The 72,089-nt window shown below is 35.5% G+C and overlaps 1 protein-coding gene and 1 non-coding gene across 2 annotated transcripts; one reads left to right on the top strand and one right to left on the bottom strand.

The window, feature by feature from the left end:
- Positions 1-41,534: 41,534 nt before the first annotated feature.
- Positions 41,535-41,641, bottom strand: LOC141699486 (small nucleolar RNA R71). Its single transcript, XR_012565947.1, has one exon. It is a non-coding gene; the product is annotated as a small nucleolar RNA R71 (small nucleolar RNA).
- Positions 41,642-58,110: 16,469 nt separating this feature from the next.
- Positions 58,111-60,888, top strand: LOC141695989 (uncharacterized). Its single transcript, XM_074500188.1, has 4 exons — positions 58,111-58,401; positions 58,498-59,263; positions 59,555-59,881; positions 59,945-60,888. Exons 1-4 carry the CDS (start codon positions 58,111-58,113, stop codon positions 60,886-60,888), a joined length of 2,328 nt encoding a protein of 775 aa, XP_074356289.1.
- Positions 60,889-72,089: the final 11,201 nt, after the last annotated feature.

Raw genomic sequence — 72,089 nt, 5'->3', positions numbered from 1 at the left:
TTTCCTCCGAGTCTAATCTCTCGGCTACCTCGTCTCTCTCTCGTTTTCATTCTCAAAATCTCTCCATCTCTCCTCTCTGTTTCTTCTCTTCCCTATCCTTCTTTCTTTTCTCTCTATTCCCTCAATTTCCTTCCTCGGGTTCTGGTTTTCCGGTGAGTTCCGATCGGATTTTTCCGGTGATTCCTTCGATTCTTCCCTGCTTTCAGATTATAAGCATGCATATATATATATATATATACGGTTGTGTGTATATATGTGTACATGTGTGTGCGTGGTGTGCGTGTGTTAGTGTGTGTTGTGGGTGTGCGGCGGTGGCCGTGTTTGGCCGTGTTGTGCCGTAATTCTACTTCTGTCTTCTCCTGTTGTTTTGCAAGGCTGAACTTTCGGCCCTGTTATTTTGGGCCTGATAGTGTTGGGCCTCTTGTGCAGTTGGGTTGGATGTTATAAATTTTGATTTAATTCCTTTTAATTGCAGGAATTATTTGAGTAAATATTCGTGATGTTATCTATGTCATGCGGGAATTTAATTGAATTAATCGGCGAAGTTTCGTGTTGGAAACCCAGGGAATTAATCGGGTACCCGCGGAATTTTGCCGCCGTCCGTGATGACTTTCACGAGCGGACGGTGGGCGGTGATGAATCATTTATGAGTCCTACGAATTAAAAATGTAAAATACGAATAAAAACATAAAAGTGTGAAGAATAGTTAATGATTAATATTTAGATTGAATCAGTGATTGGGAATTTGTGGTTATTGGATTAATTGTTGGATTGTCTATTGATTATGACGTCAAATTGTTTCGACGGGTAGTCCGATAAACAAAAGAGACGTTGTCTGATTTCCGTGAAATCAAACTACGGAAATACGGGAGTGTATCCGATAATTATCGGGACGTCGAGTGAATATATATACTTATACGTTATACTAACTTGATTGTATGTTGCGGTGAATGTTCTGTCCAAAACTCAGTAACCCTAATTTCATAAAATGACGAGTATACGTATTTTCTAAAAATGAACACTGAACCGATTTCGAGAATGTGAACCCTAATTGTTGTTTATGTTATTATAATATGAATGATTATGAGTCGGAATATGCTATCGTACGGGTAGGTGGTTAGCGAGGATATGTCAAGCATAACTGAATGTCTAACATAGAGTATTTCGCCCCTGTAGGTTCTAGTCGGGAAATCGAAAGTGGACATTGGACTAAAAGATGATCTAGTAGTCAGTCAACGAGCTCAGTAGAGTTTCAACAGAAAAAACCCGAGTGTCGAAGTCGAATCTAATGTGGTTTAGTGGTTGGACGTTAGAGCCTGAGCGGCAGAGTCGGCTCAAAGTCGATCATTAATAGTTGTAAAGCCCTGTAAGGCAAGTAGTTCTGAACTTTTCTTCAAGATATATCGCAAATATTTTCGAACTGTTTCATAACATGTCGCTATTATTCAAAATAACTCCTGTTTTATATTGCAAGTGCTTTAAAATATTTACCCTTGAACCCTGATTTTTCTTGATCGTGAGCCGTAAGCCTTATTCTTTGTAAACCATCCTTTGTCGATCATCAGAAACTAAATCACACAAATATGATACTACTCCCCAAATGTATAACTACCAAACACCAAACACTGGAACAAAATTGTTTGAAAATAGAGAAACTTTTATACTCCAACCATTCTTTATAACATCAAAGAACTATACCTTAAAAAAATCATTATTTGTCTAAAACCTGATCCTTTTACAGGCTGAAAAATTCTCATACATACCCTGATATACCCTTGTGATATCCATGAGTTTCCTTACATTTTTATTTAAGTGTTTAATCATCATTGATTATGATCTTGTTTTATCGAATTATATTGTTTATCATATTGAACTGCTTTAGAATTGGATAGTTTTTTTATATGGACCAGATTCGTGGTCTGACCATATCAATGGTCAAGTTAGGCCAATGTGTGCCTTGGATCCAGTAATTAGAGCAGTGTTGTGTGCTTTGCTCGGGGTTAGTGCGTGACTGATCAGCAGCCTAACCTTGGTTTTAAAACTTAAAATGAATATCCAATTCTAATGATTGTCTAGCAATAAACTTGATTCCTCCGAATCATCTTATTTGATCATTGATTAACCCTAATTATTGTCATTGTGACTTGCTGAGCTGGTTAGCTCATTCTTGCGAATCTTTTTATGTATTCTACAGTTAAGAAGGATACGGTTGATAGCGAGGTTTCCCAGTTCAATGTACGAGCTAAGATTCCAGATTGAGTTGGATTGAGCTAGATGGAGCTTATTGCGGTAGTGAGATAGTAAGATTGTAAGAATAATTTTATTATCAGTTATAAGTTAAATTAGTTGGGATTTGGTACGTTGTAATAAAAGTTAAGGTTGTGGCTTGTTTTTATACTTTAACCTGTTGTGATACGTGGTTATGCAAAGTAGGGTCATTGCAAATAATATTTCTTATACAGGTTTATATATTGTGTATGTGTTGTGGACCCCAAACTTCTGACCCGGGTTTAGAGGGCGCCACAGAAGTCATGCATATTATTGGAGAAGCCTCGAAGAGGGTTAAGACAGAAGTGACAATGGAATTTGATGATTCCGACTTGGAAGGTGTGAAATTTCCTCATGACGACCCGTTAGTCATAACACTGATAATAGGGAACAGCCCAGTGAAGAGGGTCCTTATAGATAATGGAGTCTCGGTGGATATCTTGCTTCATGATACCTTCTTGAGGATGGGTTATAATGATTCACAATTGACCCCGACTGACATGCCGATATATGAATTTGCAGGAGTAGAATGCCCCATGGAAGGGAAAATTAAGTTGCCAATGACCATAAGACAGGAACCAAGGCAAGCAACACAAATGTTGGACTTTGTGGTGGTGAAGGCTAGTTCAACTTACAACGCGATTATGGGAAGAACAGGGATACATGCCTTCAAGGCAGTACCTTCTTCCCACCATTCAGTTATGAAGTTTCCCACTCGGAATGGGATTGGAGAAGAAAGAGGAGATCAAAAAATGGCTAGAAGTTGTTATGTGGCCTCACTGAGGGCAGATGGAGTTGGGGGGTAGGTTCTGCCTATTAAAGATCTGGATATCCGACAGAATGATGAGAAAAGAGGGAAGCCAGCAGAAGACTTGGTTTCAGTTCCTTTAGCCCCAGAGGATCCTCAGAAGGTGACTTTCGTTGGAGCCACACTAGAGGAGCTTCTTAGAGGGAAGTTGGTGAAATTTTTGTAAGAAAATAGTGATGTGTTTGCATGGTCGGCAGCTGATATGCTAGGTATAGACCCGGAACTGATCACTCACAAGCTGAATGTGGATCCAAGTCAGAAGACAGTGAAGTAAAATAAAGGAAGCTTCGCTCCGGAGAGGCAAGATGCTATTAAAAAAGAAGTAGAGAAGCTCTTAGAGGCTGGTTTCATTGAAGAGATTCAATTTCCGGAATGGTTAGCAAACCCTGTAATGGTGAAGAAGGCAAATAGAAAGTGGAAAATGTGCGTGGACTTCACTGATCTAAATGATGCATGCCCAAAAAATTGTTTTCCGTTGCCAAGGATAGATACATTGATAGATGCTACTGCTGGTCATGAGATGCTAAGTTTCATGGATGGATTCAGTAGATACAACCAGATCAAGATGCATAAGGATGATATCTCAAAGGTATCATTCATTACCGACTTTGGTATTTTTTGTTATCTTGTTATGACATTTGGTCTCAAGAATGCAGGAGCCACCTATCAAAGGTTGGTAAATAAAATTTTTAAGGAACTTATTGGCAAGACCATGGAAGTTTATGTTGATGACATGTTAGTCAAGAGTCTAGTAAAGACTCACCATATAACCCATTTGAGGGAAGCATTCGAGGTCCTGAGATACCACAAGATGATGTTAAATCCTACAAAGTGTGCTTTCGGAGTATGATCTCGAAAGTTTTTTGGATTGATGGTCTCCAAGAGAGGAATCGAGGCCAATACCGATAAAATTAAGGCAATCCTGGATATGGAGCCACCAAAAACTATCAAAGATGATAAAAGGTCACTGGAAGGGTTGCTGCATTGGGACGATTCATCTCAAAGTCTGGGACACGTGTTTGTCGTTCTTCAAGTCTAAGGCTGATGCATTATTAAAATTTGCTTCATCTGAGATAGAGGAAAGTTCAGGAAGTGTATACTTCCGCGTTCTGAAGACACAGAGCATTGATGTTAAGCTTGTAGCTCCTATAGGTCTGGGGACGTCATGGATAGATCCCATTAAGACCCATATTCAAACCAGTTGGTTACCAAATGATGCTACTGAAGCACGGAAGTTGGTTGTTCAAGCACTAAGATACTCCTTGATAGATGGAATTTTGTATAAAAGATCTTATGTGGTTCCTTACTTAAGATGTCTCAGGCCCGATGAGGCACGCTTGGCTCTTGAGGAAGTATATGAAGGTATCCGTGGGCAACACTTGGGGGGAAGAGTGCTGGCTCATAAGATAACCCGTTTAGGCTTCTATTGGCCAGAGATGATGGCTGATGCCAAAGAATACGTGAAGAAGTGTGATCGTTATCAGAAATATGCACGAGTCATTCGATAACCCCCCGAGATGTTGACTTCTATCAATTCTCCCATCCCGTTTGCCATGTAGGGAATGGATATCCTTGGACCTTTCCCTATGGCCACGACACAAAGAAAGTTCCTGATTATAGCCATTGATTATTTTACTAAATGGATAGAAGCCAGGCCATTGGCCAAAATCATAACTAAGCAGGTTGCACAATTCCTGTGGGAAAATATCATGTGCTGATATGGAATTCCCCGTATCCTAGTTACCGATAATGGAACACAGTTTAATAATGAAGAATTCAAGAAGTATTGTGGGGAAAATGAGATTGAGTTATGATTTACCCCTGTGGCTCATTCGCAAGCTAATGGGCAAGCGGAAGTGGCAAATCGAATAATCCTGGATGGACTAAAGAAGTGGATCGAGAAGTCGAGGAATAACTGGGTGGATGAAATACTCCCAATACTATGGGATTATAGAACTACTTGTAGAGTCACTACCTGTTAGAATATCAGAAAAAGGCTTCGTTCAACTACAACCTGAGGTTAAGGAAAGGTTCTTCAAGCAAGGTAACTTCGTCCTTAGAAAAGTGGAAGCCTCTGGAGTAGGGCAGAAAGGAAAGCTTGCCCCAAATTGGGAAGGACCATATAAGGTCGAGAGCGTTCAAGGGAGAGGAACCTACAATTTAGAGACTATGGATGGTTTTGGAGTCCCGAGAACTTGGCATGCACAAAACCTGAAGGTTTACTATGTGTAAATCAGTTGAGCACGATTCTCACTTGTCAAAACGACAAGTAGGTTGAAAAGCACCTTGAAGCTTTGCTTGCGTATGATTTTATATTCTAATTCCAGTAGGATTTATATTGTTAATTCATGATTGTTAAGGGTCGAACCCATACCATGTACGGTTTTGGAGAATCAGACTTTATATTAATGAGTTTGAAATTATTTCAACCTTTGGGTATTCAAGTTGTGATTTGTCTGATTTTAACAAAGATTATTCTTTGATCATTAAAAAAAGAAGACTTCAAGAATTTTTTTATCATAAGGAGTGCTTGCTACACAACTTAAAGGACCAAGTAGTTCTAGTCATTGAAAACTCTCTTTAAAAGCATAATAAGTGCTGAAAAATTAAAGGAGAAGGGTATGAAAAAGAAAGTAGCATTAGATAAACCCCGAAGGGTAATAAGTTCTGGATACAAGTTTTGAATACAATAACTTAAAAAAAGAGAAAACAACAAATATAAGAAAAACTACTCCTCCATATGGGAGCCTTCCTTCCCCTGCTCTTCCTCAGCACCTTCCTTCTTAGTGTCCTTCGCGGGGAGGCAGTATAACGACTCGTGTATTTTTATTTTATTTCTAATATTTGGAAGTGTAATAAAAGTTAAAGTAAATAAATAAAAGGTGTGTATTGATTTTGGCAGCGGTTACTGATTGTTATTTAATTATTTATGATTTGTTGATATATGGGATTTGAATTATGTGATTTATTGGTGAGTTATATGATTTTATTTCGCTTGTAAAAGTGATTTTATTGTAATTTTAATTCCATAAATATTTGGTTGTCTTTAAAATTGGTTTTCTAATTTTATAATTTCAATAATTATTTTTAGGACTTTATAAAATTGAGAAATCAATATTTCGTTAATTATTCATTTTTAAATGATTTTTCTGAGTGTGTTAAATGCTAAAATCCATATTTAATTATGGGAATCTTTAAAAATTATGGAACTTATATTTTATTAAGATCGTATTATTCTGAAAATTTTAAAATTATTTTGGAAATTTTCGGGAATCGTTTCACCCGACCGTCGTTTCGTTATTTGTTAAAAAGCAGGTACAACGAGCACCTTAAAAAGTGTTTTAAAAATTTCAAAAATTATGTCTTTGTAAACTTTGGGATATTTCTGACATTTTGATATTATTTTCGTAATTTTCGGGAATTGTTTTGCGTGACCTCGGTCCGTTAATTTCGAATTCGGGGCAACCCGGACTTTAGAAAGTTTATATTTATCCTTGCAGCTACGTGTACGTTTTATACATAATGTTAGGGACACGTGTTTGTGCCCTGTGTCCAGTTGCTACACCTGTTAAGGAAATAAAATATTTTTTTATTATTACTCCCTCTCCAGTTCATCTCGGTGCCCCGGTTTAATCTCACAGTCTCTCACTCTCGATCTCCTCTTTCTTTCTTTTCCCTTCCTTCGATTCTTCCCTTCTGTTATTCCCTTTCTTCTTCGGCTTGGCTGCAGTTGTTGTCCTTTCTTTCTCTTTCTTTTATAGCCGCCGCTGTTGTTTTCCGGTAATTAACTTCCAGCCGCCTTTCTTATTCCGGTTGCCTGATTCGATTTGTTCATGCAGTATATGCATATATATCTCCATATATATATTTGTGTGCTGTGTATGTTAGTGACTATGTGTGTCTGTGTGTGTTTTTGTGTGTGTGTGTGTATCGACGGGTGTGTGTTGGTGCTTGTGGCGGTGGTTCACCTGTGTTGTTGTTTGTTCTTCTCTGTTTGCGCGTGTGGCGCGTGTTTGTTGAGTTAATTTGACATTATTTAATTAATTTTCTACAGGATTTTATTTGAGTAATTACGTGATATAAATTATCTAATGTGCGGGAAATTTTTAATTAATCGGTGAAGTTTCGCGTTGGAAACCCGAGAATTTATCGGGTACCCATGAAATTTTGCCGCCGTCCGCGATGACTTTTACGAGCGGACGGTGGACGATGATGACGATGTTCTGAGTCCTAAATTCTATAAATAATAAAGTAAAATAATTATGTAAAATATGTGTGGATTTGAATAACTAATTTTGATTGGTGTTGGGATGTACGTTATATAAATGGTGGATTAATGTTGTGGATTGTTGTGATTTTGATGTCGATTATAATCGACGGGTAGTCTTATAAATAAAGAAGTTGCTGCCAAAATTTTCTAAAAATATATTTTATAAACGTACATAATTATATTCTACGTGTTACCCCTATTTATGCTCGGGATATGTGATTATGTGATTATAGGTATATTAATAATACGAGTCGGGCTATCGGATTGGGGGTAATAAAAAAATCTGAGGATATCAAGCATGTCGGTATAACTAATTAGGGTATTCTGTAATTGTAGATCCCAGTCGAGTTGTTCCAGGATCAAAGTCAGCGTGAAAGCTACTTAGGGTTTTGTAAAGCTTTGCAAGGCAAGTACCCCTGACCATTCTTTTATGGTTCAGTGCATATGAATAGCTAAATGTTTTATTCTCATAATGAAACAGAAACGTTTTAAGTTACGTATCCCCTGTAGTTATAATTCACTATTTTCAAATTATTTTGGGGGAAAAGTAACTTCAAAAGGTACCTATCTCCAATGGAATAATTTGCGAAACAGATTTTATATGTGTGCTGGTTAACTAAATGATTTTGAAAATGTGATAGGTACAAGTGTTTTGAAAACTGGATAAAACGGTCAGATATGGGATACATTGGGGCCAGAGTAGGCCTATTGAGGTGGCGTAAGAGGCTAATTCGGTCGCGCGCACTATAAAACCGATTAGTCCAGCAGGTCAGAGACCTAGCTAGTCTCTGAGTTCCAGAACAGATAAATGGGATGGCAGTTAGAGCCGTCTGGTGTTGATAGCCTGATCAGCTGTCTTCACATATCCGCTATGTATCTGATTGGGATTTGTGAATTATATAAGAGTATAATTGGTTGATACAGCGGTTGTGTAAAATGATTAGCATGCTAAAATTGGACTCTGGTATTACACAGCACACTGCTATGATGTTTTAACAAAGCATGCTAAATAGTGATATCCAGTTACCTTTGATTTTTATTATGAAATGTTGATATCATGGTTACAATACTGTTCTTTTTATTGTTACATTCTAGTTTTTTTTATTCTGTTATTCATATCTTGGTACTGCTGAGCGATTATGCTCACCCTTGCAAACTGTTATGTATATTTCGCAGATGCCTGGAAGATCAGTCAAACCGACCCATGTTCCCGCCCCTACTGGACCCGGCTCCTCTCAGGTAGTTTGTATCAGGCCATGAGGTCTGAGGAGTTGCTGAATAAAGTTAGAATGTGTTAGATGTTGAATAAAGAGTTTGTAGTATTGAGAACCTGAATTATACTTGAACCTGGATCGGATCTTGGTTTGGGGTCAAGTTATTATATTTTAATAATAATTCTATTGTTTATATTTTTGGTAATTATGTTTAGTGACGTCAACTCCTGACCCCGGGGTTGAGGCCGTCACAGTTGGTATCAGAGCTACAGGTTCAAGTCCCTGATTCAGGTTAGGGATTGTGTCAAGTAGGTGATAACGTGAGTCTTTAAGTGTGAGTCAGCAACTCATATAGAGGAGCAAACCTTTAGAGTCAGTTGAGGGTTCCAACGGTGTTACCCTGGCATCTATTAAATTTTATAATAGAATTGCCTTGACCTGGTTGTGTCTTGTCTGTATATTGATTATGTTGACAGTGGCGTATTGCGATTTCGAGTTCTCCATCTTGGGAGAATCCCTATGATTCGGATAGCTCAGATTCTGAGAGACCCCTTGATGCTGTTACCGAGGAGACCCCTATGCGTCCTCCCCCAGTCCCTTCTTTTGTGCCTCGAGACATCCCTGGATCTGGTCCTCGTCCCCGTGGGTACTTAGGTCTGTGTCTGCTGTCAGGGATTTCCCTTCTGGCTGCGGTCCCAGTTCTTCCATGATGAGACCTCCTGTGGCCCCTAGTGGTACTTCTTTACCGATCCCTTACCATGTTCATAGGGCGGTGAATACTTCCTTTATCAGAGATCAGAGTCTGGAGTTTGCTGCTCAGTTGGACCAGGTACCTATTGCACCATTTCAGGGTATTTCTGCCCCTTCCCCTGAAGTGCGAGCCCGTGTGAGAGCATTGACCCAGATGGCTGTTGAGAGGGCTAGATCTGTTGACCGTTTCATTAGTTCAGAGTTCAGAGCTGTGCAGTATCAGGACCTAGTGAACTGGCTAGTGTTTGAGCTAGGTTCCATTGGTGGTAGTGGTAGTGGCTAGACAGAGCTGCAATAGAGGGATGCAGAGCTCCGAGTTGACCTCTAGGAGATCTGTAGTTGTTTACTCTGTATATGTACATTATGTTGTGATAGTTTGTAGTATGTGAGGCTGCTATGACAGCCAATTTTGGTGTGTATTCGGATGGTTCTTTTTAGTTGGATTTTTAGTTGTACTAGTTGGATTCTGTTGGTTACTGTATTTCAGCTGCTTTATATTATTGTTCAGTTTTTAGATATTGTGTGTTGCTATTATTGTTTATAACGACTCGTGTATTTTTGAATTATTAAATATGTAATTGTGGAAGTATTAATTAAATAAAATATGTGTCTTGATTTTGGCAGCAGTGTGTTAATATATACTATTTGTCTGTGATTTATTGGTATAAAGGATTGGAATGTGTAGTTAAAAAAATTGAGTTATATTATTCTATTTTATTTTTAAAGGTGATTTTATTACAGTTTTAAATCTGTAAATATTTGGATTGTTTCTAAAAGTAGTTTTATGATTTTATAATTTTAATAATTATTTTTAGGATTTTACAAAATTTAGAAATCAATATTTTATTAATTATTTAACCCTGTATGATTTTCTGATTACACTTATTTGTAAAATCTGTATTTAATTCCAGAATTCTTCAAAAATTATGAAACTCATATTTATTTAAGTTTGGAATATTTTGAGAATTTTAAAATTATTTTGGAAATTTTCGGGATTAATTTCACCGTCGTGTTAATTCGTTTAATTGCTAAAAGCGGGTATAAATTGCATTTCAGAAATTATTTTATAATTTACGAAATTTATGTTTTTATTAAATTCGGGATATTTATAAGAATTCTAAGATTATTTTAGTATGGTTTGATTAAAATTTATTCGTAAGTTATATCATTAAAATGGATTAATCGAGGAAAGTCGGTGTGCAGTCAGTCAGGGAACGACACGTATCCATTAAATTGGACACGTGTCGCGTAATTGGGTTCAAAGGGGGGGGGGAAATCATCTGTTTCTGTAGGTGGGTATACATCAGTCTCAATCCCTCTCTTTTCTCTTGTTACTCTCCCCTGCAAGCCCTCTCTTTTGCTTCTCTTTCTCCGGCCCTGTATTCCGGTACCGCCGCCACCGCTCAGTCCGGTAAGGCTGGTGGTTCTGATTGGTTTTACCGGTTTATGCATATATATATACATAGATGTATATACGTGTGTATAGTTGTGCATGTTGTGTGTACTTTACTGTCTGTGCTGCTGTTATTTTTATTGTTTCCCTATCGCCGCCCCTCTCTGTTTCCGGTGAGGGCGGTGGCGCTTGGGCATCGTTGCAAAAGGGGGCTTTTGTTTACGCAGTTGGTTATTGGTTCAGTTCTTGGTACTATGGTTCTGTTCTGTATTGATTCATGTGTGTAGGGATTGTGTTCCGTGTTCTCATTTTTCCAGCTTGTTGCCGGCTGTCTCTGCGTTACCCGGTTACTCTGTGTTATGCGTGCGTTTGCACGCGCCTGTGTTGGGAATCTGTTAATTATTGAAATTGTTGGTTTCTACAAGAATTATTGATGGATTTCATGAAATAAAATAATTATTTTGTTTGAAAAATTATTGAATAATCGGTGGAATCGGTATGGACACCTGAATTATTCGGGCACCGACTGATTTCGCCGTCGTCGGCGATGAGCCTCGGCGAGCCGACGGTGGACGGTGATGATATAATTCTGAGTCCTAATATTTTAAAAGAAATAAATGTATAAACGTAAATAATAATTAGTTGGTTTAAATCAGTGGTTGAGATTTGTGGAATTGAAATGTGATTAAATAACTGTTGCGATGGTTACGTTTGGGATTCGACGTCGATTGATGTTTCGACGGGTAGTCCGATAAATAAAGGAGACGCTGCCCGATTTCCGGAAAATCAACTATGGAAATACGGGGGCGTATTCGATAATTATCAGGACGTCGAGTGAATATATATATACTTATACTTTATACGAACTTGATTGTATGTTGTGGTAAATATTCTGTCCAAAACTCGGTAACCCTGATTTCGTAAAATGACAAGTATACGTATTTTCTGAAAATGAACACTGAACCGATTTCTCGAGAACGTGAACCCTGACAGTGGGATGTGTTATTGTATTGTACTAATGTATATAATTACGAGTCGGGTTTGAATATTATTGAGTAGAATTGGTGTTGAGGATATGTCAAGCATACCTAGACGTCTAACGTAGGGTATTTCGACCCTGTAAGTTATAATCAGGAACCTGAAAGTGGACGATGGACTAGAGATGACTTAGTAGTCAGTCAATGAGCTTAATAGAGTTTCAACAGAAAACTTGAGTGTCAAAGTCGAATCCAATGTGGTCTAGTGGTTGGACATTAGAGCCTGAGCGACAGAGTCGGCTCAGAATTGATCAGTAACAGTTGTAAAGCCCTGTAAGGCAAGTACTTCTAAACCTTTTTCAAGATATAATACAAATGTTTCTAAGTTCTCTCGTGAAATATTGTTAAGTATTCAAAATAGCTCTGTTTTATACTGTAAGTATTTTGAATCATACAACCTTAAACCCGAATCACCTCACTCGATTCTTGATCCATAAGCCTTAAATTTTTCGTAGACCATCATTTGTTGATTTTCAGATACCAAATCGCACAAGTATAACACTACTCCCCAAATGTATAACTATCAAACACCAAACACTGGAACAAAATTGTTTGAAAACATAAAAACTTTTATACTCCAACCATTCTTTATAACATCAAAGAACTATACCTTGAAAAATCAGTATTCGTCTAATACCTGATCATTTTACAAGCTGAAAATCGTTTCCTATACATACCCTGATATACCCTTGAGATATCCATGAGTTTCCTTACATTTTTATTTAAGTGTTCAACCATCATTGATTATGATCTTGTTTTATCGAATTATATTGTTTATCATATTGAACTGCTTTAGGATTGGATAGTTTTATATATGTAGACCAGATTCGTGGTCAGACCATACCAATGGTCAAGCTAGGCCAATGTGTGCCTTGGATCCAGTAATTAGAGCAGTGTTGTATGCTTGCTCGAGGTTAGTGCGTGACTGATCAGCAGCCTAACCTTGGTTTTTTTTTAAAAACTTAAAATGAATATCCAATTCTAATGATTAGTTAAAAAGAAACTTGATTCCTCTGAATCATTTCATTTGATTATTGCTTATTCTCAGTTATCCCTATTAAGACTTGCTGAGCTAGTTAGCTTGCAATTCTTTTATATAATTTACAGTTGAAAAGAATATGGATGATAGTGAAGTTCCTCCGTCCAAAGTGCGGGCTAAGGTTCCAGTTGAGTTGGATCAAGCTAGCAGGAGCCTCAGTCAGTAGAGAGATAGTAAGATTGTAACATTAATTTTATTATCAGTTGTAAGTTAAATTAGTTGGGATTTGGTACGTTGTAATAAAAGTTAAGGTTGTGGCTTGTTTTCATACTTTAACCTGTTGCGATCCGTGGATTTACGAATCAGGGTCATTATAAATAATATTTCTTATACATGTTAATATATTGTGTATGTGTTGTGGACCCCAAACTTCTGACCCGGGTTTGGAGGGCGCCACAGGTTGGTATCAGAGCTACTGGTTATAAGTCACTGAAACAAGCCTAGATTGTCGGGATTGGGGAGAGGGTTAGGATTAGGAATAGGAAATAGAAAGATAAGACGTCGTGAGGATGAGTACAACTATATAGTAAGTCTCCGGCATGGTTCATGTTGTGATTCGGGATTCTCAGCTTGCGACATGATTTCCAGACAACGGCAATGGCAGATCTTGATTTCCCAGTGTCATTTAATCATTTGGAGCTTTCCGCTCGAGGATCGTCATCTTCTCTTAGATTGGATTTGCACCTTGTTCCTCCACCAGCATTAATGGTACTACCTTCTGTTATGACAGTGCACCTCTTTAAGTTATTCTACGCTATTCTACCACCTCTTGTTATGAGACTACCTATTTAAGAACCTCCATTCGTTTATTCTTATTTATTGGACATTCGGTTGTGAGTGTATCTCTTCAGTTTACTCTACACCCTGTTCTATACCCCCAGTTTAGAACTTGTCCTCTGAAGTAATTGTACCTATGAGTATGGATTCGGGAGTTGCAATGAATGGTGAGTATTGAGATACAAATAAAGGTGAGAAGAAGTTTAGGAAAAATACTCAAGTGTTACGGAGGATAGCTGTTATCAGGTTACAAGAAGCTATTAGTGATTAGGCCACCCGTGATTAGTTGTGGGATGGATTAGATGAGTATTGAAAAGGGAATTAGAGGAGATTATGGATCTGGAGATTTCTTGAAGTTAGATAATGGTGTTATGATGATGGGACATATATTTTCACAAGGTGATGTAACATTAGCCGATTTGTTGACAATTGGATAGCCTGTTCTACTTAACTACTGCAATGATAATGTCGGGAGTATTACCAGTATGGAAGCTTTGATGTGGAGCTACGAAGAAGATAACATGCAACGACAACTGAAGTTTTCATCGATTAAGGAAGGCAAATGGACCCAATAAAGGAGAAAAGGTAGATTGAAGTGAATGGACCTTTATGTCATCGATTCTTTAATTTGGTACCTTGTTATAGGTCGGAAGGACAACAACCAACTCATATAGTAAGGACAATCAGATTTGTGATTTTCAAAATTTTTAACAAGTTCTCGAAAAAAAGATTTTTCCCTTATAAAATTTCTAAAAGCCTTTTTGAATAAAATGATTTTTAAACATTGGTTGTCAAGTTACTACTTGAGTTTCTTGTTTGTTAGAAGACCCGGCTGGAAGATTGCTGCTTCAGACTTAGTATTGCTAATTTAGAGAACGAAGTAACCTGCGATTATGAAGAAGTTAATCATTCCTAACAGAAAGGTACGAATACTGTTTGATAAGATTAATAACATAATCGGCGTACGGAGCAACTACTCATCCAATTACTAGGACTATCCAAGTTCAAATAATTCATTGATCTAACAGAAGCCTGAGTATGACTGAAGGAGATTGAGAAGATTTCCAGATTTTTCTAAAAGAAGAATATTATTAACAAAAAGATTGCCATGTTGAATGATTCGGGGTTATTCTAAATTGAATAGTGGCAATTCGAGGTTATCTGCTAGGGACGCCATTATGATTGAATTGTTAAAGTATTATACGTATAGGTGCGATGTTAAAGACGCAAGACGTGACAAGTAAGAATCTACCATAATGCTTAATTTGTGAAGGCATTTCAACGTACTTTCTAAAGTTATTATATGACACAATGGAGATATGATCGAACAAACTCGAAAGATGAATACAAGTGAAATGTGGATGGTGCCCAATGGTATCGTTCTTGTCTTCAATATTACAGCGTATATTCCTTTTTGATTCCTAAATAAGTATGAACTTCTTTTCTTAAATAAACTCCTTGCTATGATATCGAAAAGGAGGATATTGCATTCCTTTCAAATTTAATTGTTTCCCTCAAGTTTTGCTTTCTGATTGGGACAAACAGTGTTATGGTGAGACACTTTGTCAGAATGACGAAGAGTCGGGTGGGACGCCACCTAATCATGTGCTGTATGCCATATGGTATGAAAGACTGGCCATCTTAAGTACCAATGTGGTTGTCTCATTCATATCCAAATCATTATTTCTTCCTTCTTTTAAAATTCAAGTTTATTGAATTATGAATCTTTTTAGTTATTTTGTTATACCGTCATTCTTTGCAAAAGTTTCTCAAGCAAATTAACGTATTATAAACCAAATGGACGAAGTTCCATCTACCTCTCATACATGGAAATGAAACAAGGGTATATGGCGAGGATTGCAAATCACTAGCCCCAGTCAGGGATGCACTAAGAGTCAAGGGAATCTACTCCAATGAGGAATACGTCTCCGAGAACGAGAAATTGCAATTTTCCGATAAAATATGTTATTCAGAATACGGATGTGGTGATGTGAATGATTATCGTGGATACCTTATACGTTAAAGTATTGAAATATGTGAGAGCAACTTGATATTTTAGCTCCCAAGGTTTTGTTGATAAGATGAATTACCCTATTGAATTGATAAGATTGTGATTAAAGGACTAGCAAGTCAAGAATGTGTAGTTGTTAAATAAGTGAGTACCAATGGCGGAATTGAGATTTCTGGCAATAAGTTATGAATAATTGATATCATGGAAGATAAGATGATTTGACATTATTCTAAGAAATGGATTAACTATTAAAGCGTGATGTCCAGACAAACCGTCGTGATGAAAAGATAATTCTGAGGATGCCAAATGAGAAGGTGATGAGGTTCAGAAGATGAAAGAAGGAAAAAAATTTGTTAATAATGATTACGGTGATCAAAATATGAGCATTATGGTGATTATGGGATACATAAAAGTCAGAAGTAAACAAAATTTGAAGATTTTATAGCAATTAAGGAGTTTCAAGATATGTTTCCAGATGAGTTATCAACATTTCCTTTAGATAGGGAAATGAAGCTCACGATTGACCTAACACCTGAGACGAAGCCAGTGACCCAGGCCTTACACAAAATGGCACCAGTTAAAATGAGGTGGTTAGCAAAGCAGATGCAAAAGATGTTAGAAGGAGAAGCGATTAGACCCAGTGTATCCCATAAGGTGCACCGGTACTAATTGCTGATAAGGAAATGGAAGTATGAAATTATGCGTCGACTAGAGAAAGCTCAACAAGTTCACTATTAAGAGCAAGTATCTGTTACCTTGACCCAATAATTTGTTTGATCAAACGAAGGAAGCAAAGTACTTTTATAAGATCGATTTAAGACTTGGTATTTCACCAATTGAAGATTAAATCTATAGGATATATCAAAGATAATTTGCAAAACTAAGTACTGTTCTCGTATTGTCATTTGGATTGACCGATATACCAGTAATATTTGAACTAGATGGACAGAACCTTTAAGGAATATCTGGATAAGCTGTAGTTGTGATACTTAAAGTCAACGGAGGACCATGCAAAGCATTTAATGATAACGGGGAAGTTGGAGAAGAAAGAAGTTGTATGAAATATAGTTCTTAGCATAAATAGTCAATGTGGAGAAGATGAAAAGAGATTTAGCAGAAATTAAAGTTACTATGAATGAAAAAGAAACCAGAAACACCAACAAAAATAAGAAGTTTTATCATGGGTCGGTTACTATCGGAAATTTATGCAAGATTTCTTAAAAGTTGCAATATCTTGGACGAAACTAACCAGGAAAAGCAAGAAGTTTATATGAAATGGAGAAGGGTGAAGAAAGTCTTGCGGAGTTAGATGAAAGAATGGTTATAGCACCTGCCTGATCACTTTAAAGGTATCAAGGAGATTTGATAATTTATAGTGATACTTCTCATAAGAAAATAGGATGTGTGTTGATGCAACACAATCAAGTTATTGTATATGCATCCAGACAACCGAAACCTTATGAGCAGAAGTATCCTACTCATAATTCGGGACTAGCAATAATAAAATTTGTTTTGAAAGATTGGGAAACATGATAGGTATGGAGAAATATGTAAGATTTATACGGACCATAAAAGTTTGAAGTATGAATTTATGAGGAAAAGTAAATGTAGAGGCAGGCGATAAGCAAAAAGGAGAGAATGAACGTAGAAACTGTACCATAAGAATTATCTATGAAATTTTAGAAGTTGGAGTTGGAAGTCAGACATATAATTCCAAGGAAACAAGGATGGGTAGTGTGACCTTTCAGTCAGAATTGCTAAAAAAAATAATAATAATAAAGAAATGTCAAGGGAAGATAATGGATCACGATGTTAACAGTTAGTAAGAGGAAGATTATGTACCCAGAAGAACGATCACGAAATTCCTAGGTTTCCTTCCAACATTTGGGTGTTACAAGTAAAGGATTAAGAAATGAGATTCCACAGGGAATTTGTAATATAAAGTATTTAATTTATTGAAGAAATGCCAAGATATGCGGAAATTTAAAGAAAAATAGTGATAACCGGATATAAGAAGGAAATTTCAAGATGGACTGGGAAGTGTTGGACATGTCAAAGGATTAAGACGAAATATTAGAGGCCTAGTAGATAAGGCAGACCCCAGGAGTGGTTTTATATAAAGCGAATCGTGAAGTGTATCGGTGTTGTTAAGGGAGAAAATGAATGAAATTATGAGAGTATATACTGATTATTGGGACTTTAACGAAATAATGAATAAGAATAAGTGACCCCTGTAAAGAATTGATTACTTACAAGATCTAATTCAAGAAGTATGTTATATCTCGGGAATTGACTTAAGAACCGACTTGAGAACATATCAGAGATTACGATTGAAGTGAGTTAAGAGCATTGCAAGCTCGGATGATATTATGTGAAATAACAAGTGTATCAGACGATTATAAGAAATTAAGGAATCATGGTGTATAAGGAGTACTTGGATAAACAAACTGTATTTATTGATAACATCCTCAGCTACTCAAAGAATAAAAAAGTTTGTGTGGAATGCCCAAGGATTTTTCTCCAAAGATCAGAATGAAAGCAACTATGCGTTGAGTCTTCAAGAATGAAATTTTGACTAAGGTTAATAAAAGATTCTGAATTAATCCATTAACAACTACCTAAGCAAGGCCGTATGATAACAGATGCCTTATACCGACAGAAATGATTGGATGTAATTAAGACTACCAAGGAGTTAACAAACGAATTGGAAAGAGTGGAATCTGAAGTTCAAATACTTAAAGGTGATAATACGTGAGTATATAAGATTACTTTTCAGCCTTAACTGATGAAAAAGAGTAAGAAATGTTTAAATATTTGGAAACCAAGTTGAAAACGGGCACCGCCTATCATCCTTAAACGGAGAGTCAAAGGACGGAAGTGATTCAGGAAATGTAAGATATGTTGAAAGGTTAAGTTTTAAGGAAACACTGGAATGATCATTTATCAGCGATGTCAGCTTTGGAATGCCACTTTACCAAGCTTCATGTGAACGCAAGTGTAAGTCCCCATTTCTATTAAAATAAAAAAAAGTTGTCAAATTCTAAGTTAAATCGGCACACCAAGAGCGTAATGATATGGATTGAAGCAGCTTGGAGTAGACAAAGAAAGAAGGCGAAATTGTATCGAGAGAGAATATGAGTATAGAAATAGGACCAGTAGTGTTAATACAAGTTTCATCTAGAAAGAGATTAGATAAGTGTGAGTAGAAGGGACAGGTTAAGTCCTAAAATTTATGAACCATTCGAGGTATTGATAAATATAGGTATAGTTGTTCATGAGTTGATATGACCGTCACAACAGTGTGTACACATAATGTGTTTTTCCTATCCATATTAAAGCGATAAGTATCTGATATGAATCAAGTGATTGATAGGAGCCAATGGGACTCTTGTCCAAGTTTGTTTTGCAGATAGTGATCGAACCAAATTCTTAATCATTAAAGTCGAGTCCTTGAAAATAAGTATATCTATAGTGAATTTGTTTAAAATCCTCGAGTAGAAAAGTCTACTTGAAAATTAGAGTCAGATATACTTGACAAATATCCTCACTTGTTTAGTTAGACCCGATTCTGAGGACAGAATCTTTTTAAGGGGGGAAGGATATAACGACTCGTGTATTTTTGAATTATTAAATATGTAATTGTGGAAGTATTAATTAAATAAAATATGTGTCTTGATTTTGGCAGCAGTGTGTTAATGTATACTATTTGTCTGTGATTTATTGGTATAAAGGATTGTAATGTGTAGTTAAAAAAAATTGAGTTATATTGTTCTATTTTATTTTTAAAGGTGATTTTATTACAGTTTTAAATCTGTAAATAATTGGATTGTTTCTAAAATTAGTTTTATAATTTTATAATTTCAATAATTATTTTTGGGATTTTACAAAATTTAGAAATCAATATTTTATTAATTATTTAACCCTGTATGATTTTCTGATTACACTTATTTGTAAAATCTGTATTTAATTCCAGAATTCTTCAAAAATTATGAAACTCATATTTATTTAAGTTTGGAATATTTCGAGAATTTTAAAATTATTTTGGAAATTTTCGGGATTAATTTCACCGTCGTGTTAATTCGTTTAATTGCTAAAAGCGGGTATAAATTGCATTTCAGAAATTATTTTAAAATTTATGAAATTTATGTTTTTATTAAATTCGGGATATTTATAAAAATTCTAAGATTATTTTAGTATGGTTTGATTAAAATTTATTCGTAAGTTATATCATTAAAATGGATTAATCGAGGAAAGTCGGTGTGCAGTCAGTTAGGGAACGACACAATTGGACACGTGTCGCGTAATTGGGTTCAAAGGGGGGGGGGAAATCATATGTTTCTGTGGGTGGGTATACATCAGTCTCAATCCATCTCTTTTCTCTTGTTACTCTCCCCTGCAAGCCCTCTCTTTTGCTTCTCTTTCTCCGGCCCTGTATTCCGGTACCGCCGCCGCCGCTCAGTCCGGTAAGGCTGGTGGTTCTTATTGGTTTTACCGGTTTATGCATATATATATACACAGATGTATATACGTGTGTATAGTTGTGCGTGTTGTCTGTACTTTACTGTCTGTGCTGCTGTTATTTTTATTTTTTCCCTTTCAACGCCCCTCTCCATTTCCGGTGAGGGCGGTGGCGCTTGGGCATCGTTGCAAAATGGGGCTTTTGTTTACGCAGTTGGTTATTGGTTCAGTTCTTGGTACTATGGTTCTGTTCTGTATTAATTCATGTGTGTAGGGATTGTGTTCCGTGTTCTCATTTTTCCGGCTTGTTGCCGGCTGTCTCTGCGTTACCCGGTTACTCTGTGTTATGCGTGCGTTTGCACGCGCCTGTGTTGGGAATCTGTTAATTATTGAAATTGTTGGTTTCTGCAAGAATTATTGATGGATTTCAAGAAATAAAATAATTATTTTGTTTGAAAAATTATTGAATAATCGGTGGAATCGGTATGGACACCTGAATTATTCGGGCACCGACTGATTTCGCCGCCGTCGGCGATGAGCCTCGGCAAGCCGACGGTGGACGGTGATGATATAATTCCGAGTCCTAATATTTTAAAAGAAATAAATGTAAAACGCAAATAATAATTAGTTGGTTTAAATCAGTGGTTGAGATTTATGGAATTGAAATGTGATTAGATAACTGTTGCGATGGTTACGTTTGGGATTCGACGTCGATTGATGTTTCGACGGGTAGTCCGATAAATAAAGGAGACGCTGCCCGATTTCCGGAAAATCAACTATGGAAATACGGGGGCGTATTCGATAATTATCAGGACGTCGAGTGAATATATATATACTTATACTTTATATGAACTTGATTGTATGTTGTGGTAAATATTCTGTCCAAAACTCGATAACCCTGATTTCGTAAAATGACAAGTATACGTATTTTCTGAAAATGAACACTGAACCGATTTCTCGAGAACGTGAACCCTGACTGTGGGATGTGTTATTGTATTGTACTAATGTATATAATTACGAGTCGGGTTTGAATATTATTGAGTAGAATTGGTGTTGAGGATATGTCAAGCATACCTAGACGTCTAACGTAGGGTATTTCGACCCTGTAGGTTATAATCGGGAACCTGAAAGTGGACGATGGACTAGAGATGACTTAGTAGTCAGTCAACGAGCTTAATAGAGTTTCAACAGAAAACCTGAGTGTCGAAGTCGAATCTAATGTGGTCTGGTGGTTGGACATTAGAGCCTGAGCAACAGAGTCGGCTCAGAATTGATCAGTAACAGTTGTAAAGCCCAGTAAGGCAAGTACTTCTAAACCTTTTTCAAGATATAATGCAAATGTTTCTAAGTTCTCTCGTGAAATATTGTTAAGTATTGAAAATAGCTCTGTTTTATACTGTAAGTATTTTGAATCATACAACCTTAAACCCGAATCACCTCACTCGATTCTTGATCCATAAGCCTTAAATTTTTCGTAGACCATCATTTGTTGATTTTCAGATACCAAATCGCACAAGTATAACACTACTCCCCAAATGTTTAACTATCAAACACCAAACACTGGAACAAAATTGTTTGAAAACATAAAAACTTTTATACTCCAACCATTCTTTATAACATCAAAGAACTATACCTTGAAAAATCAGTATTCGTCTAATACCTGATCATTTTACAAGCTGAAAATCATTTCCTATACATACCCTGATATACCCTTGAGATATCCATGAGTTTCCTTACGTTTTTATTTAAGTGTTCAACCATCATTGATTATGATCTTGTTTTATCGAATTATATTGTTTATCATATTGAACTGCTTTAGGATTGGATAGTTTTATATATGTAGACCAGATTCGTGGTCAGACCATACCAATGGTCAAGTTAGGCCAATGTGTGCCTTGGATCCAGTAATTAGAGCAGTGCTGTGTGCTTGCTCGAGGTTAGTGCGTGACTGATCAGCAGGCTAACCATGGTTTTTTTTTAAAAAACTTAAAATGAATATCCAATTCTAATGATTAGTTAAAAAGAAACTTGATTCCTCTGAATCATTTCATTTGATTATTGCTTATTCTCAGTTATCCCTATTAAGACTTGCTGAGCTAGTTAGCTCACCCTTGCAATTCTTTTATATAATTTACAGTTGAAAAGAATATGGATGATAGTGAAGTTCCTCCGTCCAAAGTGCGGGCTAAGGTTCCAGTTGAGTTGGATCAAGCTAGCAGGAGCCTCAGTCAGTAGAGAGATAGTGAGATTGTAACATTAATTTTATTATCAGTTGTAAGTTAAATTAGTTGGGATTTGGTACGTTGTAATAAAAGTTAAGGTTGTGGCTTGTTTTCATACTTTAACCTGTTGCGATCCATGGATTTATGAATCAGGGTCATTATAAATAATATTTCTTATACATGTTAATATATTGTGTATATGTTGTGGACCCCAAACTTCTGACCCGGGTTTGGAGGGTGCCACATTGTTGTTATTATTATTGTTGTTTCTGTTGCTGGCATTTTTTTAGATTATAATCATTCACTCAGAACGGATCCAATTAAACTGGGGATGAGAATATTGTCTTTGTGGCAACGCTCTCCTGATGCATAAATATAAACTGCTGGAGCAATCCATTTTCTTATATATGACTGTTATGTTTCAGGAGATGCCACCAAAGAGAAATTCTCAGCCCAATAACGGATCTGCTGGGGATCCTTCCATGAGTGATTTGATGAACTTGTTGCGTCAGCAGACTGTACAGCTGGCCCAACAGCAACAACAATTCCAGCAGCAGCAGCAACAATTGCAACAGCAATAACAACAGCAACAGCAACTCATACAACAACAACAACATCAAATCCAACAGCATCAACTACAAATCCAATAGCAGCCCGAGATGAGAGGGACAAATAAAGGTGTTAGTTTTAAGTCTTTTCAAGCAGTCAAGCCCCCAGAGTTTAAAGGAGAAGAAGATCCTGTCGCCGCCAGGATATGGTTAAAGGAAATGGAAAAGGCGTTTGCGCTCACTAAGGTGAGTGAGGATTTAAAAACTGATTATGCTAGTTATTTTCTAAGGAATGATTCGAATTATTGGTGGGAATCTACGCGACCCTTAGAAGGAGAAGGTCCAGTTCCCTGGGCCAGATTTACAGAATTGTTTTTGGAAAAATACTTTCCAGCCTGTCTCCAAAGTCAAATGGAGATGGAATTTTTGGAACTGAAACAAGGAGATAGGAGTGTCACGGAATATGAAGCGAAATTTACGGAGTTGGCCCATATAGCACCGGAATATGTAAGTTTAGAAGCTCAACGAGCGAAGCAGTTTCAACAAGGGTTGAAGCCAGAAATAAGGAGTGGAGTTGTAGCCTTACAGCTTAAGACTTATATTTCGGTAGTTCAGGTTGCCCTAGTGATAGAAAGAGATCAGAAGTTAGTTGCAAAGGAGCAGGGTGAGAAGAAGAGGAAATTTGAAAGTGGACCTGCTAACTCAGAATCAGGAATAGCAAGTCAGAAGTTCCAGCTTTGGTTTGGAAAAAATAAAAATAAGAAGTTTAGAAGGCAGAACTTTCCCCAAGCTAAACCCAGTACAACATCAGTTAACTCTGCCCCGACGAGGATAGTAAGCCAGTGGCTGATTGTAGGATATGCGGTAAAAAGCACAGTGGACAGTGCCGAGAGAATGTTAATTGTTTTAAGTGTGGACAGAAAGGTCACTATTCCACAGAGTGTAAGTCTGAGATTCAAGGAGTTACTTGTTTTAATTACGGCAAAGTAGGACACCTAGCTAGGAATTGCAAGTCAGTGACTCAAGGTAATGTTGGAAGGAGTGTGTCCCAAGGACCAGCAACCAGTACTGCGAGAGCTAGGACTTTTAAGATGACCCAGAAGTCTCCAGTTTATGATTCTGATGTGGTTGCAGGTACGCTTACTCTTAATTCCGTACCTGTCAATGTTTTGTTTGATTCGGGAGCGTCCAAATCTTTTATATCTGTGAATTGTGTGAATAAAATGCAATTGATGTTAGAAGACTTAGACGAACCTCTAACCATAGAAGTGGCTAATAAAGATAAAGTACTTGTAAAACAATTTTATCCTAGTTGTACCCTAAAAATTTCAGGGTATATGTTCCCTGTTAATTTAATACCCTTCGAGTTGGGATACTTTGATGTTATTTTAGGTATGGATTGGTTGTCTCGATATAGGGCAAATATTGATTGTAAGAAAAAGAGAGTTGCTATGTACACCCCAAATAATAAAAGGATCAGTTACCAAGGGCGGAGGCAAGATAGGAAGTTCCTCTCAGTGATACAAGCAAGAAGATTGCTGAGACAAGGATGTGAAGCGTACTTGGCTTATGTAGTGGATATGAAGAAAGAGACCCCTATTTTGGATGAGATCCCTATAGTAAGAGAATTCCCTGACGTTTTCCCCGAAGAATTACCAGGATTGCCACCTGATCGTGAGATAGAGTTTTCCATTGATTTGATACCTGGAGCTGAACCAGTTTCTAAGGCTCCATACAGAATGGCCCCGATGGAAATGAAAGAATTGGCTAAGCAACTTCAGGAATTATTGGATAAACGAGTTATTCGGCCCAGTGTTTCCCCGTGGGGTGCTCTAGTGTTATTTGTGAAGAAAAAGGATGGAAGAATGAGATTGTGCATTGATTATAGAGAGTTGAACAAGTTGACAATAAAGAATAAGTATCCCTTGCCATGAATCGACGATTTGTTCGATCAGCTTAAGGGAGCATGTTACTTCTCAAAGATTGACTTAAGATCTGGCTACCACCAACTGAAGATAAAGCCTGAAGATATCCCCAAAACCGCATTTAGAACAAGGTATGGCCATTACGAGTTTCTAGTAATGTCGTTTGGATTGACGAATGCGCCAGCGACTTTCATGGATTTGATGAATAGGGTATATAAGGAGTATTTGGATAAGTTTGTTATTGTATTTATTGATGAAATCCTCATATATTCGAAGAATCCAGAAGATCACGCAGTGCATCTGCAGATTGCCCTTCAAAAGTTAAGAGAAAAGTAATTATATGCTAAGTTTTCCAAGTGTGAGTTTTGGTTGACGGAAGTACAGTTTCTTGGACATGTGGTGAGTAAGGAAGGTATCAAAGTAGACCCGGTAAAAATCGAAGCTGTATCAAAGTGGGAGCAACTGAAGACACCAACGGAAATAAGAAGTTTTCTTGGATTAACAGGATATTATCGAAGGTTTGTGAAAGATTTCTCGAAGATTGCATCCCCACTAACTAAGTTGACCAGGAAGAATGAGAAGTTCGTTTGGACGGAAAAGTGTGAAGAGAGTTTCCAGGAGTTAAAACGAAGACTAGTGACGGCTCCAGTGTTAGCATTACTAGATCAGACGGGAAACTTTGTAATTTATAGTGATGCTTCTTTGAAAGGATTGGGATGTGTGCTAATGCAGCATGAAAAAGTGATTGCGTATGCCTCCAGATAGCTAAAGCCTCACGAGCAGAAATATTCAGTTCATGACCTTGAATTGGCGGCTATAGTATTTGCTTTAAAGTTATGGCATCACTATTTGTATGGCGAGAAATGCGACATTTATACAGACCATAAGAGCTTGAAGTACATATTCACGCAGAAAGATCTGAACATGAGACAGAGAAGGTGGTTGGAGTTGATTAAAGATTATGATTGTTCGATTAATTATCACCCAGGTAAAGCCAATGTAGTGGCTGATGCCTTAAGTAGGAAAGGTTGAATATGGTTAAGATTGCGGAGGAATTGGCATAATACTTGGAAAGAATGGAAATTGAAGTTCGAGTATCTAACGGAAGTCAGGAGCAACTATATGAAATTACTTTCCAGCCGGCATTGATGGAAAAGATCAAAAGATGTCAGGAAGGAGTTAGGGAACAAGAGTTGGATACTTTGACAGGAGAAGAGTTGTGTACTCGAAAAGATAGTCAAGGTTTATATAGATTTTCGTCCAGAGTTTGGATTCCTAATATAACAGAGTTAAAGAACGAAGTATTGCAGGAAGCACATAACTCTAGGTTTTCTATCCACCCTGGTAGTACCAAGATGTACCAGGATTTGAAGAGAAATTTTTGGTGTCCAGGAATGAAGAAGGATATTGCCAATTGCGTAAGTAAGTGTCACGTATGTCAAACGGTGAAAGCAGAGCATCAACGACCGAGTGGATTGTTACAACCTTTGGAGATTCCCCAGTGGAAATGGAAAGAGATTGATATGGATTTCATAGTGGGATTGCCAAAGACGAGAGCGAATTATGATGCTATTTGGGTAATCATTGATAGGTTGACTAAGTCGGCGCATTTCCTTCCGATTAATGAAAGGTATTCGTTGGAAAGGCTAGTTAAGTTATACTTGGATGAGATAGTTACCCAACATGGAGTTCCTGTTTCTATAGTATCGGATCGAGACTCGAGATTTAATTCCAGGTTCTGGACTAAATTCCAAGAGTGCCTAGGAACGAAATTGAATATGAGCACCGCTTATCATCCTCAGACGGATGGCCAAAGTGAGAGGACGATTCAGACCATAGAGGATATGTTGAGAGTCTGTGTTCTAGATTTTAAAGGTAATTGGGATGAGCACCTACCTTTGATTGAGTTCTCGTACAATAACAGCTACCATGCCAATATAGGGATGCCACCTTACGAAGATTTGTATGGACGAAAGTGTAGGTCCCTGTTTTACTGGGATGAGGTAGGAGAAAAGAAAGTGTTAGGTCCTAAGTTGGTTCAGCAGACCAAAGATGCCATAGTGTTGATTCGGAAAAGGTTGGAAGAAGCTCAAGATAGACAAAGAAAATACGCAGATTTGCATAGGAAAGATATGGACTTTGAGATAGGGGCTCTGGTGTTACTAAAAGTATCACCTTGGATAGGGTTAGTACGATTTGGTCAGAAGGGTAAACTTAGCCCTAGATTCATAGGACCCTTTGAGGTTTTGAAGAAAGTGGGAAAGGTCGCTTACAAGATAGCGTTACCACCGCAGTGGCAGCACATTCATAATGTGTTCCACGTGTCTATGTTGAAGCCCTATGTCCCTAATTTGAATCAAGTCATAGTATACGAACCGATTGAGCTTCAACCAGATTTGTCCTACGCGGAACAACCGGTCCAAATCCTAGATCGTAAGGAACGAGTCCTTAGGAATAAATCGATTCCTACAGTAAAAGTTTTGTGGAGAAATCCTCGAGTAGAAGAGTCTACTTGGGAATTAGAGTCAGACATGCTTGATAAATATCCTCATCTGTTTAATTAAGTCAGATTCTGGGGACAGAATCTTTTTTTTAAGGGGGAAAGGATATAACGACTCGTGTATTTTTATTTTATTTCTAATATTTGGAACTGTAATAAAAGTTTAAGTAAATAAATAAAAGGTGTGTATTGATTTTGGTAGCGGTTACTGATTGTTATTTAATTATTTATGATTTGTTGATATGTGGGATTTGAATTATGTGATTTATTGGTGAGTTATATGATTTTATTTCGCTTGTAAAAGTGATTTTATTGTAATTTTAATTTCATAAATATTTGGGTTGTCTTTAAAATTGGTTTTCTAATTTTATAATTTCAATAATTATTTTTAGGACTTTATAAAATTGAGAAATTAATATTTCGTTAATTATTCATATTTAAATGATTTTTCTGAGTGTGTTAAATGCTAAAATCCATATTTAATTATGGGAATCTTTAAAAATTATGGAACTTATATTTTATTAAGATCCTATTATTCTGAGAATTTTGAAATTATTTTGGAAATTTTCGGGAATCGTTTCACCCGACCGTCGTTTCGTTATTTGTTAAAAAGCAGGTACAACGAGCACCTTAAAAAGTGTTTTAAAAATTTCAAAAATTATGTCTTTGTAAACTTCAGGATATTTATGACATTTTGATATTATTTTCGTAATTTTCGGGAATTGTTTTACGTGCACCTCGGTCCGTTAATTTCGAATTCGGGGCAACCCGGACTTTAGAAAGTTTATATTTATCCTTGCAGCTACGTGTACGTTTTATACATAATGTTAGGGACACGTGTTTGTGCCCTGTGTCCAGTTGCTACACCTGTTAAGGAAATAAAATATTTTTTTATTATTACTCCCTCTCCAGTTCATCTCGGTGCCCCATTTTAATCTCACAGTCTCTCACTCTCGATCTCCTCTTTCTTTCTTTTCCCTTTCTTCGATTCTTCCCTTCTGTTATTCCCTTTCTTCTTCGGCTTGGCTGCAGTTGCTATCCTTTCTTTCTCTTTCTTTTACAGCCGCCGCTGTTGTTTTCCGGTAATTAACTTCCGGCCGCCTTTCTTATTCCGGTTGCCTGATTCGATTTGTTCATGCAGTATATGCATATATATCTCCATATATATATTTGTGTGCTGTGTATGTTAGTGACTGTGTATGTGTGTGTGTGTGTGTGTATGTTTTTGTGTGTGTGTGTATCGACGGGTGTGTGTTGGTGTTTGTGGCGGTGGTTCGCCTGTGTTGCTGTTTGTTCTTCTCTGTTTGCGCGTGTGGCGTGTGGCTGTTGGGTTAATTTGACATTATTTAATTAATTTTCTGCAGGATTTTATTTGAGTAATTTCGTTATATAAATTATCGAATGTGCAGGAAATTTTTAATTAATCGGTAAAGTTTCGCGTTGGAAACCCGAGAATTTATCGGGTACCCGTGAAATTTTGCCGCTGTCCGCGATGACTTTTACGAGCGGACGCTGGACGATGATGACGATGTTCTGAGTCCTAAATACTATAAATAATAAAATAAAATAATTATGTAAAATATGTTTGGATTTAAATAACTAATTTGATTGGTGTTGGGATGTACGTTATATAAATAGTGGATTAATGTTGTGGATTGTTGTGATTTTGATGTCGATTATAATCGACGGGTAGTCTTATAAATAAAGAAGTTGCTGCCAAAATTTTCTAAAAATATATTTTATAAATGTACATAATTATATTCTACGTGTTACCCCTATTTATGCTCGGGATATGTGATTACGTGATTATAGGTATATTAATAATACGAGTCAGGCTATCGGATTGGGGGTAATAAAAAAATCTGAGGATATCAAGCATGTCGGTATAACTAATTAGGGTATTCTGTAATTGTAGATCCCAGTCGAGTTGTTCCAGGATCAAAGTCAACATGAAAGCTACTTAGGGTTTTGTAAAGCGTTGCAAGGCAAGTACCCCTGACCATTCTTTTATGGTTCAGTGCATACGAATAGCTAAATGTTTTATTCTCGTAATGAAACATAAACGTTTTAAGTTACGTATCCCCTGTAGTTATAATTCACTGTTTTCAAATTGTTTTGGGGGAAAAGTAACTTCAAAAGGTACCTATCTCGAATGGAATGATTTGCGAAATGGATTTTATATGTGTGCCGGTTAACTAAATGATTTTGAAAATGAGATAGGTACAAGTGTTTTGAAAACTGGATAAAACGGTCAGATATGAGATACATTGGGGCCAGAGTAGGCCTATTGAGGTGGCGTAAGAGGCTAATTCGGTTGCGCACACTATAAAACCGATTAGTCCAGTAGGTCAAAGACCTAGCTAGTCTCTGAGTTCCGGAACAGGTAAATGTGATGGCAGTTAGAGCCGTCTGGTGTTGATAGCCTGATCAGCTATCTTCACATATCCGCTTTGTATCTGATTGGGATTTGTGAATTATATAAGAGTATAATTGGTTGATACAGTGGTTTTGTAAAATGATTAGCATGCTAAAATTGGACTCTGGTATTACACAGCACACTGCTATGATGTTTTAACAAAGCATGCTAAATAGTGATATCCAGTTACCTTTGATTTTTATTATGAAACATTGATATCATGGTTACAGTACTGTTCTTTTTATTGTTACATTCCAGTTTTTTTTATTCTGTTATTCATATCTTGGTACCGCTGAGCGATTATGCTCACCCTTGCAAATTGTTATCTATATTTCGCAGATGCCTAGAAGATCAGTCAGACCGACCCATGTTCCCGCCCCTACTGGACCCGGCTCCTCTGAGGTAGTTTGTATCAGGCCATGAGGTCTGAGGAGTTGCTGAATAAAGTTAGAATGCGTTAGATGTTGAATAAAGAGTTTGTAGTATTGAGAACCTGAATTATACTTGAACCTGGATCGGATCTTGGTTTGGGGTCAAGTTATTATATTTTAATAATAATTCTGTTGTTTATATTTTTGGTAATTATGTTTAGTGACGTCAACTCCTGACCCCGGGGTTGAGGCCGTCACAGAAGGAGGTAAAGTAGTACTGGGATCCAGGATGCGATCATCGGGACGGAGAGAGTTAAAAAGGGCATCCAAGCTATCCTCTGTCTCTGGCTGCTCAGGACTTATAAAGTCCTTGGGATCTACTAGGCCAGGATGCTTCTCCGAGACTGCCTTCACAGCTGCATCCCATCCCTGGGTAAACTGCAGAGAATAAAGACCCTCATCATGGGTTTCCATGAGATTCTTGAATTTATCAAAATCCATGTAATCATCAATGAGTTTTTCCTTATCACTCCTAAGCTTAACCAGCTCGGAATGAGCCTTAGATAGCTCCTCCTTCTTCATATCCAGCTTCTTCTCCAGGACCTCAGCTCTCTCCTTCCACTTCTTCATCTCACTCTCAAACTCGTCTGAGTTCCCTTTCTAGGACCTAGCCTGATGGAGGGCCGCCTGGAAGTAAGTGTTGCTCTGCACAAAGAAACATGAGTTAACACAAGTTTATAAAAATAGGAAAGTTGGAATTTAATGAGAAGAGAAAGGGATGTTACCACATCCTAGGCTTGAGAACCCAGAAGTTCAATGGTCTCAATATCACTCCCCGTGACAATGTCAGTGAAGTCTTGGGGAGTGATGGAATGGTACGACCAGTCCTTGGCATGCTTGTAGGATCCAACCACCGTATCACTTCTCCTAAAGCCCCAGTTAGGCCTAAAGGAGTGCGCCTTAAGTAGAGGATCCACATCATCCCCCAGCTCCACAACTGGGACATGGGGCCTAAGGAAGGTAGGAGCATCAGGCTTCCCCCTGGAGTCTCTGTTCAGCTTGGCCCTCTTCTGGCGGCCAAATTCCCCCTCCTTAGGTCTGTTGATATTATTAATGGCCTCGCAAGCTGACAGAAAAATAATAAAATTATTAAAACTCTAGAAATAGCAGAGTTGTAATAAAAGGGAGGAATGAAATAGTTGCGCAGATAAATTTACCCTTATCACTGGCCTGAGAGAGACCAACTTTCTTCAACGAGAACTCCTTTAAAAGGGTCAAAGTGTCTGGTTTTCCGTCATCTGAAATGAGGGCTTGATAGGCCACCTCCTCCTCATCCGTTAACCTGATGCTACCAGGACTACCATCTGACACTTTGCAAAAAGGCCTACGGAAAAGTGTGGCCAATCACCCCCAGCCCAGGTCAGCCTACCAAACTCGTCTCTCCACTTAGGGTTATTCTCAACTATAGAGTTGCTATCAAAAATATGGGGAACTTTGGGCCATTGACGGATTAAAATCCAGCCCGGTTGAGACATAGAACTGTTATAAAATTAAAAAACTTTCCTAAAGACAGCTACAGAAAGAGGAAATTTATTTCTAAGACAGAGAACCATAAAACAAATAATATTCCCCCATTCATTAGGAGGGAGCTGACATGGGTTGATTTACATCCGCAAGCGAGGAATAAATTCATGAAATGGGAACCTAAGACCTGTGGTCAGGGCTCCTCGATAAATAAACAGAGTGTCACCCTCCGAGTTACATGTCCTATCCCCAGGGGCGGACGGGGTAATCCTAAGGTGGGGGGAAGTTTATACGTGGTGTTCATAGTCTCAATTCTACCCTCAAACTCATGAAAAGTGTTACCATGATTGTATGAATCTAATTCAGATAAAGAGGGATATTCATCACCTCTAGAGTTTATCATATCAATTAAAGAAGTGTAGGGAGATTGGATTTGAATGGCAGTACCTCTCTTAGAAGTGTTCATCTTCCCCAAACGAGCTAGATCTCGATCCGCCATTGATATTCTTTAGATGAAGGCTGGAAACCCGGAAAAACTTGAAGGTGATGGAGCTACGGTGGCTGAGACCGCCAGAAATCACCCTTCTAGAGAGGAAATTTTAGAGAGTTTTGAGACAAGTTTGTGTGAGAAATGAGAAGTGAGAAGTAAAATGAGAATTCTCACTTCTCATCTCTCTTTTATAGCCGAAAACTTGGAATACGAGGCATTTAAAGCCCATAAAGCCCAGGCCCAACTTGAGGAAAGCCCACCAATATGGGAAGTTTCAGGGGCATTCTAGAAGCAGGAATGGAAACTGAAAGGTCAAAAATCGACCAGAAATTTGAAGAAGTAGTTCGATCAGAGTCCTGATCGACAAAGGGAAGAATCCTGATCGGAATTTCATTTGATTAAAGGGGTAAAAAGTCACTTAGTTCGTTCAGGGTCCTGATCGACAAAGGGAAGAATCCTGATAGAAATTTTATTCGATTAAAAGGGTAAAAAGTCACTTAGTTCGATCAGAGTCCTAATCGACAAAGGGAAGAATCCAGATCGAAATTCCATTCAATTAAAAGGGTAAAAAAGTCACTTAGTTCGATTAGAGTCCTGATCGACAAAGGGAAGAATCCTGATCGAAATTTCATTTGATTCGAAGGTTAAAAAGTCACTTAGTTTGATCAAAGTCCTGATAAAAAAAAGATAAGATCCTGATCGAATTTTCATTCGAACAAAAAGGTAGAATTATGCTTAATCGATCAGAATCCTGACCAATTTAATCAGGAATTCTGGTCTATTCACCTCAGACCTCATTGACAAGAATACATTTAATTCGATCAGGATCCTGATCGAAATCGATCAGGATTCTTGTTCGAAATTCCATCAATTAGAGCGGCGCATTGTGAGCTAGTTTGATCAGGATCCTGATCGATTCGATCAGGATTCTGGTCAATTTTGCATAAATCCTGGTCGAAATTCCATCGACCAGAGGAACGGATTGACAGTTAGTTCGATCAGGATCCTGGTCAATTTTGATCAGGAATCCTAATCGATTTGACACGTCTCATGATCGATTTTGAGCCAAAAATTGAGAATAAATCCAGAAAAAGGATAAATTCTAAAAATAAACGAAAAATTCCTGAATATTAAGGAAAATTTCCTGTAAATCCCATAAATTAAAGGAAAAATCCCGGAAAATACTAGAAAATTCCTAAAAAGAGTGAAGAAAGTACGAGAATAATAGGGAAGTTCTAAAATAACCCTGGAGTCGTGAGCAAGTTAAATCGTTGTGAATGTGTAGGTCACTCCTCACTTTACGCAAAATCGATACCCTGTAAGGGAACAAATGAACTTAACTTCTGCAAAATCTTTTACGGTTTCCCAGAAGTTGGGGGGCAAATGATATGGGCCTAAATATAGCCTAGATAAATAATTAATATCGAATTAATTAGGCCTGATACGGTCCAGTAACGAAGCCCAGCTAACAAGGCCAAAAACCCTAAATATTAATTAATTTCTTAATTAATTAATAAGGGATAAGTCAGCTGATAAAATGAGTCTTAATGGAGAAATAATTCCTTGTAGATTGGCCTCCAAGGAACCTAGTGGGATAAGGAATCAGCTTCCTACTTCTTAGGACTCCAAAGTCCATTCTAATTCTGAGATTTGACCACCAAAGTCTCCTAACCCAAGTCCAATTCAAGGACTCCCAACATCTATATAAGGGGCCTCACCTCACAAATCAGAACTACATTTTTTGACTTGATCCTTGGTAATCAGCAAGATACGTAGGCATCTCGTAAAGGCATAGTTAAGCTACGAAATACGAGAACAGCCATTAAAGGCCTTGAGCTCCCGAACCTTAGTATTAAATACAAAAATTAATATACCCTAAGTTTTTATCCATAACACCATATAAGAAGTATACTCGTGAAAAACCTTAAATTCTAACTCCTTAGTGAGTTGATCCACGATCATGAAGTATGTCCCAATGTGTTCTATCAATATCTTTCCTCTCTTAATCTTTTCTTTTACAAATAGGAATTTTATATCTTTGTTTTTATTTCATTAGTGTTCCTATTATTATTTGAATACTCCATTGCTGATTTTTTAGCACAAATTATCTTTAATGGTCTTTCCACACCATAAGAATATGTATACCGGTAATGAAGTTTTGATGTCACAAAAGTATGATTTGATACCACGCACCATGCCATATTCCGCGCACAATCATGGTGGATGGAGTTATGAACATTTATTTGGCAGACCTCGACAAAATCACTCCACCATCTAGTAGATAAACATAGCATGAAATAAATATTTCTTCTATATCTATATCTTCCAAAATCAGAATGTGAGTGTCCAACAATTTCTAGATGATTTTATTTCCTATATGTGAGCTTATAGTATTTTTTTCATATACCGTAGGACTCCATTGACTGTTTTCCATTATTTCATTCATGTATTACTCAAATAGCTTCCAAGCATTTTAACAATGAATGTTATGTATGAACAAATTCAAACTTGAGCATATATTAGACTTTCCACTATCGAGGCATACGGTATCATTTGTATTTTATTTATCTCAAGTTCATTCTTGGGATATCTTCTGAGACTAAATTTGTCTACTTTAGAAACATGTGTATGTATTGATGCACACCTTCCCAGGATCTTTCGATATTGCTCTTTTGTGACAATCGAAGAATATCTCGAGATCGATCTCAATGTATCTAAATTCCTAATACAAGAGAGGCATTACTAATGTCCTTCATCTCAAATAGACTAGTGAGTTTAGTATTGTGCAACTAGCATATGTCATTAGCGGCAAGTAATATGTCATCAATGTATAAAATACGAAAGTTCACTTCAAAACCATATGATGTGATAACATGATGAAATATAAGATAACATTCATGAGAAGCCCGTCTAGGACCATATATGGACCTTCTTAATCTGCTAATAATAGTCTTTGGATCTCTTATAACAAAGTTTTCTTTTTTTCCTCGAAATGACAAAGTTTTCTATTTCCTCTCTATAAATTATCGTGCCAATGTTACCATTGAGAAACTTCATCTTAAAGTCCATATAATGTAGTCATAGGTCATTATTAGGCAAAAGTGCCATAAAAATTCGCAGCGAGTCTTTCCTGAAAGATGGAGAGAAAAGTTTATTGTAGTCGATCCCTTTCTTTTGCGTAAATCCTTTAGAAACTAGACGGGCCTTATATATTTTTCGATGTTACCACTCATAACTTTTTTTATTTTAAATACCCATTTATAACCAATAGGTTTTGATAATTTAAGCAACTCGATAAGTTCCCAAACGTCGTTGTCCTTTATAGATTGCATCTCTTTGTTCATGATATGAATCCACTTGTGAGAGTTAGGACTCCGCATGGCTTGTTGAAAATTACAGTATCTGATAAGTGGATTTTATATCTACTTGGAACGCTTCAGTACAAGCTTAAATTGGTGTTTTGGACTCAAGAATCTGGTATGTTTGATGTATTTTTGTGTTTTTACATTACAAGCATTAGTTGGGTGAATAAATGAGATTTTCAAGGAAATATGCTGAAAAGAGATCAGAACTGGAAGCCTAGGCCATCTTCATGTTGAAGAGAATCTCGATAGCTTCGCGTGGACTATTGAATCGCCAAATTCTGACAAACGGAACTCAAAATACAACCAAAGCAAGAAAAATGCAGAAAAGTACAGAGGCACGGCGCGCCCGCGCGGGGAGCGGGGCGGCCGCGCCAGATGTCAGAGAAGTCGCGCGCCCGCGCGAGAGAGTAGGGCGGCCGCACCGGGTGCCTGGGCCAGAATCCTGTGTTGAGTCTGTTTTGAAGAATTAGCGAGCCCAGGTCATCCAGAAGCATATATAACCAATAATAAGACGTTTTTCAGAAGAGGGAGCCAAGGGAGAGCATTTAGAAGACCTAGAGAGCACAAGACGGCTACGGAGAAGAAGACTTTTGTATTCTTCAATACAGTTGATACTTTGGATGCTTGTTTTCGATTTGTCTTTGAACCCTAGTACTCTTATATTGTTTATTATCATGTTTTCATTGGAACCCATGGTGACGATGAGTTCGTGTAATAACACCAATTTTTAGAAATTTTTGTAGCCCTAATGAATAGTGATTTTGCTGATTATGCAGACTAAGAAAACTTTTCATGCCACACTATGTAGCAGTTCTTTTATTGATATTCTGAGATCTTATTAGTACTCTATATGGTATATAAGTGTATGTAAAGATCGTCAAAATCCAAATTCGAACACTTTGATTTTTCCCGAAAAATCCACCAGATACCGAAAGAATGGAGTATAAGGTAACATGATTAAAAGGATTTAAATTCAAGGATTAAAAGAAAGGATCACATAAGGAATATAATATATTGAGAAAGGTTTAGGGGAACCCAAGTAATAAGATCCCGGATACAATCCCTCAAACGATTAGCAAGAACGAACGATAAACGAGTCGTAGAACAATTAAACGACAAGTAATGCAAGAGAGATTAGTGCAAGGATTAAGGATGATAACCAAGCAATTAAGCAAGGATTAGCATAAGAAGATGCTTCCACCACCAAGTGATGACAAGTGGAAAAAGATGAAGTCACCAAGATGATGTCATGCTTAGTCATACTCCACTCACTTTAATCAACCAACAAATCATCCAAATATCCCATTCACTTCATTTTCCACCATAAACACATTCAAAAAAGAAAATACTCTCCCAAGAACATCTACTCTCAGCTTCTTCATCATTTCAAGGAGAAAAATTCCAAAAATCAAGATTCTAGCCTTGTTAATTTGCAAGGTAATTACCCAAGGTCCCTTATGATTAGATAAGCATATCCTAGGAGTTTAAGCTTCTATTTCTTCAATAAATCAAGGAAGAAGATGATGAATAGTGTTTTCAAGATTACTAACTTTATTTTCTTTGATTTTCTTTAAGATCCAAGCATTCCTAAGCTATCTCAAGGCTTCTTAAGGCTTCCTAGCTACTCTAATCACTCCAAGGAAGGTATAACCCCTCCAAACCCTAACATTACTTTGATTATTAGGTTTGGTTTTGTTTGTTATAGTTCATGAAAGCATGATTCATGTATATTTAGAGTTTGGTTGAATTTGTAATGAGTTTGAGTTGTAGATCTTGGTTATTGGTTAATGAACCTTAAGTATAATTAGTAGCTCTTGTTGTGGTTGAATAAGTTAGATAAAACATGAGGTTATGGACTGCTTTAGTAGGACTTGGATGAAGTTTGGTTGTATGGTTGGTCGTGGGTTGATTTGTGGATTGATTGGAGTAGTTTAAACTTTGGTAATCACGTAAACATAGCCGTCGTATTGCCCGATTTACCCTAGACTGTTTTTGTTCTTAACTTCAGGACCCGTGACTCACTGTAAAATTCTTACCATTGCCATGTTTAGATATTTCATGTTATGAGCTTTGTTTTGATATGTGGTTCGCTTGAATCCGATGTACGGTTTAGGAGAAACGACCATTTTAAGTAACGGCGTTTCGCGAACGAACCATTACCCCTCGCCTTACTTTGAAACCTTGGTTAAGGCATTTAAATGACTAATTGGAGTATGAAACAATTATGTAAAGTGGATTAGGCAGTTGGTAGAGTACTCGCGAAAGAATCGCCTTAAAATTCTTAATGGTTAATTTATTAAAAATGGTGGAGCCGAGGGTACTCGAACGACTTATGTGATTCGTTAAGCGTAGGAGTGACCATAAGCGAACGTTAGGGTTCAATTAGTTAAAGTCTAGTTTCTTAAGCGTCCGGGGTTTAATTCCGAATTATGTTGTTGTTCATAGGTTATCAGACCCACTCTAAGCTTAAGTCTATCCGGGAACACTCAGGCAACTTTTCTACCCGTTATACTGTTGTTGTGATGTATATATGTATATGCATTGTCTTGTGCTAAGTGCATGATTGTTATTAGAAAATCTTGCGATATATTGGAGCATGCCGATATGGTATATATGCATGCCTGTTTCGTAATCTTGATATCTAATTGTTGATTCAAATGCTTATAAGTTGCATAATACCTATGCTAGAGATAAGCAGTAGTTGCGTATACCCTTAGTATAGGGGACCCAAAGGTGAACATTTTCTAAACCGGGAGTCGATGTTCTCGAGTATAATATATATATATATATATATATTTATGTATATATATATATATATAGTTTTCAAAACTATTAATCGAATAAGGTTTATTCGATAACTTTATTTTATTTAATGAATATTATTTTGAATATTCATTCGAGGACTTATGACTCCGCTTATTTTATTTAATGAATATTATTTTGAATATTCATTCGAGGGCTTATGACTCCACTTCTTTTATTAAATAATATTCTTTATTTTATTAAAGAATAATGTTTTGATAATCAAACTTATTTTTGATTATTCAAATAAAGATCGTACTTCTGTATAAGTATATCTTTGGTTATTTATTATTCATTTCCAGTATGAGTTGTAAAACTTCTACTTCGATTATTTTTATAAAGATTATCCTTTATGGGAATATTATTTAAATAATAATATTCAGATAATTTCTAACATATCGAGACTGATTTATTTTATTAAATCATCATTACTCTAAAGATTCTTTAAAATGTTTTCGAGTCTTCAAAATGATTCTTAAAAGTTAGAGCGGATCCCAAAACTCATTTTTTAATTTAAGATCTTCCTTTTGAAGGGGATTTAAATACTCGCTCAAAACCTGAGGGATCCGGCTTTGTGGTGTATTTTATATTCGCAACGAGGTTGTTGTTTTGAGAAAACATTTTGATTACTTGCCCAACGTTCGGGAAGTAAGTCCATCTATTTGAGTCGGCATAAGCAACATGGGCTCAGTGGGCGTCCATGAAAGTGTAAGTGGCTCAGTAGGAGTCCATCAATGCGTAAGTAGTTGAGTGGCAGTCCAGCATAGGTCCTAATGCGGCCAGGGTGATGACCAGTGGGGAATTCGTCCATCTACTAGTAGAAAAGGTTACTTATTGGTATCTTTGCCTGATCAGCAAGATATTAGGTTTATGCCAAGGTTTTCTTCTTTCCAAATTCATTGGATATTATAACTCTGTTTATACTTTTCATAACAGAGGTTTCCAAGGAAAGTATGAGATATATATAGGTGTATATATATATCGGGACTTAATGAAGTATCTCGTAACTTCATTTCTTCTGAATGATATTTCAAAGATTGAATTTATTCAAATCTTATCTTGTAGTCTCATCTATGTGATGAACTTTTGAAACTAATTATAACTTGAACGGTGGTAGTTCAAGTAGTATTCGGAAAAGATATAAGTATATTGGAGTATCTTGTAACTTCATCTTTTAACTTATATCTAGTAAATGATTATCTTATGTATGACAAAAATTTTCAGAAAAATGTTGAGACAAGGTTAGATATATGAGATCACCTTACGACGATATTTTTATACAGTTATAAACTGGAACTATGTGTACATTATGCATGGAAGAGGACTTCCAAGATTTTGAAAAGTATATATACATATATACTGAATATTTTGTGACTTGGTCGCGTTAAGATATCAAACTTGGTTCATATCTGCTTGACCAAGACTTTCTTGAGTACTATGAGAATGCTCATATATTGTTAATTATAATACATATTATTTTGGGGGGCTTGTTTCTCACCCTTGCTTTCTTCTTTCATCACACAACAACAGATAGAAAAGATGAACAGGACCAAGCTTCCAATTCACAAGCGGTTAGGAAATGTTCCACAGTTTTCTGGAAGCGTTGATGCCGCTGTAGCTGAGGTAGGTATTACCAATAGGCTAGGCTTCCAACTTTTGATACACCAGACTTATGTATCTATATGAATTGTAATAATGGCAAGGAATATGTAAATTATTCAGAAACTCTTTTAAGGTGTAATGGTTTATAATTGTGGAATAAAATGATTTGTGTTATTTTTGGATATTCATCTCTGAGACTATAACTTGTGGTGTGTGTATATTGTGGGGTCACAGTACGCAGTAGTTGGTTGATTATTAAGATTAAGTATTATTAAGGTAAATGGAACTCGTGACAACCCGGATCCCCGACCCCGAATTTGGGGGTGTTACAGTTCGATTATGAACTAATCATTGTCATGGGGTTCTAACGGATTTATCTATGGATTTCAATAATTAATTGTTTTAAATCCTTTGTGTGTGGTGATTTATGATTTCCTAGTTTGGTTTTGCTTATTCGTGTTTGATGCGTAGCTAACATCTAAGATTGTTTGTTAATATCTATTGAAGAGATAGTAAATGTAGAGGTTTAGTACTTGCCATGCTAGCATAGGTTTATGCATGAATTGGCATGTATTATTCGTGGATAATTTTAACCCTCTTATTCACCCTATGTAATCAAAATAGATAACTTGCTCTTAAACCATTCTGTTTTCAATCTTTATAGACATATAGGGATTAAGCATAATTGGTGTCTATTCAACTTCTATCTTAATTGTGGATGTTTGATAGTAGGATATACGTATAACAAAAGTTAGTGTATACTAGTTTCGTGTTATTTTATTAGTTGTCATCACCATCACATGCTAAGGTTAAAGACATAAACTTTGAATAAAGTATTTAATGTAGTTAGATACCCATATTTATTCTCATATAAGTAATTCAATCGTAATTCTCTTAGTTAATGCTATTTAGTATAATCTCTTAGTTAAATCAAAACTCAAATTATTACTTGTCTTAGCATTAAACGATAACCATACGTTGTTGCATAGGTGCATAATCTAAACTTAACCTAAACCAGTCTCTGTGAGAACGAACTCGACTTAAATCTTATACTACTTGTGATCGCGTATGCTTGCGTGTATTTTCGCATTTAAATTACAGCGAACAAGTTTTTGGCGCCGCTGCCGGGGACTATCGGTTTTAAATTTAGTTTATGTCCTTGACATCAGTGGTCGTTAAAGTTCACTGACTCAGATACTTTACTTACTTGTTTACTTTGCTGGTGTTTCAGGTACTCTAGAGAGCGTGTATACGAACGCGTTCTCAATCTCGTAAGGAAACACTGGATGAAGTTAAAGTAGTTGAAGAAGTTTTTGAAGAAGTTGAGAAATTTGAAGAAGAAGTTTTTATTGCAATGGGAGAACCAGTAGCAAATCCGAAAGCTTTGATGCATTATTCTCAACCGAAGATCGATGACATTCAGTCTAGCATTGTCAGACCAGCCATTATGGCTAATACTTTTGAAATCAAGTCTAGCACAATTCAAATGGTGAAGAATTCAGTCCAGTTTGGGGGTTCTCCAACGGAAGATCCCAATATGCACATTAGAGATTTCATCGAGATCTGTGACACTTTCAAGTTCAATAATGTTTCTGAAGATGCTGTGAAGCTGAGGCTTTTCCCATTCTCTCTGAGGAATAAAGCTAAGTGTTGGTTACATTCTCTACCAGCAGGTTCTATCACTACTTGGGAAGATTTTTCTTAGAAGTTTCTTACTAAATTCTTCCCTATGGCGAAGACAGCTATAATCAGGAATGCTCTTACTTAATTTGCACAACAATCAGGAAAATCTTTGTGTGAGGCTGGGGAGCACTACAAGAATATGCTTAGGAAGTGTCCTCATCATGGAATGCCTGATTGGATGATCATCAATTGCTTTTATAATGGTTTGGGAGCGCAGTCCAGACCCATGCTCGATGCAGCATCAAGTGGAGCCTTATGGGCTAACAGCTATTATGAAGCTTATAAGCTAATTGAACTGATGGCTGCTAATGAATATCAGAATCCAACTCAGAGACTACCTCAAGGAAAGGTAGCAGGAATTCTGGAGTTGGATACAGCTACGGCTATAGCTGCTCAACTAAAGGCGTTAATGATGAAAGTGGATTCTTTGGCTAACTATAGAATTAATAAGATCATAAGTATTTATGCGCTTTGTGCAGGTGTGCATGAGACGGAGCAGTGTGCTATATCTAATGAGTCAGCCCATATTGTGAGCAACTTTCAGAGGTCACAACAACCAGAATGCGGTACAACAGCCTTATCAGCAGTTTAGAGCAAAGCAATTCAACCCTCTTGGTTTTCAACAACAGTATACACCAAGACAACAACTTCAACTTCAACAACAACCATATGGAAGTGTTGGTCAATCTACTAATGAAAAATCTGAATTGGAGGAGTTGAGGCTTATGTGCAAAAGCCAAGCAGTTTCTATCAAGACTCTTGAAAATCAAATAAGGCAAATTGCCAACGCTTTATTGAACCGTCAACCAGGAGCTCTTCCTAGTGATACAGAAGCTAATCTAGGAAAAAAGGAAGTCAAAGAGTTGAAGGCAATCGCCTTGAGATCTGGAAAGGTTGCGAGCCCCAAAATTCAACAAGATGAAGATTCTGAAAACTCTGTTCAAAATGCAGGTGCATCTACACCCTTGCCAATTCTTGAAAATGAGATAGTAGATGAAAAGGTTGTGTAGAAGGATACCGAGGGGGAACCGAAGAAGAAAGATGTTAAAAGTAATCCTCCTGAGGGTAATACTGGGGATAAACAGGTCTACCCACCTCCACCGTATCCGAGAAGGCTTCAAAAGCAGAAGTTTGACAAGCAATTTGCTAAGTTTTTGGAGGTTTTCGGGAAGCTGCATATCAATATACCATTTACAGAAGCTCTAGAATGAATGCCGAGCTATGCTAAGTTCATGAAGGGTATTCTATCTCGGAAGTTGAAGCTTGAGGAGTTGGAAACCGCTGCTTTAATAAAAGAGTGCAGTGCTGTGCTGTAACAGAAATTGCCTCTAAAGTTTAAAGATACTGGAAGCTTCACTATTCCTTGCAATATTGAAAACTTATCTTTCAACAAGTGTTTATGTGACTTGGGAGCTAGCATCAATCTGATGCCCTTGTCCGTTTTCAAGAAACTTGGTCTGGCTAATCCAAAACCGGTAAACATGTCCTGGAAACTGGCTGATCGGACCATCACTTATCCACGAGGTATAGGGGAGGATGTCTTGGTCAAGGTGGACAAACTCATCTTCCCTGATGATTTTGTAATTCTGGATTTCGAGGAAGGTGAGAAGATTTCCATCATCTTGGGAAGACCATTCTTGGCTACAGGCCGAACTATGATCAATGTGCCAAAAGGAGAGCTTACGATGAAGGTTCAAGATCTGAAGGTCACTTTTAATGTGTTCAAGGAAATAAAGTTACCCACATATAAAGAGGAGTGCTTTAAAGTAGAGCGGGTCGACTCTGTCATGAATTCGGAGCTTGAGCGATTGTCAAAGTCAGATACTTTAGAGAGATCCTTAATAGGGGAATCAGTTATTGAAGATGAAAAAGGAGCAGAGCAACTACATGTTTTGAATGCACCTCTATGAAAGAGGAAGTTGGATATGCCATTCGATTCTCTTGGGTAAGCAGAGCTGAAAATTTCTCAGGGGTGTTTCGAGCCGTCTATTGAAGAAGCTCCCATACTTGGACTCATACCGCTGCCAGATCATTTGAGTTATGCATTTTTAGGTGCACCCCCTGACAAGGGGTTGGAATATATCTATGATAATCTAAAGGGTGGCCGACTGGATCCTCCCATGCTTACAAAGGGTCCCTCTCATGCACCACAGACAGTTGATAGGTTTGGTCTTGGTGATGCGCATTATAGAAGGTTGATATGGCGTATTGAGGCCATGCATGACATCAACCAACGTTTTGCTGAAGATTTGACACACACTCTCAGTACTGTTTTTCGAGAAACTAATGTCGAGGTTGATAGACCACCCGATCCTCCACCCGAAGAGGGTGATCCTCCCACTAACTAGGTTTACCTTGTATCCTTATTATTACCTTCAATGAGGACATTGAAAATTTTAAGTTTGGGGGTGATAATGTAAGGATTAGTAGTTTGTGTGTGTCCATATAGATTCATATAACATGTTTATTTTTAGTTTAGTTGTATTTCATTTATATTTTGCATGATTGTTCATATAGGACATATGTGTTTGTGTTTTTATGTGAGTTCATATAGTTGCATTTGCATGCATATAGCATGATCCCTTAGGTTGAGCTATTTCTGTCTGATAAGTTGATGTTAATTTGAGTGTGGTGATGACGAATAAAGGGTTGTTTAAGTCTTAATGAATTGATTTGCATGCCAGAAAAAAAAAATTCACAAGTCTTATAGGATTGCTTTTGAGCTAGTTCATGATCATACTTGTTTATTTGTTGAGATTTAATCACTTGTTTAAATCTAGAATTTTCGGTATTCTCGTAATGACGTAAAAACACTGATTTTGAACTGGAGAAAAATAGGATTTCATTGCTAGTTGTGAATAAGGCTAGGTGTCAAATGGCTAGTAGCCAACACATATATTTTTATATGAGTAGTCTAGGGTTGAATGAGATGGAGCGAAATGCACTCATTCAGAAATTGTTGAAAAAGAAAACAGAAAAACAGAAAAAGTGAAAAGAAAAAAATATGTGTTTATGCATTATTGATCAAGAGTGAGCTCTTTAATACTCGAGCTATTAAGTTCTAGGGGACTTTGTGCCTAGTGACCTAAGGCTTTTATAGTCTGGGATCCGCTAACCTAACGCTCGCTACATGGTTATTATTGTATAAGTCTTTTGGGACCTCATTCATTATACGGTCAAATAAGCATCTCTGTTATATGTTCAATAATAACATGAATCCTTGTATAACTCTAGTAAAATGAAAGTGTTGTGAGTCATTATGCATTTAACATCTATTCTGTTTATAAACTCGTGATTGTTTTTATTATAGATAAGTTATGGTTATTGATCTAGTATCGAGAGTATATCTGTGAAGCATCCACACACGCATGTTTCTGATTTGTGAGTTGATTTTTGAGGTTTATTTAAACTCTATTAAAAGTCATTGCATTCTTAGAGGCATTAGCTTGTTGATTGGTTATGGTTATTCTGAGGGGATCAATTGCATTATCATTTAGTTGCATTCTTGTAGTTGCATTCATGCATTAGGTTGTTTTGTAGTTTTTGAGTCTATTTATGCTTGAGGATAAACATCGATTCAAGTTTGGAGGTGTGATACATGGATTTTATATCTACTTGGAACACTTCATTATAGGCTTAAATTGGTGTTTTGGACTCAAGTATCTGGTATGTTTGATGTGTTTTTGTGTTTTCGCATTACAGACATTAGTTGGATGAATAAATGAGCTTTTCAAGGAAATATGCTGAAAAGAGATCAGAATTGGAAGCCTAGGCCATGTTCATGTTGAAGAGCATCTCGATATCTTCGCGTTGACTATTGAATCACCAAATTATGACAGACGGAACTCAAAATACAACCGAAGCAAGAAAAATGCAGAAAAGTACAGAGGCACGGCACGCCCGCGCGGGAGACCGGGGCGGCCGCGCCCGATGTCAGAGAAGCCGCGCGCCAGATAAGTGGCATTTTATACCACTTAAAACGTCTTAGAATAGCTTGAATTGATGTCTTCAAATCAAGTATTTTATGTATTTGATGCATTTTTCTAGTGTTTGTGCATTTCAGGGTATTACTTGCATTTGTGGAGAGATTTCATCAAGAATAAGCCTTAGTATGTGCTTGGCATTGCAAGTGGGAAGTTAGGAGCAGAATGCAGCAGAGAACGGGAACAAAATAGAAAAATTTCCAGAAATGTGCTGGGCGTCCGCTCAGCCTGGCTGAGCGGCCGCTCAGGAAGTTGGGCGCCCGCTCAGGATTGCTGGGCGGCCGCTCAGGGGCGCGAATTAAAATTCTGATTTTTAGAGTTTTTGTTCTGCTGGACTTCTGACTTCTGAGATAGTTGGGTTTTGTGGGGCTTCTATATAAGTAGTTTTCAGAGACATTTCACGTGTGTTGAATCATGGTATCAATCGAGGAGCAAGAAGATAAGGAAGAAGACCGTTTTAACACATCGCAACGAAGAAGAGGAAGCATAGTTTTCTCGTGATTCTTTTATTTGTTGTATCAGTGGATGCTAGTTTTCTTTACTTTGAACCTATTTACTCTTGTGACGTACTCTGGTTTAATATAAGTAGTTTTATTAATTATTCTTGTGTGTTATTATCATGTTTTCATATAAACCCATGGTGACGATGAGTTCAATCATGGGCTAATCGTGATCATGGGGTCGTAACGGATTTGCTATGGAATTCTTTAGTTAGTTGTCTAATACCTTAGTGTGTGATGATTGTATGATATCTAGTATTGGTTGTGCTTATTCATCTTATGTGCGTCGCGAACATATAAGATAGGGTGTTAATCTCTTGTGAAGCGACGGTGGATCTTGAGATTTAGAACTTGCCATGCTAGCATAGGTTCATGTATGTGTATGCATGATTAGTGGGTAACTCTAACCATTTTACTTGCCCTGTGTAATCATAAGGAATAACTTGTGCTTAAATCATTATGTTGTCAAATTCTGTAGACATATAGGGTCTCAACATAATTGATGACTATTTAACTTCTATCTTAATTGTGGATGTTTGGTAGAATGGTATAAGTACAACGAAGGTTGGCTTTTATCAGTTTTGTGTTGTTCGATTAATATCATCACCGTTACATGCTAAGGGTAATAACAATATCTATTGAAGGAAGTAGTAATGAAGTTTTGATCTCATGTGTGTTTAATATTGTTAATTCAAGTGTCAATTAAGTGTTTAATTCTCGTAGTTAATTATAGTTAATACTTAGTTGATAAATTCTACGTGTTATTGTCTTAACATTGAGAAGTAATCATACATTGGTTAGTGAGTGTTAATTGAACTTAATTAGTCTGAGTCTCTGTGGGAATGAACTAGAAAGTATTCTATATTACTTGCGAACGCGTATACTTGCGTGTATTATTAGCGCGTGTTTTCCGCCCTAACAAGTTTTTGGCGCCGCTGCCGGAGTTCGATTATGAACTAATCGTTGTCATGGGGTTCGAACGGATTTATCTATGGATTTCAAAAGTTAATTGTTTTAAATCCTTTGTGTGTGGTGATTTATCAACTTAAATCTTATACTACTTGTGATCGCGTACGCTTGCATGTATTTTCGTGTTTGAATTACAATGAAAAGTATCATCTTCTCCATTTTCCATTCCACCATGTTCTTGTAGAAAATCAATATAATCATATGGAATCGTTCTATTTCGCTCTCTAGTAGATCTAATTAGTGACAATTCTTTTCATTCATGAGGTGGTTGAGTTGGCACAGTTGGTTATTAACTGGGATTCTCAGTGTTTTCTTGAACCAGAAGGCTTTAAAGAATAATAGGTAGCATAATTTGACATTTCTCTCTGTAATATATTGACTACGGTCATGGCTATCCTCTTCAAAGATAATACTTTTGCCTATATTTTCACTCTAAAAAACAACAATTTTCAAAAAATCTTACAATATCAGTCTCAAAGAAGGATCTAGAACTGGAGTCATGAGACTTAAATCTGTTAATATGCTCTAGATACCCAACAAAATAGAAACTATAAGGAGGTCGTACAGAATGGTGCACACATATCGGTATGAATCAGTTCTGAGAAACTTGCAGCTCTACTAGCAACTAACTATCTTGAGTTTATTCATTTTCCTATAATATATTCTATAAAAACTTAAAAATCACTTAAATATAAGTGATCAAGAAATCTATCAACCAGAAGCCTTTGAATTCTCTGTTTAGAGATATGACATAAACGATTGTGTCCCAACATGGCATAATTTTTATCAACTTAAGCTTTGTACCTTTTGCACTTGAACGAAAATTTAATTAATAAAAGTAATAGTGTCAAGTATATAAAGATTTTCAATTAAAGAACCATTGACAACCATATTTGAATTTAAAGAAAAATTAACTTTATTATTTCCAGGAACAAGTGTAGCCATACTTGTCCAAACTGCAAATTTAAAAGAGATTCTGTCTAAAATACGGTGCAATAAAAGTCTTAATAAATCTAAATAAACACAAGTTTTTAACAATAATCTAAATTTTCAAATATCTTCAACCGAAACTTTAATCTTATCGCCCTCATATATGAATATTTTAGCATCAACTAGCGTTCGGCTTCACATGCGACCCTGCTATAATACAATTATATGAGTTGTAGCACTAGAATTTACAGACCAAGTGTCTTTAGGTAAAGAAGACAGATTAACCACGAATACAAAAATCTTACCATTGTTCCGTCCATGAAACATGTTTAGATTTGGTCCCATGTTTCCAATCTACGTTAAGTTTGAAAAATAAATAAAATGTGGGTAATATTAAAAACAAATTCAAAAATAGTGTAACATGCAAATATATATTATAGACATGCCTGCTCATCCACCCTGGCCATAGTTCCAAACTGGTGAGCACCAAATGAAGTCCCAGCACTTGGATTAGATTCCACATTTTCCAGCTGTACAAAACCAATTATAGTTCCGTGACACAAAGAAATGATATAAATTTGAAAAGAGAGAGTATTATACATATAATGGTGCTTTGTGTAACATGTTTTATGGTGAAAAGAGTGGAAAATATATGGTTTGCACCGCCTTAATAGTATACTGATACTCAATCTACAGGTATATCAAACTTATTTTACCTGAACTCCATTAAAATTGTTTACATTAAAGATGATAGTGTTGCCTTGTCCTCCCACTGTAGGTGTTTGTTCATAAGTGCAGTTATTATGAATTGATGGATGACGGGTACCAGAAGTTCCAATAAGATTTGGTTCTAGAAACAAATTAGGAGCGTTAGCTCCTCCAACCAGCCCTTCTTCATTAAAATCATAGTTTTGATGTGGCACCACAATATTTCGATTAAAATGACACATCTGATTAGCCTGATAGTTCACATTTTGAATAGGTTTATCATAAACAGTGCTTCTCCCGAAACTATTTCCCTTGTTCAAATTATAGTCATTTTGATAAGTAGCACAACCAAATTGGTGTGGTGCAACATTTATAGAAGACATATAATTAGTCTGCATTGATACTTCATTTACTATCCTCCTTGAAGAAGACTCTGCATAAGTGAAACAGATATAATATTAATCAAGAAAATTAATAAATTGGTTTTATTTGTAATAAAAAATTAGCTCACCAGTTTTGTTGAACGGAGTTAAGGATGCTGGAATTGGAGCTACTTTCTTACCGGTTCTTCGATCTATTCTAAGTTGATTAATCAAAACTATGTTAGGATTTCCACCTACAAGATTTGAGTGATAAATATAATTGTTGCCATATTTTGAAGACCCAAGTCTTATCTTGCCATCCAAAGTATTGTTCACAAACTTTCTATATTTCTGCATTACATATCAGTTCCACAATAATCAATATAATGAAGATTATATCTACAGTTAACAAAATGTTAACAAAAGGAAAGTATTAAAAAATAATCTTCAATTCTAAATATGCAAATATATACAATAATAAAGGACATATTTCACAAACCTGCAAGTGACTTCCCACTTGTTTTCGCGTGATTTCGGGTGCATTCATTTCTTCCAATATCATGTTTGGATTAGCATCTGTATTAAAAAATATATGTCAACAATCACATATATAAAGTCAATTCATAGATATGTGATGTAGCTTACTATGATAACCGATGATCAAAAGAGCTTCAACGAATCGAGTGTGAAGCCTTGGTGTCCAAACAATCTTGTTAGTCCCTTCTGTATAAAAATTAAAAGTAACATAATATTATTAATTCGACCATTACAGTATATATATCAATTAAATATTATTTAAGGGGTTCTTACTTGTTGGTTTGTCATCGGAATTTTCATTAACAGAAGAGAAGCAAATGTTTGCAGATGTTGCAGATGCTACATTAACTAGAGGTCTTCTAGTAATATCATTATTGATGTTAACACCAATCTTTCTTAATTCACATAACTTCCACATGTCTCTAACATCATCGGCCATTATAGGCTTTACCAAGAAAGACGTGGCACCGCTTGTAAGTCCCTCACCAGTTAGATCGCTGTTGACTTCCTTTGACATCACTGCTCCACATAAGATTAATTTTATTAGTAACCCACAACTAAACTTCATAATATAATTATTCCCTCTTCTTACAAAGAGTGCATAACAAATATAGTACAACAGTTATTCCCAAATTTCTAATAATGGATAACAATATAACTTTCATTGCTACCACATCTATAAATATAATTAACAAGTACATGATACAACTGTTATATATAAGAATAGTTCTGAACTTACATACTACAGGTATTTTGTACTGTTGTGTGATGAGTTTCACAAGTTCAAAACCATTTACTTGTGCCATATTAACTTCCATCAGAATAAGATCGAATAATTTATGCCCTAGTTGCCACACGATGTCCGCGGTATGAGATACTGTGGTTACTGCATTGAAGAAGTCAACTAATCAAATTTAAAAACAAATAACAATATAAAGAGAAATTCACAATAAATTCACATCCTTAATTATTTTTTTGCTAATTAATTCACCTCCTTAATTGTAATTCAGTCTTAAATATTTATTAGAGTACACATAAAATAACATTATTTTGAAAATTAGATCAAATATTGATGAAAACATGACATGAAATCAATGTACTTTTTAATAAATGACAAAAAATCAAGTTTTACTAATTCAGATATATTTACATCCAAAACTTTCAAAAATCAGGATAATTTCTAAAATAATGACGTTCACATATTTCATCAATAACATTTCAAAATTTCTAGCTAAATCACATATATTTAATTAACAATTTATGTAAATAAACATATTATAGGTCTAGTAATGAAAGTAATGGAACAAGTTAGCCTAACTCCACCTTTAAAATTAGCATTTTATATACATATAACACTCAATTAAAACACATTTAATTCTCTTTTCCAAAACTAAATAATTTCAAAAATATACCTTCATAATAATTCCATCTAGTAAGAGAGGCATTAGCATCGGCTAAACATATTGCATCTTGATCCACTAACAAAACTCCATACATGTTTTGGTACATATTAAACTACTCTTAGAACATAAAACTTTAAGCAATAATCATTTGTGTCTATTTTACTTAGTAAAGGCTTAATACTCTACCGAGTTTGGTACTAACAACACAAGTATTTCAATTTATAAGTAAATAGAGATGCACCCCTTCAAAAATATTTCAACGCCTTATAGATAAGGGTAGAAAGAGCATTGTCTACCAAAATAAATGTTACCACGTCCTATTATTACTTTTCATTTCTGTTTATTTTGAAATTAAATGAAACAAAATCCAATAGATATCTGCAAGCATCTCATATATATAATTTTTTTGTCCTTTAGTAATTTAACCTATTGTTTGTGTTTTAGAGCCCACAGTTTTGTTTAAATGGTTGTTTTTTTCTTATCTCTAGGATGTCAAACAGAGTAAACGAAGTTTGTTAGGAAGATGCTATTTATTAGTACAAAATTAGAAAAAATCTAAGTCTCAATAGTAAAATTTTATTATAATTATTTATTATATTTATTTGTTACACTAAGTTTATGGTCAAATAGGTTGAGTTGCTTTGAAACATGCATAAGATGTTACATTATATCCTAATTATCACCCAACCACCAACCAATACTTATTTATTTGTAGTTTTTACAGTAAAATAAGATCAAAATACAAATATAAATTTAATAATTACTTCTTTGAATAAATTGAATGATATCATTATTAATAGTTAAATTTAGGTGGGCAAATTATAAAAGACATATTTTTATTATAGACTTGAATAATTTTATATTTATTCGGTAAATCATTCCTATCATTTTGCTTGATAGATTTCTCACTATTGGTCTATTTTTAATGTAGATGATTGATATATTTTCTTTGAATAGTGCACTTTCAAACTAATCTCAATCACACATTTATAATATTATTGGTAAGTTTGACAACTTATTTTAAATCTTAGATGTATAAAATATGTAGTAAAATATATATCTTTCAAAACATATTTCACACAGGTATCATTATTTCAATAAAATTATGAAAATCTCATACATACGATATGTAGATTTTGAAACTAAACATATATATTATGCAACATGAAAAACATTTATATTCTGCAAACTTAGCATGTTTTGTATGACAAGAACATCACAAAAATAATACCTATTCCCAAGTGAGTCAGAACCGCATAGAACTTGCAAATATAAGAGATTTATAACAAAGGTTATGTTTATGAGTGCAGTTGCAAGGCCTTGATATGAAAAATATGGTTTTTGTATATTTGATGGAAAAATAGGAATATTTCCTTTCACTATTGAGGAGCTGGCGGCTAGAGCAAGTAAAAATAGAGCAAGAGGTATCATAGAAGTGTAACCTATAGAAAGCATCACCAAGATTATGATCAAGAAATGTTTAATCGAAAAGATTTTTCTGGCTATAAAAGTAAATGGTCATCCGACTTTAACAAACATATAGTCATCTAACAAGATAATGCTAGACCTCATATAAGTGACAATGACCACAAAATTATCAAGGTTGCACAAGATGGTGATTTATACATTACATTAGCTAATCAACCATCTAATAGTGCAGATCTCAATATCAACAATTTGGTTTTTTTAGAATAATATAGGGACAACAACATGAGAAGGCACCTAAAACAGTTACTCAATTAGTTGATGGCGTGAAGCAAGCCCATAAAAATGTTAGTCATACCACTTTAAATTACGTTTGGTTGTCACTTATAAATTATATGACCAAGATACTAAAACACATTGGTAATAAAATTATAAGCTCCCGCACATGGGCGAAAAGAAGCTTGAACGTCTTGGGTTACCACATACTCAAATCAATGCTCTACTATACATAGTGGAAAAGGTATTAAATGAGAGAACCAACGATAGTGGATAAGTTATACTCCCATGGAGTATACATATTTTTGATCTAATGTAAAACTCTCTTTTATAAATCTGTACCTTTTTAATAGGGATAAGGAAGTAGCATATGTAATCTTATATTAATGTACCTTATGTGATTATTCTGTTGGATCAAAGATGGAATGTTTACATTTAATTATGTATTATAACAAGTATTTATATTATGTATACATTGTCCAAAAGATGAGGTGTATTTGGTATATTGCAAATCTCTGATTCAAGAAAGACTGATTCGAATTTCATTACTCGTTATTCTGTTGTTGATAGCTACCTGAACAACAGTAGTAAGTATTAGTTACAAATTATGAAACCCATTTAATCTCTGATTTCTAATCATTGACTCTGAAATGCGAATAATGTTAATAATATATACTTAATACACAGACAAACTATTGGTCCTGTTTAAAATACAAGATTTGTTTCATTCAATAAATCATCAATTTTTTCATCGACAATAACACTATAATGAGGACTGGGAAGAACAGATGTGTAGAGACAGGGAAGGCATGAAATAAATTTGTAAGGTTTTTGTATAATGAAAAAAGGGGCAAGTAATTAACTTAACTATAAGTACTGCTTTAAGTTTAATGATAAAGTTTAATGATGAGTGTTGGTACCTGTGTAGTGAATGTAATATAACATAAATTGTTTTTATATTATTATAAACTTACTATTTTTGGTGACGTAGAGAAATAAGAGGGACATTCCAAAATAGAAAACATATAGAATTGACTAGGACAGAGGGAGTAAGCAATTCGATATTTTATTTTAATAAATTACAGTGGTGATAGCGGGAAATTTGGTAGTAAGTACCTACAAAGAGTCAGGTGAGATATTCTATAATGAGTTTAAGAAGAAGGCATGTACACCTTCTATTATGGGCCTAATTAAGGAATTCCAGATAATAACAAAATATTTTAAGTATGGACCGAGTGGAAAAGATCTCAAACCATGAGTTGTAGAGGTAGTGATCGTGACTCTGAAGTGGCATTGAAGTTTGAAGTAGCATTGCGAGTATTCCGATATAATTTTTTCAAAGGGGGAGTTTGCTAGTTAATAAGAAGTTACTTTTTTTGCTTTTACATGTTTGGCCCATAATAAAAAAAATATACTTTATCGGAGATGGACTGCATGAAACATATATCAAAGGTTTTATTAATTATCAACCTAAATTAATTCTAATTTCATTCACTAGAAAATAATTTTAAATGTAGTACTGAAATTAAGTAACTTGTTTCGAGAACTTGCGATTTTCCAATTTGTTACAACAATAATATTAATAATTCATAAGGGGTTCATAACTACCTGAGCTTTAAAAAAATATTTATTATACATTCTTCACTGACTCATAACCCATGGCACAAAATCATCCATGACCATGTTGTGTGACCAATGTGTACGTAAAATATTTATTGATTAATGATCCCACATTTTGACATTTTGGATATGCTAATATTGTTATTAGCAACTAGTAATGACCATCCCCTTTTTAATTCTTTAACGAAAGTAATAGTGATCATGTTTTGTATTAAGTCATAATTGTTTTGGATGCAAATATTATCCATCTTCAATGAATAATGGTGGTCGATAACTGTGATCATTATTTGTTGTTAAAAAATCTTAATAATGTTGATGAAGATCGTCGACAACATGATCTAATACATCTTCATAGAATCTAGGTAGATACAGATGTTCAAATATTTTTTTACTAGGAACTATGGTGTAAATTTCTTGCCTTAGGATAAATGAATGGATGTACATGCTTTCAGTACGAAAGTTTTTACAATAAATGATGCATGTTATTCTGAATAGGCATAATTATATTGAAACCATGCAAATGCGTTGTTTGTCACGTAACGAGCCAAAGTGAAAATATGTTTTTTATTTTTAATTTTCCTGTTACAATTAGGAACGGGTTAACTTGAACAACGTATAAATAAGGTTCAAGTCTAAAAACCTCTTTATTGTTAATTTTGCTAGATGCACAAACTTTGGTACACAAAATACTTACAAAATAATGTGACATATGAGGCATGATGTTTTAAGTAAATTGTTTATGTGAATGCAGAGGGGCACATTCCAATCAATAAATAGCACATGTTCATGCTATAAAAAAAATTGTATATAATTTTATGGATCTAGCATTATTCTTGCTTGACAATGAATGCCCAAAGTATTTTATGATCATATATAATATATTTCCCTTATATATGCATTATTAGGAAGGTAAACCCTCATCTGTGCATCCCTTAAATTAATTCTTACAATACTCACTCGATGATATTTCTTCACAATGTTAATGAACACAACATCCATAAGAATCAGAGATAGTTTTGGTATAAGAAATAAATCCGATCACACATGGGTATCTACTAATATTAAGATTTAGAGTGGGTAATCTCTTCTCAACAAGAAGTCCAATATATAATTTACACAATATAGTCCATCATTCATAATAAAATATACTAGGAAAAGGTAGTGAAACCTAAGAGAATTAAGTAATTATCTATAAAAGATACATAAATAGATGGATTTGACATCTAAAATTCTAGTTTAATTTAGGAACCAAGTCCCATGTAAAATATTCAAGAAAATACTAATCGATCTGCTCGCCTTATGTTTAACTAGCTTATAACCCGTGAGATGCGAGTTTTTTCAAATTTAATCTTTTTTATTTTTTTAAATTCTTTAATATACATATGTATTATTACTTATGATGTTGCTTCTATTGTTTTTATTTATGGTTTGTTATTATATTATTCTGATAAATATGCAAATATTGAGAAAAATATGGATATGGAATTGAATTACAGAAATATAGTAGAATATCTAATCGTATCGAATCTATTGTTACATCATTGTAACATATTTTGGTGTTCGAAAAGAAGTAAAATAATGTAATTGTTTATATTTATGATTTGTTAAATCTTTAATCGAATTCTATCTAGGATTGTATTCTCAAATTTTATCGCAATTGGTGTTTGAATAATTGTAAAACAATGTAATTATTTTCTATCTATGATTGTATTAATTATGCAATTATTTTAATAAGATATAATATTAATCGCCTAGTTTTTTATTTTACCATATCAACGTTTGAGATTATTTTGGATAGTACATGACCAAAGTTTTGGATAAAAAGTCTCTTATACTTATTATATATAAGGATGTAATAATCTTACAAGAATACCATTTTATTAAATATTTACTTGGTTTTAATATTTAGATACTTAACATTAAAAATGTGAAGTCGATCACATAGTTCACGAAAATACATACGTCAACATCACACCAGTATAATCATTGTTTTTCCGAAAATTTATGAAAGTCACATCCATAACATGGCATGTTTGTTCAAATTTGTTATAATTAAATGTTTATTGACTGTTTTTAGATTTTAATCCATGAAATTGGATAACTATCAAGTAAATAGAAGCTGGAATAACTTCCAAGACAGACATATGGGACTCTAGCACAACATAATTTCGAAAGATTATTAGCCGGTGAAATTCAATTGGATTCACATTTTATCTTCATAAAAAAATGACATCATAAGTTATAATAGTTATATTTCTTTCATTATAAGTTACTGTTGAGTTTGAGAGCTACTTTTGACGATATATACTTGGACATACGTATATACTCAATTATGTAGCAAAAAAGTCATTAAAATTAAAGTTAAGAACATTACCCTCTAAAATTAACCTTCTTTAGTAATGTGTTATATAAATTCATCCATTTTCTTGTACTACAATTATATTTAGGCTCACTTAGTGTAATTAAGTCTAATATGAACGCGAAATCAAACAAGCTAATACAATACATACATAATTTTCTTTCTTTTTTGGGAAATGAACTTATCAAAAAAGTACAACATGATTAATATAATACAACAACCTGTAGTGACATTCACTTATTATAAACATTTATAAATAATTTAACATGAATAGAATCAGATAGTGAATTGTTAACAAAAGAGACATTTAAAAATTTATTATTTTTCTCTCCGTAATTTATGTGGGAGGTGTGATTTTTCTCTCCATTCTCGTTCATGAGATTGTGTGAGGCTGTGTAACCATGGCGAATATAGACGATATCAGTGCGCAAATGGCTGAGGTAGATATTGAAGTGGAGGAGAATGAGGAGCTCTGTTTTGATGATGAAATCGAGCAGGGGTCAAATAAGTTTGAATTATGTTTGGTGGGAAGGTTCCTCACCGAGAAGAACATTAACACCAAAGCCATGAGATCTAAAATGGCGGACATATGGAGGCCTGCGATGGGTATTCATATAAAAGAACTGAAGAAGGGGATGTTTTTGTTTCAGTTTTATCATAAGGATGACTTTAGTTGGGTGCAGAAGGGGGGCCTTGGTCCTTTGATGGTGCGATTCTGGTTTTTAACACAATATCTGCAGGTGAAGATCCATTGAAAATCCCGTTGGTTGATGTTTATTTTTGGATTCAAATCCACGACCTTCCTATGGGTTTTATGTCTAAATCTGTAGGGAAGCAGCTGGGAAACTTTTTTGGGTCATTTCTTGAATATGATCCAAACAACAATACAAGCATCTGGAGAGAAAGCATGCGTATCAGAATTAAGGTGGATGTTAGAAAGCATCTGAGGACAAAGAAGAAGATAATAAGAAGAAATGGTGCTGATTTTATTGTTCAATGCAAGTACGAACGACTTGGGGATTTCTGTTTTAGATGTGGTATGTTGTCGCACACCGAGAGATTTTGTCAAAGGAAATTCGAGAGTCAAACTAGTGAGCTGGAGAAAGAATGGGGTGCTTGGCTACATGCACCACCCCGTCGGGCGGCGGGGCAGGAGAAAAGCAAGTGGCTACGGGAGGAGGGTGACGATGCATGGGGCGACAGGTACGGAAAGAATAACAGTAAGGAGGTTTTTTCGGAGGGACAATCGCAGAGTATTGTGAAAGTGGGGAAATCGATAACAGCTGGAGAGAAAATAAAGGGATTTGATTTATCTGATCCTAGTATTCAAAAAAATGGGAGGGAACTTTCTGGTGGGATAAATACTCGTGGTTCGGGTTATGAAGAGCTTGATGGGCTTGATTTGTAAGAGAGAAAGAGGAAAAGATATGGGCCAGTCCAGGTTGACAATATGGATATGGATGGGATCGGAAAAACAACACCGATTCTGCACTTTCTAATGTTGATTGTACAGAGTCTGACAGCACAGTTTTGGCTACGCTTGTGAGGCAATCTAGCCGAACATTATGAATTATGAAGGGTGGAACTGTCGGGGGTTGGGGAACCCTCGAACAGTTCGAGTCCTCGGCGATCTTTTGAAGGATCGTAAACCTGATGTTCTCTTTTTATCAGAAACTATTTCAGTAGCAAGTAATATAGAATTTCTTCGTGTTAAATTTGGTTTTGCTCAGTGTTTCTCGGTTGACAGAATTGGTCGTAGTGGAGGTTTGGCAGTTTTCTGGAAGTCCTATGTTGATTGTCAAATTTCAGGCTATTCTCAAAATCATATTGACCTTCAGTTTTTGAATAATAATGTGGTGACTTGGAGATTAACCTATTTTTATGGGTATCCCGAGTGAAGTAGACGTAAGAATTCGTGGGACCTCATAAGGCAGCTTGCTGGTATGTCTCAGCTTCCTTGGTTGATCTTTGGTGATTTTAACGACTTATTATCAAAGTTGGACAAGTGGGGTACAGTTCCTCATCCTCATCATCTGATGGAGGGTTTCCGTTTGGCATTAGATGACAGCTCTATAACTGAATTAGATCTTGGAGGTGGTAAGTTTACGTGGGAAAAAAGCAGGGGCAAGAAAGATTGGGTTCGCGAAAGGCTAGACATAGCGTTTGCTACAAATTCATGGTGGAAGTTGTTTCCGTTGTGCAACCTCACTGTTCATCATACATCCTGTTCAGACCATGACCCAATTCAGGTGGATCTTTTGAATGTTTCAATCTCGAAAAAAATCTTTCATTTCAAATTTGAGAATACGTGGTTAAAAGACCCTAGTTTTCACAAAGAGGTTGCTGAATACTGGTCGGAGATTCCTCCTGCTCATTTGTTACCTAAATTGTTAAATGTCTCTTCTTTCATGGCAAAGTGGGGTAGGAATTTCTATAACAAGTTCAGGGAGAAAGTGAAGAAGTTGAAAGAGGTTATTGATGGTTTAGTAAATCGTATTGATGAGGAGGGGGTTACCAGGTACTTGGAGGAAAAAGATAAGTTAAATGATCTCTTGTACCACGAAGAAGCTTACTGGAAACAACGTGCGAAGTTATTTTGGTTGGAGGAGGGAGATGCTAATACTAAGTTTTTCCATGCCTCGGCCACGTCTAGGAAGAAGACTAACCTTATTTCTTGCCTTCAATCTGAGACTGGAGTTTTAGTGAATGATCACGAAGGTATGTGCCAAATTGTGAGGAATTATTACGAGAATATTTTTGCAGGATCCTCGAATGTGGTTATGGAGAATTCTTTAAATGCTTCTGTGGTATCTTCTGGGTAGAATAGTAGGTTGGTCGAGGAGATGAGTTTTGAGGAATTTACAGTAGCTGTCAAGCAAATGCACCCGGACAAAGCGTCCGGGCCAGACGGATTGAACCCCGCATTCTTTCAACAATTCTGGAAGCTGTTGGGCAGGGAGGTATAAGACTGTTGTAAGGAATGGCTGTCTAAATGTACCTTTCCTGAAGATTTTAACAATACCAATTTGGTTCTCATACCAAAGAAGGTGGGCGCAAATTCTATGAAAGATTTTCGACCAATAGCATTATGCAACGTGTTGTACAAAATTTTAGCGAAAGTTTTAGCCAATCGTTTAAAGGTTCTTTTACCAGGCTTAATCTCGGAGACAAAATTTGCTTTTGTCCTAGGACGTAGCATAACGGACAATGTTCTCGTTGCTTTTGAGTTGATTCATCATATGAAAAGAAATGCTGGGGGTCGAGAGGGTGAAGTGGCACTAAAATTGGACATTAGCAAAGCGTATGATAGAGTTGATTGGGCTTTTTTGAAGCATCGTATGCAAAGTATGGGATTCTGTAGTAAGTAGATAAATTGGATTATGTTGTGTGTTAATACAGTCTCGTACGAGGTTTGTTTCAACGGTTCTTCGATAGGTCCTATCATTCCTAAGAGGGGCCTTCGTCAAGGAGACCCACTTTCTCCGTATTTGTTCTTGTTATGTCTTGAAGGTCTCTCTAATTCTCTAGACAATGCTGCCGCGATAGGAACGATACATGGATGTAAAATTAGCCCCACGGCTCCAGTGATAACACATCTCTTGTTCGTGGATGACAGTTTTTTGTTCTTTAAAGCAAACACGGAGGAAACGGTGGCAATAAAGGAGTTGCTTAATAATTACGAGAAGTATTCGGGCCAATCGGTTAATTTTCAAAAATCAGGGGTCTTTTTTAGCTCAAATGTGAGGAGGGATAAACAGGAGGAGTTGATGGGCATCCTAGGGGTGTCTGTAGCTCTGGAGGATAGTAAATACTTGGGTTTGCCCTCGTTGGTGGGAAGGTCGAGAAAGAAAGTGTTTGGCTTTATTAAAGACAAGGTTTGGCAGAGGATTCAAGGTTGGAAATCTAAGCCTATTTCTAAAGCGGGGAAGCTGGTTTTAATAAAGAATGTCGCACAATCGATACCCTCCTACTACATGTCCTGTTTTCTAATTCCGAAAACTTTGTGCCAGGAAATCGAAAGAATGCTGAACAACTTCTGGTGGAGCTCTGGTAATGGAGACTACAAGGGTGTAAATTGGTTATCATGGGATGCTATGATTTACCCAAAGTGTAGTGGTGGACTAGGTTTCAGAAATTTACACGGTTTTAATATTTCGCTTTTGGGTAAACATTGCTGGAAATTCTTGCATCAACCACACGCTTTAGTCTCTCGATTGTATAAGGCTCGTTATTTTGCTGATTCACACTTGTTAAGACCCTCAAAAGGCACAAGCTCAACTTCATCTGGACAGGTATCCATACTGCAAAAGAGACATTATTTAAAGGTTTTAGGTGGATTGTAGGAAACGGTGATGACATAGTGGCAGTACAGGACCCATGGTTGCGTCAAAAACGTGATTTTATGGTTGAGAACAGTCACACTTATGCAGGACGAGAAGAGTTGGTATCTAGTCTAATTATTCCTGGGACAAAGCAGTGGAATGTCGAGTTGATTCAAACTCGATTTCAAGAGGAAGATGCACGAGCTATTCTGGCTATTTCTCTCCCCCAAAGGGAGGTTTGTGATCGCGTAGCATGGTCTCATTCTCAAAATGGTCATTATGATGTAAAATCGGGCTATAAGTTCTGGCATAACCAAGTAACGAGCAATGTAGTTGTGACACAGAAGGAAGGGTGGAACAGACTCTGGAGATTAGCTATTCCCCACAAGATTAAAGTTTTTCTTTGGAGGTTTTATCGTAATAATGTACCGGTTAGAAATAGGTTGAAGTTTAAAGGCGTGACTCTGCCTATCATCTGCCCTATGTGCAACAGAGATGTCGAGCATTTGCTTCACATCTTTTTTGACTTTCAGTTCGCTTCTCAATGCTGGGATTATGCAGGCCTAAGTTACAATATGCAGGAGGTTTTCTATGCACCTGATTGGCTCATCCAGAAAATTAACGAGGGAACAGCGGAGGAAGTTAGTAAAGTTGCTATTGTGTTATGGGGTATTTGGTTCTGGCGCAATAAAAAGGTTTGGGAAGGAAAGGCAGTTTCACCTGTGTTAGCAGTGGATTGGAGCAGCAAGATTGTACGGGACTGGAGGCTAGCAATGGCGAACAAAAGCAAACGTGACAATACAACAGGTGGAGTCAAGCTGCAGGAGGTGGAGAAATGGCAACCACCAGAGGAGGGGAGTTTTAAAGTTAATGTGGATGCTGCTATTCAGGAAGGTTCTGAGTCTCTTTCCATTGGCATGGTGATTAGAGACCACACAGGGACTTTCATTGAGGGTAAGGTGATGAGTTTTCCTAGCCCTGAATCAGTTTTTCCAGCTGAGGCGATAGGAATGCGTGAAGCACTCTCGTGGATTGCAGATAAAGGCCTACATAAAGTCACGTTCGAATCTGATTCGTTGCTCACTGTTAAGGCTTTGCTAAACAGGGAGGATAATCAGCTTGAAGTCGGACATATACTTAGCACCTGTTTGGATTGGCTTACAGGAAATCCTAGTTTTGTGGTATCTTTTGTTAAAAGGCATGTAAATAAGGTTGCCCATGAATTGGCAAGATGTCCTTGTTTAGTTAATTGCTACAATTTATTCACGTCTCCTCCAGACTTGTTGTTGGAGACTCTTATGTTTGATCATTCATTCTAATGAAAGCAATTTTTATTCAAAAAAAAACAAAAGAGACATTTGATCCCACATATCAGTTCGAATATATTGTCAAAAAGTAGGTTGAATCTGCTGTGTGTATGCTATGCACATGTGTCTCAAATAATTCAAAATATGTAGTATGTGGGTATCATATTGGTAAACCCTCAAATATGACAAAGAAGTCATAGGACCAAGTATATAATAAATTAGGATTTACAAATTTATGAAAAGATGAATATTGTACATTTATTACGGTAAACAAATTTAATTATGAGTATACTACATTTTTACTATCTACAACCGTTATCAGTTAAAAAAAGCTTCCCTCCACAGTTAAGATAGAAAATAAACACCATAGGGATTCTTCTCATCAGCCTATAAAAATAAATAAATCTCCCGAGGTTTTAATAAGTAATGAAGTAATAACAAGTAATCTTTTACTCCATCATTTTTGAATAAATATCTTTATAGCACCGAAGACAATTCATCACCTTTTTCCTGATATCTCATTTTTCCTCTAAAAGATACATATAATATACTATCATGATAATGAAATGAAGTGGAACTTCCTGCATAATTAAATTCAAAATCGAGCAATCCTCATCATGTTGTTATCATGTTTTTATTCATAAAAATATTACATTACATATAAATTAACACAACCTTACAAGACATAATGACAACCAATAGTCACCTTTTAGTCAGAATTTTATTTATAGAAAATTAAAAGAAGAGTATCTCATGATAAGTCTTGATCTTAAATCAAATGAAAAAGTCTGGGGTTTTTGAAATCGATGATGATTGGGGATGCAATACAAACAACAAAGTAGATATGTGACGTAGCTGCTAAAACTTATTCAAACAAAAGCGACACTTATGCAATTTTTGAGATTATGGGAATTCTTCAAGAATTTAAAGAGAATCATCTACACTCATTATTTTAAAATGTTTATTGTTTATTTGAAATAACTTGAAATTTTAATTAGAGGATTTGATATGAAAATATTTAGGTGGTTGGTAACAATACAAATAAAATGAAGATAATGAACAAATATGTAAATTTATCTTAGATTTAAATGGTGACTTGGCTCAAGTTAATGAGAGAGTTCGTAGCACGAAGTCCTAGCCTATTGTTCATTAAGTTTTTTTGTGCTCAAGTTAGTTGAGATTTCAACAAGGAGCAAATGTGTGTCTTGCATAAAATATAAACACAACAACTCAAAATGCTTTAAGTCTACTATACCTAGCATAATGAAATTCTCTAACAACAACTTCATGCAGAAGTACAAAGTTTTAAACCCTGGATTTTCGATTAATTGGTTATGAATAATATTATGGAAGATAATACTTAATTAACAATTATAGGCCTTTTACTGTGATAGACCCACATCCTGAATCAAGATTGAGTGAGTGCCACTATAGAACCTCAAATAAAATTAAATTGGATATTAACATAAATATCCAAGACTGATTACATTATATAGTTGAAACAAGATTTTAAGACATACAAATTATTACAAGACATCTCAACATTTATTGGGATCATGTCGAAGCATAGCTATGCTAATAAAAAAATCTTTAAAATCAGTTTTACAACAACTAACTCGAATTCATTACATCGTTATAAGTTATGCGATCTAAACTATTTATTATATATCCAAATACATGTGCCTGGTATCTCTCCCATAAAGTTTCTTACTAAGAGCTATCTACACCTATCCTCGGGTCTTACTAAAAATATAAAATGATGACAAACCAAAAATAAGCGAACGCTGCTCAACAACTAGTATATTTTATTTTTCATATGAGTAGAATTCTTTGAATAAATTACTAAAAGCAATTTTAAATAATTCTACCGACATCTCAAGTTATTTAAAAACTTGAGTTATATACAATATTAGCTTTTATTGGTTAAAATTAACAAATCTAATTTATTGGAAAAGTAAAACTAATAACTTTTCAGAACCACCTCATGAATCAAACACTTGCTTTTTTTAACAGTATAATGTTAGTGTTTGTGCCATATGGACAACACTATTATGTTTTGGTTTATACATTTGGATTATTGATGAATATGTTCTCCCGAGTATTCCTTTTATAGTTTATTTTGTCTTTATTTAATATAATTAATTATTAAATTAATAATATTTATGGAATATGATATGCATTTAAGTATTTTGAAGTATTTGATTTGGAATTTATATTTTGAGAATAGTACCAATATTCTTAAAGATCTATAGTCGAATATTATTAAGGGACATCAATTATGCATTAAAATTAGTGTTTTTATTGACCGATGATAACATCTCACTGATCATACATATAGGGATATTAAAGTAAAAAAAAGCACATGTAAACGTACATGGTGCTGGATCTAATATGAAAATCTACGTGTTTGTAGTATCATAAGTAATTCTCACATTCATAATGACATAATGGTCCTTAAATTTGAAACCATTATATTTCTATATATACGAGAACTAATATACTTTACATTAGTATTTACCTTTCATCGTGTAATGGTAAAATGTACTTCGAGTATATTATAAATCGTATGAGAAATATGAATGATATAGAAAATATTAAACCTTCCTAATTTTAGGATTGATATTATTATTTTGTCTGAGCTAGACTATGAAATGTGTGGCCGCTCTCAAATGCTAATTTGAGATAATAGTCTAATAATTGATCAAGTAAACCTGGATTAAACCATGATGAGGATGATACAGTATATGCGTCTAGATTAGTCTATAATATGTGGTTAAAGGGATTGACATATAAAGCAAAATGTTGGCACATTCTCATCTTTAAAAGTAATTCATAACCATTTGTCCCTAGATTACTTAATCTTCATATGACACTTCAACGATTTTGTCAAGTCAATCTTAATTCGTACTGTCATATATTCCTCTCATGATCTGTAAAATTCATAAGACATGAGTCAACAAAACTTCACATATAGTTATCAACTTCTGCGGTTACTTTCTTTGTCATAAAACCCACATGCAAACCATGAATACGAACCCATAAATCTAAGTTGTTTAGTACAATGCATCTTGGATAATGTACATCTTTCATTCGCCCTATAATAAGAGGTATCCTATTAAACGCATCTTGAAAAAAAAAGTTTTCATCCTAACTCCTTAATATAGACCCATTTCCAAGGTTTCTACAATGCCACCAATATATGTTATATGGATGGAATTCCACATTCCCCTTTAACATAAATCCACCCAGTAGGCATAATTTTGCATTGTATACAATCTGAATGTCATCCCAATCAGATTCAGTTGACTCTTCTATTTTTAATCCCCTTTTATCCTCTTTTTCCAAAGTAATGAAACACATTTCTTGAACCATATCTCTTATTGATGCCATATTTTTACAAACGCTTGATGATTGAGGTGGAAATAATGATAAACTCTTACTTACAAACTAAAACATGACAGGAAAAATCTATCTCACCATGTCTATAGATAAGATTGTTGATAACGTGATTTTAATTTATTAGTGCTTGATGTCGGGAGAAGAAGCATGCATTTAATCTGTAATATGAATGTTAAGTATGGTGTAAAATTATAAATGATGAAAAATAATCATATGACGGGGATGTAAGAAAATAAAGGCAAATTAATCTCAAGGTCTCACATTAGAAGAATCAATTTTAATAATAACTACAATAAATTTTACTATTACCAATAACATATTTTGTCAGCATGTCAAGAAAACCCCTTGGTAAAAACCTTGCCTGATAGAATGCTCACTGAACTCAACTATTGGAGTAAAGTAAGCACATAGCTAACCGATTAAGGGTCCATAGCTAAGTTAGCAACTGAATAGTAATAAACTAATAACTCGTCAAAGTAACCAAAAAGACACCACCCACCGATATAATATTTGGTTGGTAATCCTAGCAACAAACTACCAATGGATAATCTGTTGTTAAATTTAGCAACAAATACTTGAAAGAAAATATTGTTGTTTAATTTAGTAACAAAGAATAGTCGATAGATCTAGTCACACGTGTTAGTTATAACACTATGAACAAAAAATGACATAATTTCGTTGTTAAAATCTAAAATCCGACATAAATTTATCATTAAATCTAACATTTATGATGACATTTTGTTGGTAAGCATGCTCAAAATTTTCAATTTTTAACGTTGCAGGTTTTTCTAAATCTATAAATAAGCAAATATTTTAAAAAGTAACAAAATCTAATATTTTTTCATATAATAACGCTTCTTAAGATCCAAAATGGGATAACAGCTGTACTAACATTCAAACCTAGTGCACAATAGTACACTATATCTTATTTTTGAAAGCAGCTTTCAGTTAGTTCGGGCAATTCTGGTTATAGCTAAATGTTATCGTTGTAGCATATATATATATATATATTATGCAATGTAATAAATAGTCAAGTGCATCATGAAAATACTAAATTCACCAACTACATACTAAACCAATTGCTCTTTACTCGTTGTCACCATTCTCACTATCTAAATCAGTGGTAGGGGATAGAGCAACTTCAGCACAAGTAGCCTCGAGAATTTTGGCTATTTGATTCTACATTAGTTTCATATTATCCCTCAGTTTTCATTCTTTCTATTTTCAGCATCGACAAATGACGAACGGCTAGGAATAATCTCCCACCTACACGACCCTGCATTAGATACGTATAAAAAACATTTATCACTCTACGCAAATGGCACTTTGTTTGATTCAACCACACACTTGAGAATTATTTTGTAGTAAAATATTTGGAGATCACGTCTAAATTCTTTTGAACAACAGGAACTTGAGAATTATTAATTATAATTAATTAATTAATTTGGGGAGAAGCTAAAACCTAACTAAAAAAATGGGTGAACAACTCTCCAGCTCTATACATTAAATTTAGTGACCGCTCTTATGTTCTCAAAAATCATTTCCGTTCACTCTCAAAAGTCAAAATAGAGCTTTAATTTGGTGTTTCGATTTAGCCGTGCACTTTTATTTTTTCCAATTTGGGGACCTACAATTTAGAAATTTTAACGTATAATTTTGCAAGAGATTTCGGCTTGGATTCTATTATCTTGTCTTAAATTCAGGTATTTGACTAATTAGGGTTTCTTCTTCTGTTACTTCGATTACTTAAGTTTTCAAAGTTAGGGTATTTTGTGGTACAAGTAGGCATTTTATTAATTTGTGTCTTCAACTTGTGTATCATGTTTACCTTAGCAAGATGAATGGTTAGTATTACACGATGTTATATATAAATGCAAAAATGATTATTTGTTTATGTGTCTTTTATTTGTTTTATAGCATGAGTTGAATCACAAAGAGTGTTTGTTCTTGTTTAAAAGTGTGAATTGAAAATTAGCTAAACCTAATATTTTTGTTTTAAAATTGTAGCTTCACATATTTAGGTTCGTAGTGTTTCACATTTAAGTAGTAAAGTAATACATGTAACTCATGTCAAAAGAGAAAATAATATATGTAATATGTAACTTCAACCAATATTCAAACTGCAAAACCTATATTCAAAATGGAATATAAAAATTTTAGATTATTTTAAAAAAAAAATTATTTGTAGTATTTAAAAAATGTTTTTCAATAATATGAAAAAACAAATTATAACAGTACAAGAAAATGTAGTGATATTGCCTGGAAGTAGCTTCGTTCCAATCAATAAAGTAAAATTTTTATTTAATTTTTTTGAATACCAAACATACGGATCTTAATTATATATTTATTTTAGCAAAGTTAAAAAATAACTAAAATTTTAAAATTATCCTACTTGACTGCATAAAGAAAATCATCCAAAAAAATCTTTTAAGGTGTTACGATTTGAAACGAGATTCTTTATCGTTTAAAAAATTAAAATATTTTTTCGGCGATCTACATATATTAATATATACTAGCGTAAAATCCCGTGCATGGGCTTGTATATATACTGTTGTGCAAGACATGACTTAACATAACAAGACTAAGTCATATTGACAATCCTAAGAATTAGTTGACTTGTAATAGTTTGTGTAATTTGTAAATGTATTCTTTAAGTCTGTAAAAATATTTAGAAGACTATGTGAAGGCCTCAACCCCGGGGTCAGGAGTTGACGTCACTAAACTCAACAAACAGAAATATAAACTACAAAATTATTATTATTATTAAACTAACACGACCCCATACCAAGATCCGATCCAGGTTCAAGTATGATTCAAGTTACACATTATTACAAACCATTTATTCAAAAGTCTGACACACTAACTTATTCAGCAACTCATCAGACCGCACATGGTCTGATACTAACTACCTCTGAGGAGCCGGGTCCTGAAGGGGCTGATACATGGTTCTGCCAAGGTCTGACTGGTCTTCTAGGCATCTGATATATATATATAACAGGTTGCAAGGGTGAGCATAATCGCTCAGCACCACCAACATATGAATATCAAGATAAAAACAGTAATGTAAACAGTTATAGGAATATAGCTATATATCAACATCAAATCCGAAATCTGTAAATCATTTCGAACAACAGTAAATAAGAAAACTGGATATCACTTACTAGCATGCTTTCAACAAAACAAATGTAGTTGTGTGCTGTGTAAGTACCATAGTCCAATTTTAGCATGCTATTCACATTTATTAATCAACTGTATCAATCACTTATTCCCTTATGGGAATCACAAAGCCAAATCAGATACATAACGAATATGTGAAGACAGTTGATCAGGCTATCAACACCAGACGACTCCAACTGCCATCCCATATTCCTGTTCCGGAACTCAAAGACTAGCTAGGTCTCTGACCTACTGGACTAATCGGTTATAAATTGCGCGCAACCGAATTAGCCTCTTACGCCACCTCAATAGGCGTACTCTGGCCCCTATGTATCCCATATTTGATCATTTTATCCAGTTTTCAGAACACTTGTACCTATCCCATTTCATAACCATTCATTTTAACAGCACATATAAAACTGGTTCGTAAATCACTTTTATTAGAGATAGGTACCTTTCGAAGTTACTTTCCCCCAAAACAAGTTTAAAAATTTATTTATAACTACAGGGAATACGTAACTTAAAATGTTCCTGTTCCTTTACGAGAATAAAACAACAGTCTATTCATACGTACTGAACCATAAAATAATGGTCAGGGTACTTGCCTTGCAACGCTTTGCAAAACCCTAGGTAGCTTTCACACTAACTTTAGTCCTTGCGAGACACAACCGGGATCCACAGTAACAAAATACCCTAATTAGTTATACCGACATGCTTGATATCCTCGAATCCTAATAGCCCAATTTGATAACCCGACTTGTATAACAATTATACACACAATCACGTAATCTGTAATCACATAAGGGTAAACGTTTTGTATTATAAAGTACGTTTCTCGGATTCAAAATAAATTTTTAGAAAATTTTGACAGCAACTTTTCTGTTTATAAGCCTACCTATCGATCATAATCGACCTCCAAATTTCACAACAATTCATAATCCACAACTCGCAACACAATTTCCACAATTCCAAAATCATTTACATACGAAACTGATTATACGAATTATTTTATTTATTTATAAAATTTAGGACTCAGATAACAATCATCACGGTCCACCGTTGACTCATCGAAGTTCATCCTCAACGGCGGTACAGTTTATTGGTGCCCGATTAAATACGGGTTTCCAAATAAATTATACCGATTAATAACATTTACTGCATAACAATTCTTTTATTTTACGAAGTTTACTCACATAATTAATCTGCAGGAAATTAATTAATAATAATCAAACCAAAATCACAGAATCAGGAAACCAAGGAAGAACATCAACAAAACATAGCTACACACACGCATACACGCTGCCACAAGCACACACAATCACAGTCACACACACACACAAGTACACACACACACTGATACACACACACAATCAAACACACACACGAACACATACATAATCATATGCATGTATATATATCAGCAATATAGAAATCGAACCATCTAACCTACAAATAAGCGGCGGCTCACTGGAGAAATAGCCAGAAAACGAGTGGAAGATGACCAGAGTCCAGGGAAGCAAAAACGAAAGGAAGAAAGAAGAGAGCCGAGAGAGAAAATGAGAGATTGTGAGGGAGAGACGCACGAGAGAGATGAAGAGAGGAGGGGGAGAGGCGAGTGCAGGGGGTGGGGGTATTGTTTATTTATTTAGTTTTTTCAATTCTTAAGCATCTGACACGTATCAACAAATGAACGAGAAGTGTACACGTGTCCTCTAATAACAATTCGTCCCGACAGTTTACTATTTATGGACCCAAACCACGGTTAAAATAAACACGAAAAACTAAAAATATAGTTTTACAGTGTTATAAATATCCTGAAAATAATAAAAACGTAAATTTCATTTAGAGGAATCAACGCGCAGGTGAAATTAATCCCAAAAATTTCCAAAATAATTTTAAAATTCTCAGAATATTATGAACTTTATAAAATATGAGTTTTGTAATTTTTGAAGAAACTTGGAATTAAATACGGATTTTACAAATAAATTCAATAATAAAATCATTTAAGGATAAATAATTAATGAAATATTGATTTCTCAATTTTATAAATTCCTAAACATAATTATTGATATTATAAAATCATAAAACCAATTTTAGAGAGAATCCAAATATTTATGAAATTAATGCAATTAAAATCACTTTTAAAAGAGAAATGAAACAATGTAACTCCATAATTAATTACACTATTCCATCCTATTCACCAATAAACCACAGATAATTAATAAATTCAAATACACGATTGTCAAAACCAACACACATATTTTATTTAATTAATTATTCAATAATTACGCTTTTAAATAATATGAAAATATACGAGTCGTTATATCCTTCACCCCTTAAAAAGATTATGTCCCCAGAATCTGATTTAACTAAACAAATGAGGATATTTATCAAGCATGTCTGACTCTAACTCCCAAGTAGACTCTTCTACTCGAGGATTTCTCCAAAGGACATTTACTATAGGGATTGACTTATTTCTAAGGACACGTTCTTTACGATCTAAGATTTGGATTGGCTGTTCCACATAGGACAAATATGGCTGAAGCTCAATTGGTTCCTACTCTATGACTTGATTCGAATCAGGAACATAAGGCTTCAACATAGATAAGTAGAATAGATTATGGATATGCTGCATCTGCGGCGGCAACGCTACCTCGTAAGCAACATTCCCTATTTTCTTCAAAACTTCAAATGGTCCTATAAATCTGGGGCTAAGCTTACCTTTCTGACCAAATCGCACTAATCCTTTCTAGGGTAATGATTTTAGCAATACCAATGACCCTACTTCGAAGTTCATGTCTTTTCGATGCAAATCTGCATTCTTTCTCTGTCTATCTTGGGCTGCTTCTAACCTTTTTCGAATCAATGCCACTACGTCTTTAGTCTGTTGAACCAGCTCGGGGCCTAACAATTTCTTCTCTCCTACTTCATCCCAATACAATGGTGATCTACACTTACGTCCATATAAAGGTTCGTAGGGTGGCATTCCAATGCTGGCATGATAGCTATTGTTGTACGAGAACTTAATCAAATGTAAGTGTTCATCCCAATTGCACTTAAAATATAAAGCACAAACTCTTAACATGTCTTCTATGGTCTGAATTGTTCTCTCACTTTGATCGTCCGTCTGAGGATGATAGGCGGTACTCATATTCACCTTAGTTCCTAAACATTCTTGGAACTTGGTCCAAAACCTTGGATTGAACCTCGGGTCTCGATCTGATACAATAGACACAGGAACTCCATGTTTGGTCACTATTTCATCCAAATACAACCTAACTAGCTTTTCCAAAGAATACCTTTCATTGATCGGGAGGAAATGTGCTGACTTTGTCAATTTATAAATGATTACCCAAATAG

The sequence above is a fragment of the Apium graveolens genome, chromosome 11, assembly GCF_009905375.1.
Source record: "Apium graveolens cultivar Ventura chromosome 11, ASM990537v1, whole genome shotgun sequence".
In the NCBI taxonomy this organism is placed as follows: Eukaryota; Viridiplantae; Streptophyta; class Magnoliopsida; order Apiales; family Apiaceae; genus Apium; species Apium graveolens.
Note: the sequence above shows the minus strand (reverse complement) of the source record. Positions and strands in the feature narration are given on the sequence as shown.

What these genes read in the sequence shown, in the direction of transcription:
- LOC141695989 (XM_074500188.1), top strand. Translation starts at nt 58,111, where the DNA reads ATGAATTATGAAGGGTGGAACTGTCGGGGGTTGGGGAACCCTCGAACA. An exon ending in TTTAGTGAATGATCACGAAG is followed by an intron (nt 59,264 to 59,554) that starts GTATGTGCCAAA and finishes CCTTTCCTGAAG; the next exon opens with ATTTTAACAATACCAATTTG. An exon ending in TTGGGCTTTTTTGAAGCATC is followed by an intron (nt 59,882 to 59,944) that starts GTATGCAAAGTA and finishes GTGTTAATACAG; the next exon opens with TCTCGTACGAGGTTTGTTTC.